Source organism: Chenopodium album, chromosome 20, assembly GCF_948465745.1.
Source record: "Chenopodium album chromosome 20, dcCheAlbu1.1, whole genome shotgun sequence".
Lineage (NCBI taxonomy): Eukaryota > Viridiplantae > Streptophyta > Magnoliopsida > Caryophyllales > Amaranthaceae > Chenopodium > Chenopodium album.
Window position 1 is genome coordinate 5,004,482 of NC_137853.1, and position 61,390 is coordinate 5,065,871.

Below are 61,390 nucleotides of genomic sequence, written 5' to 3' on the forward strand. Positions count from 1 at the left end.
CGGTTAGTATTCGTGAAAACAGAAATATTAAACTAATAATCTTACGATTTTATGAGAGTTGTTTGCTCATAAAATTTTCACGTAATTCTTAAACATACTCCGTAGTAATTTTTTTATATTTCCTTATATAGTAATTGTATAAAACTTTTGGATATAAAGAATAAAAAATTAAGTTGAGGAACGACACTTTTGGAATTTAATTGAATAAATAAAAATAAATGTTGAGATCTCATTGGTGCAACCTAGCTAGCAAGTAGCAAGTACTGCAATGCTACGGAGTGTGGAAATGTCATTTTCAAACACAAAGACTCAAAGTAGTGGGACTAGTGGTGTATAATATTTCTATTTTATTAATTAATTTTAGAATTCCCACAAGTATGGGATGAGTCTCTATTATTGTACCTAACCTTAAATTTTAATATGGCCCACTTAATGTATGGGATTCTGCCCAAATGCTGACGTGGACCAAAATGACAAGTATATTTTGGACCTACTTCACTCATTGAACAATTAATTAATTAAAAAATTAATTTTCCAAAAAAAAAAAAGAAAATAAAAGTGGAAAAGACAAAAGTCAAGTAAAAACTGTTGCTCTTATGTAATGTTCCACAACTGTATTAATTTGCTGATTATCTTGTTAATAATTGAGATTTTGAGATTATTAATTTATTATATTAACATTTGTATTTTATTGTTATTTTTGTCATTCAGGCTCCAAATGCAATCGGATGTTTTCTTGGACTGGCCCAATTGATACTTTATGCATTTTATTACAAGTCCACTAAGCAACAAATGGCAGCCAAACAAGTGGCTGAAATTGAGAAAGTTGAAATGGGCCTTAAAGAAATTATTGTTGTTACTAGGGAGCCCAACAAGGTCAACAATCTGCCTGAAAATGACTATCCTACCCTTCAGGAGAATGACTATCCTACCCTTCAAGAGAATGACTATCCTACCCTCAAGCAGAAGGAAAATGAGTTTGATACTATTATTTAAATTGTATTATTTGTATTAGTTATGCTCTCGACTACTATAAATGCATTACTTCTTCTCTATGTATGTATAAGCCTAGTAATCATTTGTTTGGTGGGAGTATTCTTATTGGAAATAAATTTTTCTTTGCCATTTCCTACTATATAATTTCTTATTCACTCTCGTGTTGGCTTACATATTTAAGAGTTATTGACATTTTATCCGAAAAGCTCTATTTACTACATATTTTCTCCATTTATAATATTACTAAAGGTTGTGACTCAATAAAATGTATAAACAATCACAAAAATAAGCATATATAACAATCATTCACTTCATTTGGTTCACAATTATGAATTGTTGACACATTATTTGAAGAATTCAATTAAGATATTTCCTTCATCGTCTTATTTAAGTTGTGACACAAGTGTTTGAACAGGCAATCACAAAAATGAGAAAATATAATAAAGTTATTAAGTTGGTATAAGACTCTGGTGAAATTTCGATAATTAATTGTTCATTTGTTAATTAAATTTGAGCATTTCAATCAACAGATAATTACTTCATCCAATCCAATATCAACTATGATGTATGTACATTAAGGTTGGGTTGAAAATACATGTGTACAAATATTTGATAAAATTTAATTGATAAATAAAATGATGAATAGGCCAGACAATTTAAATCAAAAGATAGTACATTGGTATTCTAATTGATACTCGATAAATAGTATGAAACGTAAAAAGTTAGTTAAGTATGGAATGTATAAAGAAGTAGTTTAACCACATACTTAATGTCTAAAGCAACAACACATGCAAGATGCTAGAGGAGTATTGGGAACAAACAAATGCTATCATCTTAGCTTGTGAGTTATGACTACTCGATCAAAAGACAAATTTGCGCAACACAAAATAAACCATGAAATGCATCACTAGATAAGCCCCTTTTTGTTGTTTCCTTTAGGACAGTGTTAGGTAAAACACAACTATTACAATACATATGGGATATGTTGCCATCTACTTCTCTATATGTTTCTTCTAATAGAAGCTTAATAGAAAGTCAAATTGGATGCATATGAATTGCCCTACTATCATTTGAAAGGTAGAACTACCTTATGGAACACTAATTTTTCTCAAATTTAACATGAAGCAACCATTTTTACAAGTGTCGGGCGAAATATTCCTCAACTTTTCTTTTACCTCTAATTAAAGCTCCACCTATATGATCGATACCATTGTTTGAGTATTGTACGGTTTATGACTAATTAGCAAACTTTTTTCATGAAAAGAGTGAATTTTATATAATTCTTTTTCGTCATAGATATCATATAGCTTAGTGTCTATTTTTGAAGCTAGGATGAAAAAGAAGAACGAAACGATAAAAATAGATAACATCTTTTGGGACATAAATGGATTCTTATAGTAACTACACGTATAAATCTAGCATCTAAACTAGAATATGTCTGCCAAAAGGGTAAAACTAGAATTTGATTCAAGACAACAAATGAATACTACTAGTAGCAGTTAGAAAAATTACTGGTAATCCTTTCAACCAATTAAGCGTTATTGGAAATGAATTTCATCACAATGAGATATTTGCAAAATTGACACATAAATTAAAATTGACATGACAATATGGAGATATAAAAATTAAGATAATATCCACTTGTAGAAAATACTTTAAAGTTATAGCATAATTATATTCAATTCTTCAAAAAATAATGTAGAATTGTAGTAGTCTAATTTTAAACTTTAATTTCCGTTAGAATTATTATAAGCTAAGCTAAGCTAAACTAGCTTCATAAAAAGAGACAATAAATATCAATCAATTTCATACCATAAAATAAATAAAGAATATGTACGATTTATATTTGTGATACCTATTACAATCGGATTGCATCAAGGGTCTGCATTAAGCCCTTTTCTTTTTGCAACGGTTCTAGATGAATTAACTAGACCATTTCAAGATGAGGTTCCATGGTGTATGTTGTTCGCGGATGATATCGTTTTGGTGGATGAGACTAAGGACGGGGTTAATGTTAAGTTGGAGCAATGGAGGCAAAGGTTGGAATCTAGAGGGTTTAAGCTAAGTCGGAGTAAGACTGAATATTTGGTATGTCGTTTTGGCACTCAGAGGGGGACAAGCAATGAAGTGGTGAGTTTGGATGGAAAGGATTTGACCATGAGTGAATGTTTTAAGTATCTTGGGTCGATCATCCAGAAGAATGGTGACATTGATCAAGACGTAACCCACAGAATTAAGTCAGGGTGGCTTAAATGGAGAGCGGCCACGGGAGTGTTATGCGACCGCAGCATTCCCCTACAGTTGAAGGGAAAATTCTACAGGACTGCCATAAGACCAGTGTTGCTCTATGGTACAGAATGTTGGGCTTCTAAGAAAGAGCATATTAAAAAGATGGAGGTTACGGAAATGCGCATGTTAAGGTGGATGTGTGGAAACACTTTAAGAGATAGAATCAGAAATGAGGTTATTCGCAAGAAAGTAGGTGTGGCAGACATTGCAGATAAATTAAGGGAAAATCGTCTGCGTTGGTTTGGACATGTAAGACGGAGACCCGTGGGTGCACCGGTGCGAAGAGTGGAAGAGTGGGATCATGGAGGGATTAAACGAGGAAGAGGGAGACCAAAAATGACTTGGTTGGAAGGAGTGAGGAAGGATATGAAGGGCATGGATTTACGTGAGGATGAAGTTTTGGATCGTAAGGGATGGAGGAGAAAGATTTATGTTGATGACTACACGGAATAATCATATTTGGTTCATGTTAGCCGACCCCACTTTTGGGATTAAGGCTTTGATTGATTGATTGATTGATTGATTAGCCGCTATTTCATGCTACTCTATCTTGTCTCATGTTATTTCATATTTTCATCATCAACTGTCATGTCGAGTCTTCTGATCCTTCATGCATTTATACTTGTTCTTTAGATAATTTTGATAAGATTTTTCCACAAAAAAAATGTTAATTATAAAAAAAAATATAAACGAACAAAACAATAAAATTAAAGGATAAGATAAGTCGTCTTTGATCCTTTCAAAAAAAAAAAAAGATAAGTCTTTGACAATTTAAATTTAAATTGTATGTACATGAGAATGAGATTGTGAATAATTGTGATGAGTTTGCGTCTTAATTATAATTTAGGATTTTTTTTTTTTTTTTTCCAATTCTAATTTGTATAAAGATAAAATCCCATTTCTAACTTTCAAGCAAAGTAGCTAGGTAGCATTTGTAGCTTGGAATAGATTTTATTTAATTTGATTTGTTTTTGTTCTTAGTTGTCGAATTTTGCATGTGGTCATGTCAAATTCAGATTTGGAAAACCCCAATTTAATTTTAGAGGTACAAAAATTTCTCAATCTAATATAGATAAGTATATATGCTGATTTACATGCTTGGCTATTCATATCATAAATATTACAAAATAGATGTCAAGCAAATTATAAATTTGTATGTATACTGTTCTGAGTTGTTTCAGATAATTTAGCGCTCTTAATAACCTAGCTAGCTAATAGATGAATTTAGATTGTGCGTGTACAACTTATACACCGTATAAAATTACATAAAATGAAAGATATTTATAAGGGTGGAAACGAGTCGAATTGTATGAAATTTTTGAATTTGAGTTTCATCGAAAGTTGTTACAAAACATGTTAGGTTTTCCCCATTTTAAATAGTCTATTTCGGACAGTAGTCGTATATATTTACACTGCAAATTGTATTGTTGCGATGTTCTGAAAAATTGATATGTTATGGTATAGCTATGGCTATTTTATTTTACTATCTTGTTTAATTATTTGTTGATCATTATATAATATTAGTATGTGTAGTACTTCGTAGTCCATAATTAGGATCATTTAATTGCTTCTTTTGAGTATAAAACTAGTTTTAGGGCCCGGGCGATGCCCCGGGTTATTACATATGGTTGATCATTAATATACATTGTAATTTATAACTCAATTTTCTTATAATTAAATTAATTGTTCATATTGAATTGTCATTTGTTATATATTAATATTTTGTATTCAAAAGAATACATAAAAAACAACTTAGCTTGGTGGTAAAACAATTAATTTTAGATTTAGAGGTTGCAAATTCAAATCTTGTGGAGAGCTTTTTTTTTTTTAATTATAAGTGCATGATGTGGTGTAATGATTAGTTGAGTAGGTGATGTAGCATAGTGAGGGCAGTTTATGTGACACGTGGACGTTATTAAGAACAATTGTGCATGACGTGGCGTAATGATTAGTTGAATTGGTAACGTGGCGTAATGAGAGGAGTATACGTGACACGTGGACGTTATTATAAACGTCTTTTAATATATTAGTATAGATAGACATATGATTAATATTGGATTAATTGAATGAATTAAGAAACACATACTAACTATCAAAAGCTTAAGTGCTTCATTCTTAATTGTGAGTATAAAATAGACATATGATTAAGGAATAATGGCTTTAATTTAATACAAATTGAATGAAATAAGAAACACATACTAACTATTAAAAACTAATACAGTAACAACTAACAATTACGGCACTGGCGCATAAATAACAAATCAATCTATAAATTGTACGTAAAATATTCAAATCCGAGCCAACTAGCTAGATAGGTTGTAAGTTGTAACCAAGATTCGAAGAGACTGAAATTCATAGTCCCATCTTGCATCAACTCCCTTCATTCAAATTAAAATATCTTAAAGACAAACCACTTTAAAATTTTCATCGGAATGTCTACAAAAACATATACTCCAGCAATTATCCACTTTCCAGAAATTATTCTACGTACTACTATTATCTTTTGCTTTTAACTTAACTTCAATCAATCAATTCTTCTGATTACAATACAACCCCAAATTGAAGAATCACAATTCACAAACTAATAAAACTATATTCATTATTTACATGGAATCTCACATGCAACCTTTTTTGCGTACAAATTTGATGGAGTAAGATGCGTTGCAGTGTTGATAATGATAAGCAAACATTGGTTAACATTTTTCAAAGTTACATAATAAGTTGCTGAAAATGTGGTGGAACATAACTAGTGTTTCCTCTGCAATTTGCATGCGTATTAGATTCTGTCATAAATTTCTTGACTCATGTGAAAAACTATAGGGCAGTTGATCTTTATATTCATAGCATAGAATCAAATAAAGGGATAATGGTATGAAGAATATTTAAGTTAAATATTTAGAGATTAAAGCTTGTGTTTAATTACCAGCTATAACAATATAATATGCTTTAATTTCTATAACTTTTTTGACGGTTTCATTGTTGTAATTAGAATACTTTTCTAGATCTTAATTTACTTAAAAAACTTTGACTTTTAGCATTGTATGACCATTTTTTTTTTTTTTACTATTACATTAAAAGATTTAAAACAGATGTTAGTATATGTTTAAGATGTTATTTACTAATTCTGCACTTCAACCTTCAGTTTAAACTTTTGGTTGAGATGGTCCTCTAGCATGATATTATACTCAACGTGACACAAAGATCACAAGTTCGAATCTCATCCACCTCCACTTTCAAGTAGAATATTTCGCGCTGGGTATGAGGGGGCTCGTGATGCATTTTGCATCCAAATTGTAGAGAAGAAAACAAAACAGACACAAATTTATGTGGTTCACTAACAATAGTGTAGTAGCTAAATATGATCCACAGACAACAAAAGTAAATATTTGTTGATCTTAAGGAGGATATATATCACACTCACATAATAACCTAAGTTTATATAAGTACCCTAAAAATAAATACAAAATAAACCTCAAATTGTGCCCAAACAATAAATAGTAGCCCACGTAGCAATCGAATACTGTAAGGTGTTTCCCCCAACCCCCAAACTAGGGCGCAACGTAGCGAGACCCTCCATGTTGGGCTGTTTGTTGGCGGCAAACATATTCTAACCCCCTACAAGAATTTACTTCCTAAGAAATGGAAAAACTTGTTTAATTACATAAATGAACTCCCACTTCACATGGAAAATTTGACTTACCTAAGGAAGGTTGGGTAAGTGATCTGCGTAAAAAGTGGTAGAACTGGTATATGATTAGATCCTAATTCATATGATTATGCAGACCAAACAAGTTAAGTTTACATAAATTTATCTCATAGACTAAAATTTCAATTTCGCATGTACTTATTATGAGTCGACCAACAAGTAATTCATTTGTATCACTGCGAGTTTTTCACTTTTGTTTTTAAAAATTTTAATATAATGTGGGTTGTGTATTTAAAACTTGATATTAAACATACTTCCTCCGTTAACTATTATTTGCAAGTATTGCAACAAAGGGGGTGTTTGTGGACTCCTAGGCAAAATTTGTTTGTGAAAGTAAAATGGAGAGAGAAAAAGTTGGGTGCATGTGATGAGGAGAGAGATAGAGAGAAATGCTTACCTAAAAAGGAAAGAAAACATTTATTGCATATAATAGTTAGCATCCATTTATAGTATATGTTGCAAATAATAGTTAACGGAGGAAGTAATATTTTTAATTAAATTTTAAAATTGACAACAAACGACTAAAATATGCGGATTACTTTGTATGTTATGGCCGGTTTTCATACACTTATACAAGTATGTGTTTTTAATTTTAAGAAATTAAAAATCGAAAACAAAAAACGATAATGAACAAACGCTTATCATGTAGCTTTTTGATATTCTATACTTTCAAAGTTTCAATCCTCACCATCCGTGTCCATGATAATTAAGCAGATTGTATTCTAAAACAATGAATTTTTGTTATGCTGATCCGATCCCTTTCTATTGATCGAAAATTCCAAGTGGCCTTATTAAAAGATTTATACACCATTACGCAAGCAAAGCTTTCTACTTTGCTGATTTGTTGAAATATTTTATTTTTCTAGCTTGTGCATGGTCTAAAATTATCATGTGATATTCCAAGATCCAACTATCCAAAAGTGATTTATGCTCCGACTACATTCATAATTATAGATTAAACTAACACTTCAAGAAGGTACTTCGTATTAGATAGTTTTAAATTAATTAATTAATCCATGCTTTAAAAACTAATCAATTAGTCAATGCTTATAAAAATAAATAAAGAAGTCTCTAGTGGAGGAAAGTCCGAAAGTATAAAGTGTTACATGCAAATGCAACTATGCAACATTTAATTCACCTGAATATATTCTCTAAGATTTACGTGCATACTGGTCAAACAAATCCGAGTAAACACACTAGTCTAAGGTCGAACCCGCGGCTTGCAAATTATTTGATTATGGCCGATTGGCCGACTAGTCAAAGAAATTAAAAAATTGGAAAAAGTTAGGGCAAACTATTAAAGATGATTTTTATTTTTTTTTAATTAATTTGTTGGCTAGGAGAAGTTATAAATCACAAATAACTAAGGTTAAATTAAATATGATCTCAAATTTTAAGTTAGACAATCACTGAAATTGTCTATATATAAAGAAAGATATGGTTGTGAGCTTCATAGCATCTAAAGTTACTTAAGTGTCCCGTCTTTCTTGATTGATTACTCTATACACATTTAGCGTTCCTCGGTCGCCTCATACAAACGTAGAGCACGTTGAAATATAATCAAATTTTAAAAGTGGTATATCTTGAGACCAATTAAGACGTAAGTGTAATATACTACTTCTTCTAGAATTAATGACTATAGTTTAAAAGAACAATTTGATCAATCATCAATGTAGAAGTATTATTAAGACGGAAGGACAGAGTCAACAAGAGATCAAGTTACTACAAAGTATTATTTAGAGAAAGACACGCTCCCTTCAAATCACATTTATATATAATCAATTATTTGTGCATTGTTAATATTGTTATATTGATCGATTGTATAGACCTTTGAATTGAATCTACATGTAATGGAATTTACGAGAGATTACTATATCATAGAAAAAAGTGATTCAAGTACGAGTAAAACATGCACTGTGTATTTTAATTATATATAGCTTGACATGTCAAAATAAAGCTACGGAGTAAAATAAATACTTTCGTTTCAAAAACACCAACAACAATAGGAGACTAAATCTACAATATGTACGATAAAAGTGGAGAATGGATATGAAACGGCATAGTTCATGTGTTACAAGAAATGAGATCAGATGAGAAGCAAATGATGATGATGATGATGATATCAGAAGACAAGAATTTTTTATAATAGCTTAGCTGGTTGCTGCTTATGTATGAACGAAGTACGAGTAGTTCAAAGATAGAAACCAATACAAGAAATTGTGTTGACACGTAAATACGTAATAATAAGACTAGTGTACGTACTCACGTAGTCACGTGAGTCTCTATAAAAGTCAACTTCCAATACTCTCTACTCAGTCCATGATGCACTGATGCAAGAACACTAAGGTCGGTCCACGTACCCCTTTGCTCTAGAATCTTATTACAACAATTACAAGTGACTTACCACATCAACAATAGTACTTCTTTGCAAGGGAGTTTAAAGGCATAACAGTTATGCATAAATAAATACATATCAGTAGTAATTTTGTTAGTAATAATAAATTGAAAGTACGACTGAGAGGAAAAAAAAAGTACTACTAAACATTTTCAATAGTACTTTTCATGCTACCAGTAGTACTGAACACCTGTCAATAGTACTACTCGTACTGTTCAGTAGTACTAGTGAGAGGTGAAAAAATTTGTTATGTAAAATTAATTGTGTATAACTGTTATGCATTACACCTTCCTCTTTTTTTGTTATCATGAATTGGGATTTTTCTAAATTAATTTTTACTTCATTTATTACAATTGGGAAATTTGAACATTTAGGCCCTACTTGATAATAGACGGATACAGCTGGTAATTAAAAATTGATGCATTAACTGATTTGACTAGTTGATTTTTGCAGTAGATGTTTTGACAGTTGGTTGTATTAGCTATTTGTACACAATTATTGTTTGATAAAATACTAAAATTAGATGATAATTTATAGCTATATTGTTAATTGAGAATGTGAATGGCCAAAAAAGGTCATTGGTATTTGGGTGGGTTGGGATGTAACATGTAAACTACAGAGTATAGTAAATTTGGGACAAAAATTGTCAATTAGCTAAAGGTTTATCAATCAGCTATTTTTTTTTTTTTTTTTTTGAAGGAATATCAATCAGCTATTTGAAAAGGCTTTATTTTTGAGCTATTTTACAAATTAATGGATTCAACTAAGGCTATTGGGCCTATTCAGTTTGGCCCATTTGCTTACTTGACTCTTGACTCTCCCTTCTGAACCAACTTTGAATTTCCAAGTCCTGATTTTGGTCTCTAAATTGTCAATTGGCTAAGTTGGCATGACCCAAAGGCCAAAGTTAGTGGGACAAAAGAAAGCAAGGGCTCAACACTTCCGTATACGATACGTGTGTTTTAATCATTGCAAAAATAAAGAAATAAAAATGCATTTAAAGGATATACTACGTGATTATTATTTCCACATATAAGGAACTTTTTTTAACATCAATACATGCAATTCATAAAAATGAATACAAGAGCTATAAAATATATAACTAGTGATAAAGAAAAATATATACTCGTACATATTTAATGATAGAAAAATTACATTTCATATTTAATAATTATGATCATAATCCACATGCACATTATACTCTAGTTTGCATGAAAATTCGAACAATTAATGAATATTTTTAGGGGGGTGTTTGGTATGAAAATTTGTAATGTATCAAACGTAAACAAATAAGTGTTTCCCTTTCTATTAGTTTGGTATGAGCTACAAATAACAAATAACGTTTTCAAAGGGTAACAAATCCCCCAAATTGTTACATACCCTTATCCACCTAGTGGAAACAAACTGTTTTTCCCTCCTCAATCATAAACTCCTCAATTTGTTTTCATTCCATAAAGATACTAAATATATATCAAAGGTAACGTGTATCATTACCCTTTCCCTTATATATAAATCCTTTTCATTCCGTTTACGGAATTTATATCAAACGCCCCCTAGGTTAATGATACACATTACCTTTTTTGGGGGGGGGGGGGTTGTAGGTAAAGAGTTTTTCTATGTGTGGTGATTTTGGGTGCAAGTGCATGATTTATCCAAATTGCCAATATGGGCTCTACCTAAATTTCACGTGACCTTGAGAGACTACTTGAACAGTTGAACCCCCACTCTTGGAGCTAGCTTTTGATATTTGCAAGATATGGCTATATATTGATGTTATGATAAGGCCCATGATATTTAGCAGGGGAAATCAATCTTATTTATGTTGCTGTCATTCTTCTATTAACAAGCAATATTCATTTTAAGGGAAATTACGTTTTGACTTTGAAATTGGCTTTCGTTTTAGGTCTTCTAATTAACTAGTAATGTCTTCATATATATATATATATATAATCAACAATGAGTCCTTTTTACTATTTATGTTTCTAATTGAAACCTCATTCTTTCCTTGGCATTTTTGTGTTGCTTGCGCGGTAAGGTAAGATAAGGTCAAGGTTCTTACACTACAAGAAAAAAGATTAAAGAGGGCGATATACATTGATCAAGGAGGGCGAACATGATTTTGCCTTGTTAGTTTCTATCAAGGAGGGCAAAATTATAATTGCCCTTTTATGACAGAGCAAAGAGGGCGAATATTACTTTCGTCTTTGTACTTCAAAGCAAACAGGGCGAATTTATTTTTCGTCCTCTATAATAGAGCAAAGAGGGCGAATTCACAAAATCGCCCTCTATAATAGAGCAAAGAGGGCGAATTCCATTTTCGCCCTCATTGTTCAATATAATAAATCAAAGGTAAACATTACAAAGTAAACGGTTTTTCTATTTTACAAAACAAAAAAAAGAAACAAACAGGGCGAATTCCATTTTCGCCCTCGTTGGTCAATCGCAAAAAGGGCGAATTCCATTTTCGCCCTCGTTGGTCAATCGCAAAAAGGGCGAATTCCATTTTCGCCCTCGTTGGTCAATAGCAAAAAGGGCGAATTCTATTTTCGCCCTCGCTGGTCAATAGCAAAAAGGGCGAATACCTTTTTTGCCCTCTTTGGTCAATAAACATTTTAATAAAATAAAACAAAGGTTTTTCTCTATCAATACAAAAGGACATAAAAAATTAAACGTTTCTCTTTAAACGTTTTCCCCCCAAAATGTATGAACCCTAAATCGCAAATCTATGATTCTTCACTCTAATTCTTCGCTCTAATTCTTCACTCCTAATAGACATTCAGATTCATTGCTCGAAGTCGGTCAGATTGCAAGTCAGATTTCGCTCCAAATCATTGCTCGAAGTCGCTCTAATTGTGTCTCAAAATTTTGGTAAATTTTGGCTCAAAACTATGTGATTAAGCTTTTGATTTGTACGAATTTTTTGTTCTCGAAATCCTTGCTCTTAATTTGTTGATTTTTTTTGTCAATTTGTTCCTGCATGTTAGTATTGCTTTACATTTGTCAATTTTTTTTGTCAATTTGTTGATTCTGCAAGTTTTTGGGAGTTGTTATTTATGCTAGTAATGTCAGATAGATTATGGAGAAGCAAATCAGAATTATTCGTATTTTATCAGCGGTTTATCGAATTAATTGCTTAATTGATCGTATGAGCTATTGATTACTGTGAATTGGGATAATTGTAATTTGTTTTGATTACTATGAATTGTGATAATTGATTACTCTATTTGAAAATATGCGCATGTGCCATCTTAGTTGCTAAAGCTGCTGTTTATATTATAGTATTATACTAGCTAGTAGTGAGCCAGTGAGGTAATATTCACCAAACAGTGAGGTAGCAGGGCTGATTGGAGTTGCGGGTGTGTTGCGGTGGCAGGTTGTTGTTATTGTTGTTGTTGCGGTGGTAGAATTGAGGGAGCAGGGGAAGTGTTTTGGGGGGTTTTTGTGGCTGCTGCTGTAACTGTTGTTCTTGCGAGTGGAAACAGGTGAGGTTGCGAAGTGGTGGGAATGGTGTTGTGATGGCTGGTGGTTTGGTGCTGTTTGGTTGCTGAGTGAAGAGCAGGGAGCAGGTGCGGTGGAGGTTAAGATATGGGGTGGTGTATGATAAGCTGGCAGCAGTGGTGCTTGTGCATTGTGCTTGGAACTAGTATAATACTATGTTATAAACAGCGTACATTAGGTGAAATAATATGATGAAACTGATGATCAAGTTTAAAATTGCCCAACATTGCAGTAAGCTAAAAGTATTGTAATTAATTTAGTACTCACTAATGAATTTAAGTTTGATAGAAAGTGTGATGTTTTTTAAACATGGATGATTAAAAAGATGCATGTATCCACGGATGATTAACATGGACTTTGTTTTATCTTGTAAGGCATAAAAATAGTTGTGAGAATACATGGTATAAAATAGCAGCTCAATCGTTCTGTTTCATGAATTCCGTGGCTGGAGCTTGTAGAATTTGGCATTTGTACATGCATATTGTGCCTTTTTGTAGTAAAATTTTGTTCTTCAAAGGACCATATGCATACAGTGATGTAACAATATGTAGTCCCTGTTCAGGTAATTTAGATTGGATTTTGTTCATATTTGTTTTATCCTATGGTATTGTTACTTATATCAACTACTTGTATATTGTTTGGGGGGTTCAAGTTTATTGGTTGACATTCAGCAGAATGCTTGAGCAACTGTTCAAGTTTATTAATTTACATAAGTCCTGTTTCTGTCAAGTTTTGCAGTTTGGGGATCAAGTCAATTTTTTGGGGATGGAGGACACCAAAGGCTGGCTGCATTCCTTGGAAAAATGATCATACGGAAAAAAGGGGATGCTAGAAGGTGCAAGGATGAGAAGATTGCTTGATAATGTCCTAGAAAAAACATTATTAAATATTTGCTATTTATGATAATTTGGTTAATACTTTTGTATATATAATGACAAAATTAGAATTTATGCCTATTAACACCTTTTTTTTCTAAATGTAGTCCCTTTTAGAATTATTTTTTTTAAAAACTAAAAATTGAACAAAGAGGGCGACTTTGTTTTTGCCCTTTAAAATTTGATCAAACAGGGCGAATTTTGAGCAAGGAGGGCAATATTAATTGACTTGTTTGAGTTGTTTACAGAGGGCAAAAAAACTTTTCGTCTTGCTTGATTCAATCAAAGAGGGCGAAAATTTTGCCCTATTTGATTTTGATCAAAGAGGGCGAAATGTTTTGCCTTCTTTGATATTTAACAAAGAGGGCGAAACATTTGTATGCCCTTTGAAGCTAATAGGACGGAGCTAATAGGGCGACTTGGGGGCGATTTCAAAATCGCCCTCTTTGCCTAATAGGGCGAAATTTGAACCTAAGAGGGCGATTTAAATTGCCCTCTTTGATATAATATCTTGTAGTGTTAGTTTTACTTTAACTCTAGTTATACAATTTTACCTTCTAACGATTACTTATAGAGTAAGGGGGGAAAACGTTTGTGTAGACGTAATACAAGCAAACAATATCCCATTTTTCGTTCCTTTTCCACTGCATCAAAAGAAGCATGAGGTTCCTAGCTAGTAAGTAGATCTTCAAATTAGCTAGTCAAGGTGATTGATTAAATTAGCATATATTCTTATAACTTACTACTCCGTAATCTAGCTACTACACATCAACTCTGCCTTATCTTAAAAATACTTCGTATAAGGTTTTTGATCTCGTTTACGTCACTACTCTATATTAAACTTATAACGATCTTACCATAAACAAAGGAAAATCCTACATGCAATAGGCAATATGGCATCCATGCAATTAAATTGCCATATGTAAAATATAGGTGGTCTGGACATAAAACATTTATGAGGATAAGTTAGAGCTTGTCTCTATATTTTTATGGCTATATATGAATTAATCAGTATGGCTTGACAAACACTATATTTGTAACATTATTATATTACATTGCATGAAAAATAAAATAAGATATGATAATATATAAGAAGTATATACAACCAAATTGCAAATTAATGTCATTAATATTCTAGAAGGCAGTGCCAAATTTTGCAACTTTCACTCTATAAATTCTCACTCCTAAAAATTCAGCAAATTATCACTTGCATGTGCAACTTTTAGCCCTTCACATTTTCGTGATCTCCCTAGTTTTTGTTTAGCATGTCATGCAAGTGAACAACCAGTTTTAGCTTCCTTTTTCTTTTCCTCTTTTTACATTTTCCCTTTATTTTGGATTTTGGTACGTGTTCAACTTACATTTAGATACTTGTGATAAGTCAAAATATATATTGGAGAGCCAAAAAAATTAAAAAACCTATTTTACGTTCAAACTTTAGATATATAACTAGCTCTTTTCTTTCGTTTTATTTCATTCTATACTACCTACTTAAATTTATTGATTTATCTCCTTCCTTGGTCAAATTTTTTTGGTTTATCCAATTATAAATATGATTCCACCCAGTGCAATTCGCTTCGCCGCCGGGATTATTGGTAATTATGATGACTAATTAACTTTCTCAATAGTTCGTTATTATTAATAAGTAATGTTTGCCATCATTTATACTTGTATATGTATGTAAGTATCATATCTAGGCCTTGTTAATTTTACTTCCTCTATAAACTAACTTACATTGTAATTTTAATTTTTCAGGGAATATAACAGCTTTGTTCTTGTTCTTGTCTCCATTGTAAGTTTCTATCAATGATAGGTTTTCTTATACTAATGCAATTATTGTGCATATACATATACATAGACTAAAATATGCGCGGATATCAAACATGTTAATAACTCAATATCGTAATACTCCATGCTTGTCAGTTTGAAATACCAATACAATAATGGATAATTTCTAAAATTGTAAACGAAGCATATATGTATGTGTACATTCCAAACGGACACTCATACTAGCTAGTATAATGAAATTGAGGGCTGTTAGCAGTGTCACTTTTATGATCTTAACCAACTAAACTATGGCGGTTGACATCCACATATGAAAAGTGTCATGTCACTTTTATGATCTTAATCAACTAAACTATGTCAGTTGACATCCACATATGAAAAGTGTCGTTAATTGTTATGCTTAATTAAACTTAGCTGCACAAGATTTACATTTGAACTTGCTTCATTCCGAAATTTCAGGCCAACATTCATCGGAATATACAAGAAGAAGACGGTGGGACAATACTCATCAGTGCCATACTTAGCCACATTTGTAAATTGCATGCTTTGGGTGGTGTATGGTCTACCATTTATTCACCCAAATAGCATTTTGGTGGTGACAATAAATGGGGCAGGCTTTTTTATTGAGCTAATCTACTTGATACTCTTTGTGATTTACTCTGACAAGAAAAATAAGCTTAAGATTGTGTTAATTGCAATTGTTGAGATTATAATTGTGGGAATTATGACTGCCTTGGTCCTCAGTTTAACTCATACCACCAAGCGTAGGTCTTCAATTGTTGGTATGATTGCCATCGTTTGCAACATCATGATGTATGCTTCTCCTTTGTCTGTTATGGTAATTACTTCTTAATTAATCTCCCTTTAGATTTCTTGTAGCTTGAATTATTGATGATGCTGGTCGATACATATACAAAATACACCTGTTGTATACAAGTTTTTGTGCGTTCTTTATAAAATGGTTAAGTCTCACTCTTTTGTTAGCGATATTCTAATTTATGTTTATTTGGACAGAAATTGGTGATAACTACGAAAAGTGTGGAGTACATGCCATTTTCCCTATCAATTGCTTCATTTACTAATGGCATTGCATGGACGGTCTATGCTTTGTTTCCCTTGGACCCTTACATTGCCGTAAGTCCCTTCTTATCTCTCTTGCCCAAGTAAATGAAATAAACCATATTCTTAATTACAAAATTGCAATTCACTCATTGGTTTTGTGCAATAATTAACTAATCATAGTAGTTATGAAGTATTGGCGTAGTCGTAATTGATGTTTAAACACGGAGTATGTCTCTCCTTTCCTAAAAAAAATTACTTGTATGAGATATCAGACATTAAATTAGTAGGCTAGTAGCTATTCAGAGCTTATCTCATTAATGTGTATTCTCATATATATATTCCAATTTCCATTGTTTAATCTTAATACTCCGTATAACATGACTGCAAAGCTTTAAAAAAACAATAATAAAAATTAGTGGCTTCAATAAAATTATAGCTATATGGTTCCATAGAATCTTATTCATTAATTTGTTTGGCTTAAAATTTTTGTTTTAAAGCTACGAGTACATGATCTTCTCATAAAAAAATTAAAAAAAAAATTAAAAAAAATCAATTAACGATATTGCTAGAAACAATTGTTTATTTATAAGTTATAGAGTAACACAGTAGAGCACTCTGCTAGTCTGCATTACAAGTATAATTGTCCGCCATGAATAGAACAACATTGATCTTAAGACTGTCAAGATAACAATTATTTCCGAGCATTTAGTCTTTGCTGACAATAACAACCGCAAGTCTGCAGAAACATATCTTACCGACTTCTTGTGACATTGCATGCCGCTGCCGGAACTTCAACAATTGTCCAATTCTAAACTAGCTAGTATCATATAGAGTATATTCAACTATGAACATAAATACAAATGTAGAAATTTCGTAAACAAATAAAACCAATCATGGGTGCTAGGGCTCTAACGGCTTACCATCAGTTTAATTTTTTGATTGAGTTGATCATTTGACATAGTTACTGTACCGGCAGAATTATTATTGTGACCGTAAAATTACCAAAAAACTAATATCATGGTAATTTTATTTTACTTGTTTACAGTAATTTTAATAAGGGGTTGTTATCCAACACAGGCACCAAATGGACTGGGCACAATATTTGCATTGGTTCAACTGATATTGTATGCAACATACTACAAGTCAACGAAAGAGCAGATAGCAGCAAGGAAACTCAAAAGTACAGTGGGCTTAACAGAAGTTATATACAACGAAGACTCTGCAAAGGCGGCCCAATTGCCCCATAATGGCCGAGCCCAAAAACCATAAAAGCCCAATTCCATTGTGGGCTAGGATGGTACACAAGATGGAGTGATGGACCACCTGATCAACCATAAAATTTCTAAGTATGAAAAATCATGCAATTTTTTGCCAGTAATTGGACCCATCTTAATAATTATGGGATTTTTTTTTTTTTTGTTGAATAATATAGTAGCCATGTATGCTGTGTTGCATCCAAAATTCCAAATAATAAAATGTCTTATTCAAATTTTATTGTCAATGTTATATGACTTCAATCTATAATTTGATTTAGTTAAAGAATAAATGATACTTACGAATCTTATTTTTCCAAATTTTTAAAATGAAAAAAAAAAAAAAAACACACACACACACACACACTACCATTTGACTAGGATGAATCCTTATAATAAATTCAGCTAAAATAAAATATAATGTAAAACTAGTTATTCAAGTGATATAAAATGAAGGTCAAGGGATAATCAATTCAAATAAGATGATACGAGATCAGATGAGTGAAGTATGGTGAAGACAATACTACTTTTTTTTTTTCTTGAACTAATAATCTTATTTAAATTTAAGTAGAAGCAATTTTAAAAAATTACTTTAATCCAAGTTTTTTTTTTCCTAGCTAAAACAAGTAAAAAATTAGGTGTACAAATAACGCATGACCTTTTCAATAAAACAAGTAAAAAATTTGCAATAAAATTTCCGGCTAACTTTTCCTCAAAAAAAGTACAAGAAAATATACTCGTCAAAAAAAAAAGTACAAGAAAATATATTCCCTGAAAAAAAAAGTACAAGAAAAATATATACTTCATATTAAAATCAATTTATAAAAAAAAATTTTAAAAAAAAACAAAAAAAACGAAGGTTAATGAGTTTGCTCAAGTTCAACTTGCAAATAAAACAAGTTTAAATAATTTCGTTTAAGTTTATATAAGTGGAAATGTGGAATTCACATGAATTTAATGCACTTTTAATTCTACGAGTAATAACTTTAGAGCATCTCCAACGATACTTAAAAGGGACTTGTAGCCCAAATTTTAATAGGTCAGGCCATTATTTTGATGGATTAGTATTGCTCCTCATTTCTCTAGATTTTTCTACTAGCTTGTATCATACAAACCACAAAAATCATCTAGAGATCGAATTGTTGACATTGGAAACAACTAGCTTAAAATACATGGTTCGTGAACGTTCTAGAATATTATGGATACAAGAGTAATGAAAGAAGTGCTTGAATCTTTCATCAATTTCTTCCAAACTTCATTTTCAACTATACATATATGTCGTGGGCATTAATCAACATAAATACATACACAAGAAGTCATATCATACACATAAGCATTTCACCTACTTATAATTCTCTACCAGTTCACCCTTTCTCTACGAATCCAATATTCCCTTGTGGATTATTTTGGTACTTGTCGATCACAAGTTTTTTATAATTTTACGTTAAATATTGTGTGTCAATTTATTTACTACTTATATCTATTCCCTAGTTATTTTCTTATTATCTACATCTTTAATCTGCTTTCAATTCGGCGTGTGCACTCACCAACCCTAAATTTTTTTTATAAATAATGCAGGCATGTAGCTTACTATTGGAGTGAAACATTGATGTAGCTCAATTCAGCACCCTGCTCAAACAAGCTACGCTATTTGGTTTTTCAAATAAAATTTCATCCACTCAAATTATGACGTGGGTATAATAAAAACTATTTTATCTAATTATTTATTTTTCTAAGGTACAATATATTTGCTCACTATTGGAATACTTTGTAGCTAAAAAAATACATGATATCAAGATAAGATACAAGAAATTGTAGCTTACTATTGAAAATATTCTATTGACAATTGAAGATGCTTTTAGATGATTTCAAAAGATTTTAATTAAGTTTTAATATATGTTTACGTAAGAACGTTGTGATAAACTTAAGTATGAACAATAAACTTGAATAGTTCCAAATTATCTAATTCGAAATTATATGAACATATTTACTATTTTTTGAATCTAAAGTAATAGACATCAACCACATCATTGTGGAGTATTTTGATTTCCAGTATTTGTATGAAATTATTTTAATTTATACAAAAATAAAAATCACATATCTCATAATAACTGGATGACCACCACATTAAAGCCATGTTTTTTATATGGAGTAATTCTTGTTTATTTATTTTAAATAAGATAAGTTTATGTAAAAACAAAGTGTAATATTATGATTTAAATTTAAATAGAAGTGAAAATAATAATTAATAATCTCAACTTTATCATTTATGCTCAAAACGATCTCACATTTTTGAAATCTGGAAACAATTTCACCTTTGACCACATCTACTCATACGTGCCTTTAACTAGATGATTAAGTTAGTAACCTGAAAAGGAAGGTTACTTGCCATGTGTAGCATTTTAATTGGTTTATATTTATTTTAAAATAATTTTAAAAAAAACTTATCTTCCCTTTCCCTTTCCCTTTCCCGTTCCCTTTCCTTCTTCTTGACCTCACGTAAATCACCACCCCATGCCGGAGAAGCCTACTCCCATTCCTTGTCGGAGAAGCCATGCCCCCTTCCTCAGCGACGCTAGCCACTCCTTTCCCCGCTGAACAGTTTCGTGAGTGGCTGACGTGGTCATGGGTGGAGGGTTTTAGGGTGGATGGAATGGTTGGGTTTAAGGGGAGTTTTGTGGGTGGCCACGGTGGTCAAGTTTAGGGGTTTCGTGGGTGGCTGGGGTTAAATGGGTGGTTAGCTGGTTTAGGGGTTTCGGGGTGGTTGGGGTTGAAAAGGGTGGTCAAGTTTAGGGGTTTAGGGTGGTTGGTGTGGTCGGGCTCATTTGGGGTGGGGGGTTTCGGGTAGGGGTGATTAAGGCGGCAAAGGGTAAGATTGTTGCTAGAGGTTGCATCTCTGACGACGGGTGGTGATGGTCTGGTGTGAGCCTCCATTGAAAGGAGCTTGTAGCTTTCCCTTGCATGTGGGTGTTGGGGATTGAGATGGGGTGGGGTAGGTGGTGATGTGGTGGCAGTCATGGAAGGTTGGTGGTAGTTATGTTGCGTTATCCTAGAGGAGGGTAGTGAAGTGGGAGGAGAGAGATTAAGAGGATCAAATGTGGGGTTGTTTCCATATTTCGAAAAGATGGGATTGTTTTGAGCAGAAATGGCAAATGCTGAATAATTAGTGTCTAGTTTTCCTAAATAAAAATTAAAATAAGTTTTGATAATCCCAAAAAAATTATTATACTATTTCACGGACTTTTTTTTATTTCTTACTGTATTATAATTCTAATTAATGTAATTTAACCATAAAACTAATCTACTCATGCATTCATCGTATAAAAAAAAATACTATTAAAAAAAAAAAAAAGCGAATTCAAACTCAAGACTAAAAATAAGAAGGAGATTTGTTAATTACTACCTCAAAAAGACTGGCTTTGTGAATTACTACCCTAAAAAAAAGTTGTTAATTACTAACCTAATTCTAATAAATTATACCGATTACTACCTAATTGCATTTTCCGAGAATTAAAGCATATTAATGTCACTTTTCTGCTTAAATTATAATTAATTCATTTCTAACCTAATTAATCTATTTTGATTACAAAATCAAATCAAATAAAAAAATTACCCCAATTAATTTAAACCTTAGATAATTAACAAGTCTCAATCTATAATCCACAATTTTTGAGGGAATTTTGAGATTTAGGGGCCCGGTAGCGAAAAGCCTTGAGACCCTAAGGGATACATCTCGGGGTCATATAATGTCGTTTGAAACCATATATGATCATTATATGTTGTCATAAACGTCTGTGGTAGGCTTGAGTTTACGAAATCGATGCAAGTTGCGAACGAGTAAAATTACCATTTCAGGACATATTGGATGGTTCCACCGACCCAATTGGACTCCCGGAGGATATTAGGGACCATATTAAACATCTCGGGAATTTTTATTTTCGGGCGAAAAAAGGTCAAAAAATTACAAAATCAAAGGCTATAATCCACGCTTTTTGACGAAATTTTAAGTTCCAGGGCCCAGTGGCGAAAAGTGTTGAGACCCTAGAGAATATATATCGGTGTCATATAATGCCGTTTGAAACCATATATGATCATTATATGTTGTCATAAACGTCTGTGGTAGCTTGAGTTTACGAAATCACTACAAGTTGTGAACGGGTAAAATGATCGATTAAGGGCATATTGGGTGGTTCCACTGACCCAATTGGACTCCCGAGGGCTATTAGGGACCATGGTAACATCTCGACAATTTTTATTTTTGGACGAAAAAAAGGTCAAAAAATTACATAATTAAATAATCTACGCTTTTTAAGGAAATTTTGAGGTTTCAGATCCTAGTGACGAAAAGCCTTGAGACCCTAAGGGATCATATCGGAGGCATATAATGGCGTTTGAAACCATATATAATCATCGTACGTTGTCATAAACGTCCGTGGTAGGCTTGAGTTTACGAAATCACTACAAGTTGTGAACGGGTAAAATGACCGTTTAAGGGCATATTGGACGGGTCCACCGACCCAATAGGACTCTTGGAGAGTATTAGAGACCATGATAAACATCTCGGCAATTTTTATTTCCGGACGAAAAATGGTAAAAAATTTACAAAATTGAAGGCTATAATAACCTACGGTTTTTGAGGAAATTTCGAGATTTCAAGGCCCGATGGTGAACAGTGTTGAGACCCTAGGGTATATATCTCAGGGTCAAATAATGCCGTTTGAAACATATATGATCATTATATGTTGTCATAAACGTACGCGGTAGGCTTGGGTTTATGAAATCTTTGCAAGTTGTGAACGGGTAAAATGACCGTTTAATGGCATAATGGATGTTTTCCACCAACCCAATTTGACTCCCAGAGGATAAAAGGGACCATGGTAAACATCTCGGCAATTTTTATTTTCGGGTTAAAAAAAGGTTAAAAATTTTAAAAATTGAAGGCTACTCCACGCTTTTTAGAAAATGTTGAGGTTTCGGGGCCAGGTGGCGAATATCCTTGAGACCGTAAGGGATACATCTCAGGGTCATATAATGCCGTTTGAAACCATGTATGATCCGCTTTTTTAGGAAATTTTGAGATTTCGGGTCCTGGTGGCGAATAGCCTTGAGACCCTAAGGGATACATCTCAGGGTCATATAATGTCGTTTGAAACCATGTATGATCATTATATGTAGTCATAAACGTCCGTGGTAGGCTTGAGTTTACGAAATCACTGCAAATTGAGAATGGGTAAAATGACCGTTTAAGGGCATATTGGATTGTTCCACCGGCCCAATTGGACTTTTAGAAGGTATTAGGGACCATGGTTAACATCTTGACAATTTTTATTTAGGGCGAAAAAGGTCAAAAATTTACAAAATTGAAGGCTATAATCCACGCTTTGTGAGGAATTTTGAGGTTTCGGGGACTGGTGGCGAAAAACCTTGAAACCCTAAAGGATACATCTTGGGGTCATATAATGTCGTTTTAAACCATATATGATCATTATGTGTTGTCATAAATGTCCGTGGTGTACTTTGATTTTATAAAATCAGTGCAAGTTGTAATCGGGTAAATTGAATGTTTAAAGGCATATTGGATGGTTTTATCCACCCAAATGGGCTCCCGGAGGATATTAGGGACCATGGTAAACATCTTGGGAATTTTTATTTCCGGACAAAAAAAGGACAAAAAATTCCAATATTAAAGGCTATGATCCACGTTTTTTGAGGAATTTTGGAGGTTACGGGCTCGGTGGCGAAAAGTGTTGAGATCCTAGGGGATACATCTTAAGGTCATATAATGCCGTTTGGAACAATATATGACCATTATATGTTGTCATAAATGTCCGTGGTGTAGCTTGATTTTATGAAATCAGTGCAAGTTGTAATCGGGTAAATTGACTGTTAAAAGGCATATTGGATGGTTTTATCCACCCAAATGGGATGCCGGAGGGTATTAGGGACCATTGTAAACATCTCGGCAATTTTTATTTCCGGGGGAAAAAGGTAAAAAAAAATTCCAAAATTGAAGGCTATTATCCACGTTTTTTAAGGAATTTTGGAGGTTTACGGGACCTGGTATCGAAAAGTCTTGAGATGCTAGGGGATACATCTCGGGGTCATATAATGACGTTTGGAACCATATATGACAATTATATGTTGTCATAAATGTCCGTGGTGTAGCTTGATTTTATGAAATTAGTGCAAGTTGTAATCAGGTAAATTGAATGTTTAAAGGCATATTAGATGGTTTTATCCACCCAAATGGGCTCCCGGAAGTTATTAGGGTTAATGGTAATCATCTTGGCAATTGTTATTTCCGGCCAAAAAAAAGTAAAAAATTGTCAAAATTGAAGGCTTGTTATCCACGCTTTTTGAGGAATCTTGGAGGTTTCGAGACCCGGTATCGAAAAGTCTTGAGATGCTAGGGGATACATCTCAGGGCCACATAATGACATTTGGAACCATATATGACCATTATATGTTTCATAAATGTATGTGGTGTAGCTTGATTTTATGAAATCAGTGCAAATTGTAATCGGGTAAATTGATTGTTTAAAGGCATTTTGGATGGTTTCATCCACCCGAATGGGCTCCCGGAGGATATTAGGGACCATGGTAAATATCTTGGCAATTTTTATTTCCGGGCGAAAAAAGGTCAAAAAATTACAAAATTGAAGGATATTATCCACGCTTTTTGAGGAATTTTTGAGGTTACAGGGCCCGGTGGCAAAAATTGTTGAGATCCTAGGGGATACATCTCTAGGTCGTATAATGCCGCTTGGAACCGTATATGACTATTATATGTTGTCATAAATGTCCATGGTATGATTGAGTTCACGAAATCGGTTCAAATCGTGAACGGGTAAATTGATTGTTTAAAGGCATATTGGATGGTTTTATCCACCGAAATGGGCTTCCGGAGGGTATTAGGGACCATGGTAAACATCTCGGAAATTTTTATTTCCGGGCGAAAAAGGTCAAAAAAATTCCAAAATTGAAGGCTATTATCCACGCTTTTTGAGGAATTTTGGAGTTACGGAACCCGTTGGCGAAAAACCTTGAGACTTTAAGGGATACATCTTGGGGTCATATAATTCCGTTTGATACCACATATGATCATTATATGTTGTTATAAACGTCAGTGGTATGCTTGATTTTATGAAATCCCTTCAAGTTGTGAGCGGGTAAAATGACCGTTTAAGGGCATATTGGATGGTTCCACCGACCCAATTGTACTCCTGGAGGTTATTTGGGATCATGATAAACATCTTTGCAATTTTTAGTTCCGGGCGAAAGAAAGTCAAAAAATTACAAAATTGAAGGCAATTATCCATGCCTTTTGAGGAAATTTTGAGGCTTCAGAGCCCGGTGGCGAAAAGCCTTGAGACCCTAAGGGATCATCTCGAGGTCATATAATTCCGTTTGATACCACATATGATCATTATATGTTGTCATAAACGTCTGTGGTAGGCTTGAGTTTACGAAATCACTACAAATCGTTAACGGGTAGGCTGGGTTTCTTCAATTTTGATTTTGATACTTTGTTTTGCATATACAGTTTAATTAATTTTGTGAAAATAAGGGTCACTTTGTTGTAAAAAAGGTCACTTTTATGAAAAAAAAGGTCGCAAAATGTTCGATATACAATAAAATTATTGTAAACCGGGGGCATGCAAAAGTTTTTCAAACAAAATTCAGAAATTTTCCTAAAAATAACGAAGTAATAAACCATCCATAATCACCCATAACCACCACGTGCCTACGTGGGCCACATCCCTAAAATATTGCCTAAATACCACGTCAAGCTGTCAAACCAACAATCCACAGCTCACACAACCGCTAAAATCAGCCGTCAGATCATACAAATCCACGACCCAAAAAGCCTCACAACACTCGACACGGATCGCCAACACAAACCGTCCGATACAATCCCATCCAACGCCTCAAATCAACGCGCAAAAACTCCCTCCAAAACCAAATCTCAAATTTTCCAACTCACCCACTATTATATAAACCCCCTTTCCCCAATTTCTTTCCCCACCACATTCACATTCAAAACCATAACTCAAATCTCAAAAATCAACAAATCTTAAGAGAGAGAAAATGTCAGGAAGAGGAAAGGGAGGAAAGGGTCTTGGAAAGGGAGGTGCCAAGAGGCACAGGAAGGTCCTGAGAGACAACATTCAGGGTATCACTAAACCCGCCATTCGTCGTCTTGCTCGTCGAGGTGGTGTTAAGAGGATCAGTGGCCTGATCTATGAAGAGACTCGTGGTGTTTTGAAGATATTTTTGGAGAATGTTATCAGGGATGCTGTTACCTACACTGAGCATGCTCGCCGTAAGACGGTTACTGCTATGGATGTTGTGTATGCTCTTAAGAGGCAGGGCCGTACTCTTTACGGTTTTGGTGGTTAGGTTGTTTTACTGATTTTAGGGTTTATGATGGTTGTCTAGTGGTAGTATTATGAAAAGTATTTTGTGATTAGGGGTTTTTTAATTGAGATTTCTTGATCTCTGTTATGTAATTTTCTGAAAGTATTGTTATATGATATGAAATTAATTAAACTCTATAATGTGATATTCTTCTCTGGTTTTCTATTGGATCTAATACTTTCAGTTTTTGGTTTATAATATTTTTGTTGGTGTCTGATAAAGCAATTTGGTGATGTTTGGGTTAAATTTGCTTCATTGTTACTAATATGATGTTGAAAAAAGATTAGCTTTCAGAAAGCTGCTAAGAAAAACTTAACATACGGAGTTTAATTTTGAGTCATGGACTTAATTTAATTGTTGGCGAACTTGCCTGCTAGTGCACACTGCACAGTATGCTTGAAGCCTGAAGGCGTTAAATCGTCGAACGGTTTACAATCTTGTTTGCAGCATTACTTATATGAAAAAGGATCTGCAGATACAGCGTATTGAATGATACCTTGATACGGATTCTGAAGTCAGATTGGCGTATTCATTCTGTTATTTTAACAATTCTGCTTTTAAATCTAAGCCAATTGAATCAGCAACCGCTGGTACAGTAAGCGGTGTTCAAATAGCCGTTGTTGAATTCCATACTTTTACATACGCACTTGAATAAAAAGTTATTGTAGAATGTAAATCAGGCAGAGAAGAAAGTTACCTATAAAATCGGGTAACTGTATTGAGGATTAGTTTTTAGTCTTTTTATTGATGTTCTCATTAACATGATCTGTGAAACATAATTTTCAGAAATAACATGATTTTACAGGCACGAACGTGAATTTGTTACCAGTACGATGATTTCAGAAGTGCAAAACAGCTACTCCGCACTTCGTATATTTTACCAAATCTATCTGCAGCACAAATCCACAAAGCAGATATAATTTTAACAATCATGTTGCTCCCCTCTCACATTAACTTGAATCATAAATCAACAATATCACTGCCTTGTTTTTGGAAAACTCAAAATTACACAGAAAATACTGCAGGTCAGAGTCACAGGTGATTAACACAAGATCATCATCGTCGTCATGATATTTGATCTTAAATCTACTTGAATCCAGATTTAGCCTCTTGCTCACTTCTTCCTTAAGTTGAGTGAAACAGGATGTTAATGAGAAACTAAATTTAACTACATCTTCCTTGTATTTGGCCTTCACTGTGAAGATGATACAAGTTCCGTCTAGTCTTGCACTTGATGGACCTTGATTTGAGACCTGCAGGAACTCAAGCTTCTGTTCATCATCGACTGGATTAGCAGGGGTGCTCGAATTCATCTGTGCAGAACTTGTAGAAGCGGATCCAGTTTTGCTTCTGAAATTCTTGACATTCTTTTTTGTGCTTGATGGCCATCTATCAATTTTAAATTGTCTGCATTTACGCTTCAATGTTGACCTGCTGACTGAAATTGATGCATATTATGTAAACTTGTTAGAAAATAGTTGTACTTGAAAAAGGAAATGGAACAAGATTATGAGAAGTCAAGTCATAAAGCATAAATCATAAATCATAAATCATATCAGCTAGCCTCAAGGGCCAGAAATAAAAAAAAAAAAAAAACTTCAGAAGAGCAAATAACTAAATTTGTAGTAAAGTACGGAGTAGCAATACAATAATATAATTATGTACACAACAAAAGAATTAAAGCAAAAAAATTGGAAAATTGCCCACAGCCACAGTCCAACAATTTCCTCAAGTGCTTGGATTTCGGTGTCAATGACAAAGATGAGTGGAAGCTACAGTCCAAAGTCTTTCAATTCAAAGAAAAGGTGAGAAGAAAAAATTACTACTATTCCACAGCTGGGATGGCTCATCGGGACAGCTTAGCACAAACAGATTAAAGCAAAAAAAAAACAAAAAAAAAAACGAAGTAGCCATTTATCTACGCAGCATGAAGTGTAGTAAAAACATAATTTGCTTCAATTTTCTGATGATTGTGAATTGTTAAGATCGAAACAAACATACCTCCCAATTGTTTTGCTGCATCTACTAGCTTCAGCGAAAATAGTGGAACAATATCCTCCATGGTTATTTTATTCTCAGCTTTTGAATTAACATGTGTAGTCATTTCTGATTGTCCGATTTCTTAAGATGGGAGATTGATCTCATCAACAAGAATTATTTCATCATCTGAAGAACCTGTTTCAGATGTTTGCTGTCTGTCTAGAGATTCCATATCAACAGGAACAGGGACAGAATGCTGATTAAGGATATTCAAGCTAGTTGTTCTACCATTAACTTGGAAATATTCATCCACATGCTTTTGCAACAGACCTATTATCCTTATTGATGTTGTAGCTAGATAGAGATCTAGTCGACAAATTAGATTCAACTTGTAGGTCCAGATTCTCATTCACTGACGCTTCAATGGTTTCCATATGATCCCTTTCCTCTTCCAGAGTTCTCCCAGAAGCTACCATTAGATTCTGGAGATTTTGCCTCATTGTTGCCAATATGGAGCCTAGCAAGTTAAGCTGCTCTGTACTGTCTTTTAAGCTAAGAGGTAGAAAAATTTCAAGAATATAATCATCATCTCCTGTATGTTTGCTCCTTAAACAGATAGCAAAGCTGCCAGTTAACCTAAACATACGAGAATAGTGCACCAATGGGTATTCGAATTTACAAAATTGTGAAATATCATGGCAGTAACTCAAACCATTGGATGAAAATGACCTCCCGGCAACACCCTGCCCTTTCTGAAGATGATGCTCAGCACAGGCTTCTCGGAACAACTTTGCTTCGGACCACCACCACCACATATGAGCATCTAAAACATAGAATGCAAAATCAGAGGTGGACAAGCTTACTTGTTCAATACAGCTTCCATCAAAGCTGGAACAACTTTGCTTCGGACCACCACCATAGGCTAGAACACACCTATGCCTGCAAGGAACCCAAGTCTGTGCCAGAGGTAATTTATAAGTTTCACACAGCTCAGTCAATACTTCCAAGATTTCCGCAAGTGCATTTTGGCGACCTACATTACAGACCTGGATAAGCACAATTGTCACAATTAGTCTTTAGAGATTAAGGGGACACTGGAATTCAAGAATTGCAAAAACACTTACCTGGATGTTTTGAGGATCCAGTGTCTGTGAACTCTTCAAATTTACTGCCTGGAAAAGGGATGAAATTCTGTAAAGAGGCATCATTGAACATTTGAAAGCATAATGACTTCCTAAACACTTGCAGCAAGCCTACCAAAGAGGTATATGACTATAGGTGAACACTAAGCACATATACGGCATACAAAGTATAATTTACATTTCACAATGAATTCATAGATTGACATTGTATATTAAGCCAAAGAAAAGTATTCATTTAAAAAAAAAAAAAAGAGTATAATTAGCGATACAGCAGCAGACAACATACTCTCTGTTTTTTTTAGACGCATCACTTTCTAAAAACGAGTATAATTAGCATAAATTCCTTATTAGTTAATAAATTATCTCTATCGATGCCTGATAATGGGGACACTATGTGTGTCAGAATTTTCAAAAAAGATAAGTGACAAAATACCCATATTCATAAGTCATTTCTCAACCAAAACATGGGAAAGGAGCAAGCAAAAGAGGGTGGCAGAGACTATACATCTCTCCTTTTTGAATGAAGATAAACCAACCTCGAGAGCTTTGCAGATCTTATCAACCTCAGGAGCATAGTTGATCTTCTGGGATGTCATTACAAGCTCAAGCACACCAACACAGGACTTCCCTGAAGGTTCAAAGATAGGCAAAGCCAAGGTTCCTCTAATGTTATAATGCTTTGCATGATTAACTTGAGGATACTCTTTGCTGGTGTAGTACTGAACGTTGGGCGACCACTCTGACATTTTTTGTCTGAAAACACGGGCTGGTAATCCATGAGTTTCTACACTCTCGTCATCAATAGAGAACATATACATCAAAGAAACACTCCTATACTGATTCAAGCCATTACTATGTCTCCCTAAAACAAAGGGTTGCTCTGTGGTTGTCAGCACATAATTATTCCCACTCTTTATAGGTGCCCAAATCTGAACTAAAATCTGATTTTACTCGGTTGATTCCTTGAAGCACATGAGCGCCTGTGTCATCTTCTCTTTGATGATAGATGATACATGTACATCAAAGTTGTCAAAAGGAGTATATCCCGTGAACGGAGTTGAAGGCATCATCTCATCATGATCATCCTCAATGTTTTCACCTACAGATAGCAATTTCAAGTCATAATTGATGCAGCAGCCAGCAGAGGGTAACACAAAGCAAGAGCCTAGTAAGTAGTAACATCATTGCAAAATAAATTTTTCTTACCTAAATTTTCCTGAAATTATGTATACTTACTTTACTACAACTTCAAGCATTACTTACTAGTTACTCCCTCCAGGCCTCCATCCCTAATATTTTGCCCCATTAGACTTTTCGCATCTCCAAGTCATGTCTTAAAATAGTTTTACCTCCATATTCATACGTGTAATAATCACACAAGTAAAAAATATATATTAATTAAATATACCATGAACGGATCCAACAAAATCCCACATGATTATATTATCTCTTGCAAATTAATAGGGCGTTTGGCAACAAGGATAGAGATAATGAGGATAAGAAGGTAGGATAAGGATAGGGAATTATAAGGTGGGATAAGGATAAAAATTACTATGATATCTATTGTTTGGAATGAGTTGGGAATTAAATTGGGATAAGTAGTAAATTTACTTAACTATCCTTGCTAATTTTTCTACTCTCTTCTCTTCCTTCCCTTTCATTAAAGGCAAATTTGTCTTTCACCTTTTAATTTTTATCCCCAGACCTTATACTTGCCCCCCTTGTTAAAGATTTAGAGGGATAAGCCTCTATTTAGTCCCATTTCTTTTAAATGGGATAACTTGTATCCTCTCAAACAAACAAGGGATAAAGGAACATGAGGGATTTTAAAACCTTATCCCATCAATAATCCCCACAAACAAATATGCTATAAGAGTATTTTATGGTCAAAGATTTAAAAGTTTGACCCATATATTTGCAATGGGACAATAAATTAGAAAAAGGAAATACTAGTGTAAAACTTGTGGAAACTTCAAATTTTCTAACTTCTGAATTTCTAAGTAACAAGTCATGCTAATGGTAAGATAATACTCCCACAGTCCTACAATAGAGTTTTACACTTCCCAACGCACAACTTAGCTATTTTTATGAGAGATCTGAACTGAAAATAGGCCCTTAATTTATGGAAGTAGACGTCAATACAAACAACAAAATCCCACATTAATACCTACTGTATATAATATTTTTATTATGCACATTCACATAATTGCTTGTTTTGATCAACTAAGGGCCTGTTCACATTTACTTAATTTCAGTTCAGTTCAGCTCCAATCAGTTCAGTTCAGTACAGTTCAATTCCAATCAGTTCAGTTCAGTTCAGCTCTTAATTTCTCTTTCACATAAAATATTCATTTCAGCTCAATTCAATTCAGTTCAGTTCCAATCAGTTCAGTTCCAATCAGTTCAGTTCAGCTCAATTCAGTAAATATGAACAGGCCCTAATACGGAATATATATATATCCCTTTTTACCAAATATTATGTTTCTAATGTATATTTCAATAGCAATTTTGCTATACAAAAAATAAAATTAAAATGACACAATTGACAAAGCATGTGCATTTAGGTAAACCAAATTAAACAAATATATGTATATATACCTAAATTTGCATCCGAATCCGAATCATAGCCGTCGTAATAAGAGTAATTACTCGGAGGAGAGCGCCTAAAAGGCAGAGTTAACAACATAGGATTGAGCTGGGATTCAAGTGAGGGATAATCAAATTCCGGAAATACCCTTTCATCTTCTTCTTTCTCACTCTTCTCTTCGCTCCTCCATAATCCCTGGTTTCTGGGTTGAGCTTCCATTCAGTAGAATAATTAGTGGAAGTACTAATATGAATTATGGAAGCCCTCCTCTTCAATTTCATTCTTTTTGTGTGTTCTTTCTCAATTTATATTTGAGGTGGGGATTATAAGACTATAATAATGGAGATAATTTTCGTTGAATTCAGAAGAGTGATGTAAGATTGAAAGTGGGTATTTGATTAATTGAAAAGGCAAAAGACAAGAGTTTTATGAACCCTTGATTACTACAGTCAACGACTACAATGAGGTTCCCAGTTCCCTTTCTAATTTAGCGGTGATTATTTGCCAGCTTGGGTGGGTAGCGGACTAGCGGGTCAAGTTTATGTTTATTTTTTTGTCTAATGGGGTTTATGTAGTAAACTCAAACTTTTATGTGGGCTTGATACTCTGTCCATGCTCGCTTATTAAATGGGCCGGGTTTGCTTGTAGGGTAGCATATCTTAAATTTTGGTTTTATTTTTTTAAACACTAAATAATCTTTTTATTTTTAACTTGTGCTAAAATTATTTTGGTAGAGTTGTCTTAAAATTTTTGTTCATAAATGATAATAGAAAGTAAAAAAATTAAACTATGACAAATGTTATAAATATATTAAAGAAAAAACTAATTTAATAAGTGTTAATGATAAAATACAAAATTAAAATAAATAATTGAAACTAATAAAAGCTTATACAAAGTAGTTCAATATAGTCTCTTTGTATTTATATTCTAAAATACACAAAGGGTAGGTTTAATAAGTTCATATCAGGGTTATCTAAGTATAAATTACAACTAAAATAAGTTTTAATAAGGTCTAATAAGTTCATATCAGGGAAAATCAGGTCAATAGAATACACCCAAAGTATGTCATAATTAACTAACTAAATAAAATTATTAAATTATTATTATTATTATTATTATTATTATTATTATTATTATTATTATTATTATTATTATTATTATTTTAATAACGGGCCGAGCGAGCTAGCCCACGATACATATTTTCTTGTCCATACATATCCATTTATATTAACAGGTCGGGCCTAGCCCCCCCCCCCCCCAACAATATCAATTTTTTTTTCAAAAAAAGGTTGTCCAAGCCCGCCCTTTGCGGGCCGGGTTAGCCGGGCGTCTCGCCCATGAACAACACCCGGGGTAGGGAACACTGTCTGCACCCCCCACACCCTCCGCGCGCCTGTCCTTCCCTTTTTATTTATGAATTTCCTATAAATTTTTATATCATGTTCATTTAGGGTAAATGTTCATTTTTATATTATTAGATGTTCATTTTTTAGCAAGGAGTTTTTTGTTCTAATTAATACTTTGTACATTTTCTAAATTGTATTTTTAGAAATTCTATAAATCAAACTGAGAACAAGTTTATTTATAAGGGTTACTGCACTCAAATCATTTTTTATTATAAGTAGTTTTACATCATCAAACATTCTTCTTTGTTTATTTATGTTTCAACAACTATTCATTTTTTTTTTTTTATCAAATGCTCATTTCAAGAGCTATGTTTAACTGTATAAGTAATATAATAAGATGTATGCAAGTACATACATCTAAGAATTTGATTTATTTAAATTAAATGTTGTTAAAATATAATTTCCAACATTAAACAAATTTAATCTAATTATAATAATAACACATTTTTGTTCTTTATTTTTAGGCCCATTTCTGTTCTATTTCATATATCATAAACATGAAAGTGAATCATTAAATCCTAAATGTACATATGTGTCCTGTTTAATGAACATTATTTATTCTTACATTTGGTATAATAAAGTGTCTATATAAATATATTCTCTTTGTTGCATCTCTAATCAAATGATATTTGTGTGTTTTCCATAAAAAAATATAATTCGATGAGCACAATATATCTGTCGCCTTCAACTTTCTTATTTGATTATCATGTACAATAAGAGATCACGTTTTTCAAAAAAATAAATAATTACAAACATTTACGAATAAATAACAATAACGGATTTGAAAATAAACACACTGTAAAGTAATAAAGTAATACATTTTCTACGATGAATGAACAATATGTGATTTATTTTTGAACATTTTCTGATATGTGAATGAACATACATTAATATGTGTGAATATACACATATTCAAATGAACATCTATGCAAACTAGGGTAGTCTTCTCTCACTGGACCCTAATTGATCTGATCTAAGGTAAAAATGTGAATGATCATATACTAATATCATAAATTCATAATGAACATCTATCAATATGAAAATGAACATTTATCTAAAAGCCATTTTCACTATAAACTAATTTAAATCTCAATAATTCTATAAAAACTCAACTAACTCAGAAAATTAGCACAATTATACTCTATATTAAATTTTCAATGGCAAATAATTTCATAATTCCTTATGAGTTTTACATATGAATATTATATAAATATGTGAATATACATATATCCAAGCAAGGATGAATAATTTATATACTACGTATTATTATTTGAATAAACATCTATAAATAAATAATTTACATGTATGTAGTATCAATATCCAAATGAGATTCATGAGCATTTCTAAATATGAAAATGAAATGAACATGCGTTTAAATCTAAGTGACTATTTTTCAATATGAGAATGTACATATATAACAATCCAAATGGACATTTATCAAAATTGGAATGGTCATTAATATGTGCATGGCCTTGTTTGCACCATTAATTCTATGGAAAAAGGATATGTAATTAACTTTTATTGCATTGTGAAATATATCTACTTTGATGCAATATCTCCTCATCATCAACAATTGAAGAGTGAGTACTGACTGGTGGATTCTGGAGTTAGATTCAGTTCATTTAACTACTTGGTGTATTCATTATTCAGTTCAATCTATACCAATTCTGATTTCCATACTTCTTCGCGCTTGAATATACTGAACTTAACAAAAGAACCCTATGAAAGATTAAATGTAGATCAGGTAGAGAACAAAGGTTCTTTTTCTAATGCAATTGAGGATGGTAACTAATTGATCTTTTCATTAAACACATTTCAGAAATCAGATGGTATGATTTCAGAAGTGCAATATGACTATATTCTACCAAGTACATTGAAGGTCGGATGACTACTCAGATCTATGTGCAGCACAAATGCACATTTGCAGATAGAATTTCAATAATCATGTTGGTTCTCTCACATTGAGTCGTAAATCAACAATTTCACTGTCTTGGACAACTCTGAATTATACAGAAAATACTGCAGGTCAGTGTCGCAGGTGATCAACACAAGATCATCATCATCGTCATAATACTTGATCTTAAAACTACTTGAGTCCAGATTTAGCCTCCTGCCCACTTCTTCCGTCAGTTGGGTGAAACCGGATGTTGATGATAAGTCAAATCTAATAACATCTTCCTTATAAAAGACCTTCACTGTGAAGACGACACAAGTTCCATCTATTATTGCAGTTGACAGACAACGATTTAAGGCCTGCAGTAACTCAGGATTCTGCTCATGACCAACTGGATTAGCAGGGGTGCTCGAATTCATCTGTGCAGATTCACTTGTAGAAGCAGATCCAGGTTTGCTTTTGAGCTTCCTGACATTCTTTTTTGTGCTTGATGGCCAGCAATCAATATTAAACTTTCTGCATTTGCGCTTCAATGTGGACCTGCTGACTGAAATATGTTATGTAAGCTTGTTACGGACTAAAAATGAGCAAGTAAATAAATTCTTAGTAAATTAGTTATACAACAAAACTACTATCTACAGCACAAAAGAATTAAAGCCAAAAAAAATGTTAAATGCCTACAGGCCACATCCACAGTCCAATAATAATTCCTCAAATGCTTGAATTATAGTAACGAAGACCAAGATGAGTGGATCTACAGTCCAAAGTCTTTCAACTCAAAAAAAGGGTGAGAAAAGAAGAATTTACAACTAATCCACAGCAGGACTGGCTCATCGGTGCAGCTTAGCACAAGCTGATTAAAGCATACAAAAGAGCTAGCTGTCTACGACTCGATGCAACACAAAGTGTAGTAAAAGCAAAGTTTGCTTTAATTTTTTGGTCCTGATGAAATCAGTTCTTTTTCTGCATCTACTAGCTTCAGCAAAAACAGTGGAACAATATCCTTAATGCTTAGAGTATATTTTTCCCAGCTTTTGCATTTACATGCGGTCATTTCTGTCTGACTGAAATCTATAGATGGGAGATTTTACTCACCAACAAGTTTTATTTCATCATAACAGGGAAATGGACAGAATGTTGAGCTAGGGAATTCAAGCTGATTGCTTCATCAATAACTTGATAATGTTTATTCACAAGCTTGAGCTTTGCATCAGAGCTATTATCCTAATGATGTTGTTAGATAGAGGTCTGGTCGACAAATTAGATTCAACTTGTAGGTCCAAATTCTCATTCATATCTTTCCTTTTCTCTTCCAGTATTCTCCCAGAAACAACCATCAGATTCTGGAGATCCTGCTTCATTGTTGTCAATATGTAGTCTACCAAGTTAAGCTAATCAGCCCTTTCACTTAATGAACTCAGGAATATAATCATAGTTTGCTGTACGTTTGCTCCTTAAACAGACAGCAAAACTGCCAGTTATCCCAAACATACGAGCATAGTGCATCAACGGATATTCAAATTTACAGAATTGGGAAATATCTCTGCAAAAATTCAAACCACGGGATGAAAAGGACCTCCAACAACACCCCGCCCTTTTTGAAGATGATGCTCAGCACAGGCTTCTTGAATGTTCCAAGGATTCATTTGTTCGCCTTAACAACCCTTATACCAGGGCCAAGTCCATACATTACAAGACTTGCATGTTTCCTCGCAACATTGCATGCACAATCTACACCAAACCCCTTAATGAACTCCCCCTCAATCCATCACCACCTCAATGTGAGAACAATAACTCAGTATCCAGCAGTAAGCAGCATCTAGGGAGGTCTAGATACACGGCATTACCAATGGGCAGTTGAAAGCCCTCAATGGTACAGCCGATATAGAAGCAACATAGTGCACCCATAACACTCTTAACAGTTTTCTAATGTCCTCTCCCGACCATCCCCCAACAGGAAGATTTATTACCTCATCCCATCAAACATGGTAAATGACAAATTAACAAAATTAAGGCCCACAAGTTGTATTAGCTTGATGCCAGATAGTCAGTGACAAACTCAAAATCACAAATTAAATTTCTCGACCAGATCAGAACATGGGGTAGGGAGCAAACAAAAGTGGGTGTAAGAGATTAGACATCTCTCCTTTGTAAATGAAGATAAACCAACCTCAAGAGCTTTGCAGATTTTATCAACTTCAGGAGCATAGTTGATCTTCTGGGAAGTCATTATGACTTTATGAGCACCAACATACCAACACAGGACTTCCCTGAAGGTTCAAAGACAGAAAGCCATGGTTCCTCTGATGTTATAATGCTTCACATGATTGACTTGAGTAGGGAAATCTTTGCAGGTGCAGTACTGAGCATTGGAGGTCCAATCTGACATTTTTTGTCTAAACACGCAGGCAGGTAACCCGAGAGTTGTTACACTCTAGCCATCAGTAGAAAACACAGACATCAAAGAAACACTCCTATAATGATTCAACCCATTACTATACCTCCCTAAAACAAAGGGCTGCCCTAAAGTTGTCAGCACATAATGGTTCCAACTCTTTACAGATGCCCAAAAAATCTGAGCTAAAATCTGGTTTTGTTCAGTTGAACCTGAGCGCCTGTTTCATCCTCTCTTTGATGATAGATGATAATACATCATAAACCGATTTGAAAGCATGATCTTATGATGATCACCCTCAATGTTTTGACTTATAATTAGTGATTTCAAGTCATAAATGATGCAGCACCAAGCAGATAGTAAAATAAGCCAAAAGCCTAATAACTTCATCGGAAAACATATTTTTCTTCATAAATTTTCCTGAACTTTTTCATACTTACTAGTTACTACTACTAGTACTAGCTAAGTTGCTAGTGTAAAGCACTAAAGCTTATGTGATCTTCAAATTTTACTGACTTTTGAACTATTCAATAAAAGTCATGCACTCATGCTAATGCTAATATACTAAAAGGTACTTATGGTACAATTTAGACAAAACCCCATATTCACATTCAATAAAAGTCATGCGTATTCACATTCAATAAAAGTCATGCACTCATGCTAATGCTAGTATACTTCGTTCTTTATTTATTGCAACGATTGGAGTTTTACCCTTCCTAACCCATGGTACAAGTTAGACAAAACCCCACATTCACATTCACATTCACATTCACATTCACATTCACATTCATCCTTGTTTTAATTAGCTATTATATCTCTTTTAATCAAAAGCTATGTTCCTACTTTCAAGTGTATTTCAATAGCAAATTAGCAATTCTATCAAACCAAAATAAATTACACAGTTAACAAGGCATTAGATTTACATAAACAGAATTATGCAGATAAATATATACCTGAATTTGCATCCGAATCCGAATCCAAATCATAAAAAGAGGAATTGCATGAAGGAGAGTGGCAAAAAGGCAAAGTTAACAGAGTAGGAATGAGCTGAGCTTCAGGCGAGGGATACTCAAATTCCAAAAATACCCTTTCTTCATCTTCTTCTCTCCTCCATGATCCCTGGTTTTGGGGTTGAACTTCCATTTAGAAAAATAATTACTAGAATGAATTATGAAAGCCCTCTTCTTCAAACTCATTCTTTTCTGTTTGAAATTTATAAAATGGAGGTAAGGGATTATAAAATTTGTAATAATTGAAGTAGTAGTTGTTAAATTCAGAAGAGTGATGAAAGATAAAAAATGGGTATTTGATGAATTGAAGAGGCAAAACAAAAGACAAGAGTTTTACGAGGTTTCCAGTGGCCAGTTCACTTTTTATCCAGGAAAAGGGTCGGATGCTCCGATTACTGAACATGTTTTAAAAATTACAGTGTAATACGCAGTACTTCGAGTTTAATCATACAGAGGATTTTACTCCGTACTCGTAGTGAGGAACATTTTTCTGAAAATTGCTAAAACTATTTTTGAACATATAACCATAAACACACTACTCGAAGTGATAATTTTATGTCTGTTTACCTTATTTTCACTTATTTCATGGTTAATAATTTCAGATAAGGGTTAATAAATTCAGATAAGATAAGTTCAGGAAAAATAAGTTCAGATGAATTATGATAAGGGTTAATCAGGGCTACTCAAGTTTAATTTATAACTTAAATAAGTTCTAATAAGTTCAGGTGAATAAAATGCACCCTTAGTCAGTCTCATACACTACTATCAATAGTTCAATGCTATGACAATATTTGATCATATGTAATACTTATATGTAAGTATAAACATTAGTCAAACTTGAGTACATGAAGTCGTGAATAGTGTAAAAATCAAACTAGGGCGCTTAAACAACATAAGGGGAGTATATTTAGGTATACGTAAATAACTACATATATACTCCATGTTTTTAAATATTTGCTCCATTTCTCCATGCGCAGAGTTTTAGGAAAAATTGGCAAAAGTAATAAAATATAAAGGTAGTGAGGTTAGTGGAGGGTAGATTTGAGGAGATATAATCTAAACGCAATAAAATTGGGTCCCACTAGTTGAGATAAATGAATTAAATATTTTAAAAGCTTCCGAAATAAGGTAATGGAACAAGTATTTAAAATGGAGGGAGTAGTGGATAAAAATATATAGGCACTTATTTTGTATTATAACACCTAACATGCTGACAATCAAATCGGATATGGGTTGAATCATTTCAAGTTGGGTTATTTCAAGTCCATTATGACTTTGGATCAGGTAAGATCATTTATTGTTTTCAGTATGTATGTCCAGCTCGATAGTTGATTCGGTTAAGTTGGGTTTCAATTCAAGTTTGCTCGGATCGAGTCATTTCGAGTCAAATATGAATCATGTCATTTCAAATCAAGTCAACCTTTGAACAATAAAATATTTTAGATTTGTAATTAATAAATTAGGTCTTTTGAGTTTGAACATGATTATGAATTATATATATATATATATATATATATATATATATATATATATATATATATATATATATATATATATATATATATATATATATATATATATATATTGTTTTTTTTAAAAAAAAGACTAAGTCGATTCAAGTTGGGTTATTTTTGATCTATTCGAGTTAATTAATTCAGACTGTTATGATGTCAAGTAATTTTTTATTAAGTCATTTCGAGTATTTTCAATTTGGGTCACTATATGGATATTTGGGTTGTTTGAGTTAAAATCGAGGTCGGGTCACTATGAGTATTAAGTAACTTTCGCCTAGGGTAAATCGAGCAGGTCACTTTGCATTGGGTTAGGTTTTAGGTAGGGTCACTTTGGGTTTTGGGTCATTGTTTCGGGCCCACATTAGGTCTCGATCCAAGTATTTCGAGTAAGGTATTCAACTTAGGTAAGTGTTGTCAGGTTAATTTTGTACACCTGTTTGTTTTTTTTCAATTCATTTACCATTGTTTGGTTAAAATTCAAAAAACTTTGACTACCTATTGATATTTATACACTACACGAAATATAAAATCATCATGTTTGACCTTTGTTGAATTACTTTCAATATGTAATATTGTAAAAAGATCAAGAATATGAAGAATTGAGGATATATTCATTACACTATGAAAGAAAAGGAGAATATAAAAAACCGAATATAAAATGAAGCACAGTTTTATAATGACTACAATAATTTTGTAAACTATAATATTTAAATATGGACCATTGATATGCAATATTAAATCATGGGCCATTCATTTATTTGACTACATAACTCTAGATTTAGGCCCTATTCTCTTCACCTTAAAAAAAAAATATGTAGTAAAAATAATTTCAGTTTAGTAAAATTAAGTTTAATTCATTAAAATTAATTTCAGTTCAGTAAAAATAAGTTCAGTTCAGTAATATTCAGTTTTCTTAAAGAAGAATTATAATAGAAAATCAGTAAAAATAATAGGTGAAGAGAACGGGGCCTTATACTACAATAAAATGTAGTACTCCATAAAAAGAAAAAAAAAAAATTGCCGAAAGATTAAAATTTTTACTACTTACTGTATATAGTATTGGCTCCCGAACTCTCAGATTCCCAAGACAAATCCGTAAACGCTTTCACCATCAAAATCCAACCGTGAGATATAAACCATCAACGCCCCAAAAGCACAAATCACAATCGACACGGATCGCCAATACACACCGTCCGATTAAAACACATCCAACGCTTTAAAACAAACGCGGAACAAACCCCTCCAAAACCAAAATTTCAAAAAATTCAACCACCCATTTTCCCTTCCCTATATAAACCCCTTTTCCCCACTTACATTTCCCACCACAACCAAAACCAAAACCAAAACCAAAACCCAGAAAAATCAAATCTCAAAAAACTTGAGAGAAAGAAAATGTCAGGAAGAGGAAAGGGAGGAAAGGGTCTCGGAAAGGGAGGTGCCAAGAGGCACAGGAAGGTCCTGAGAGACAACATTCAGGGTATCACTAAGCCCGCCATTCGTCGTCTTGCTCGTCGTGGTGGTGTTAAGAGGATCAGCGGCCTGATCTATGAAGAGACTCGTGGTGTTTTGAAGATATTTTTGGAGAATGTTATCAGGGATGCTGTTACCTATACTGAGCACGCTCGCCGTAAGACGGTTACTGCTATGGATGTTGTGTATGCTCTTAAGAGGCAGGGCCGTACTCTTTACGGTTTTGGTGGTTAGGTTTTGGATTTGTTTTTAGGGTTTGTGTTCAGATCTAAGTGTAGTTTTAAGATGTTTTAATTACTTTCTTATGTAATTGGAAATTTGAATCGAATATATGGAATATATTGCTTTCTTAAATATGTTTGTTCCCAGTTTCAATTGATGATAATTAATTGAATTTTTCTTTGGGTTAAATTTGATGAATACAGTTTTGATTTGTTTCTGGGTATGAGTTACACTATTTTGTTGCTATTACTAGCTCAATTGGTTTTTTATTTGCAATTTTTAAAAACAGTTTAGCTCTATGCAATTAGCAGTTTTAATTAATACCGTGTTACATTCTTAGATTTTTAATTTATTTCTTTGATGTGATTTATTCATTGAAACAATTTGGATGAGTACATTAGTTTTTCTGGGTTTAGAGTCTCTGATTTTGAGATGTTTTCAACTTTTCTTGTTGAATTCAAACACTGTATAGACCTATGGCTCCATTTGGGATGATTTGGGTTGATGAAAAATATGGTTAATGAAAATGTTTTTTCATGTAAAAATCAAACAGTATTTACAACAAAAAAACACAAGTACAAATTAGTTTTCTTTTGTATGAAAATGTTTTTTCATGTAAAAATTAAACAGTATTTACAACAAAAAAACACAAGTACAAATTAGTTTTTTTTGTGTCCTTGCAAAATAATAGAGAGATCTGAGAATCTATTTGCACAAAGCAAAACCTTTCAACCCATACAACAAAAGCTACTGTAATAATCACTGCATTCAGCTCTTTGTGCTGTGAGATGTCTGCAAGCTGCTGACTATTTCATTGACTCCTCTACGGAACCTGCTTCGATCTCATTACATTCAGCAGAGCTTTCTGCATATATTAGACAATCATTGTAGCCCAGGTTCTCATAATATATGTCATCTGTGTTATCAACAAAAACCCTGACAGAACCGTTCAAGTTACTAGGCAAACTTTCACGTCTGAAACACTTCGGAAGGATTAAGCATTGTAAATTGTTCAGCTTCGTGATATTATAAGGGAGTGACTTGATTCTGGTACCGCTAATATCAAGTACACACAATCTGACCAACTCATCCAAATTTGCTGGCAATTCCTTGAGGCTGAAACAGTCTTTGAGTCGTAATTCTTGCAACTTTTGTAATCTTGCAATTTCTGGAAGGAACTTGACGCGGAAGCATGTTATAGAGAGCGTCTCCAGGTTGATTAAATGCTTCAGACATAGTTCATGGATATCACATGCAGTTTTCTCCTCACAAAAGTCCTTAAAATGTGAGATTTCAAGATGGCAGAGACCTGTTGGAAGTGTCATTATGCTGCAATATTTTAGTTTGAGCCTTTTGAAACTTGAATTTTCCGGCAATACTTTGAGTGAAGGACATTCATATAGATACAAAGTTGCCAAATTGGACAGCTTTGTAATGCTAACAGGAAGCGATTTGATCTCGCAATAACCAAGGGAGAGATGCCTAAGATTGACCAACTTATCAAAATTTATTGGCAATTCTGTGAGGGAATTAAACGATCCTTGGAGATTTAGAGTTTCCAAGTTGGATAGCTTTTCTAGACCATGAATAATGGATTCGACGCCATTAACTGCAAGAGAAAGGTGTCTAAGACTGACTAACTTATTTAAGTCCGGTGGCAATTCAACATCACAATATTGAACACTCAACAGTTCCAACTTCTGTAGCATTGTGATTTTGTTAGGGAGGTGCTCAAGGTATGAACTATTATAAAGGTAGAGATGAGTGAGCTCTGCAAGCTCCCCTATGGAATCTGATATATGACCTGTATCACATGATAAGTCTAAGTCCAGAAATCTCACCAACGAATGAGAATCATATTGACGATGAATCCATGGCCCCGGGTCTCCCTTCAACCGGAGGTATCCCCAAGGAAATATAATGGAGGGACAAGCAATCCTCTCTTGTGAGCACTTGCATTGATTCTGATTCTGAGCTGCTTCTACTGTAATTCCAACAACAGCAGTAGAAAAAAGCTTAATTGATAGTACTTGCAAAATTGGACGAAATATGCTGACAACAAATACTGCAGGAAAGACTTACTATACCTTCAAGAAGTGGAAATGACAAAGGAGCAATCTCTTTTCTTAGTTCCTTCCAGGTTTTTCGAATGTGCATCTCTGCAACAGCTACGATGATGGACTCGTTTAAATCATATGGCAATGTTTCAAGTCTGAAAGACCAGGGGAGTAATAGGAATTGCAAATTGCATAGCTTTGTAATGCTACCAGGTAGGCACTTGATGGCAGTACCTTGAATATCAATGTAAAACAATTCTAGCAACTCACCCAAGTCAGCAGGCAATTCTTTGAGATTGTAACAATGTCTGAGGTCTAGTTTTTGTAAGTTCTGAAGTCCTGTAATGCTAGAAACAGAATTGAGCCGGAAACAGCTCGAAAGAGAGAGATGTCTTAGGCTGTCTAAGAGGCTTATATTTGCTGGCAATTCTTCCAGTTTGATACAGCATTCAACTTGCAAGACTTGAAAGTTGTGTAGCCTAGTGATGGCATTAGGAAGGCACTTGAAGATTCTACAAAAACAGATATAAAGGTGGGTGAGCCTTGACAGTTCCCTTATTGAATCTGCTATCTCCCCTTCAAAATCATTATTCGCAAAATCCAACTCCAAACATCGAACTAACAAACGAGATTCAGGGTTATTTTCAATCCAAGGCCCAGGATCCCCCTTCAAACAGAGCTGACCAGAAGGAGATATACCGCGGGAGGATACCAGGATCCACTTCTTCCTCATAAGTGACCACACATATTGATCATGAGCTTCTGCTGTTGACATTTTGTTTATGAGCAGAAAAGAGGAGCTAGAAAAGAATTTGATTAGTAGAGATGAGATATATGAGCTAATACCAATTTCAACTATACAGCAAAATGATCTAATCCCAAGGAACAAGTCAAAAATTCAACTGCACCTTCCAACCATTAACATACAAAAAGTTTAACGTGCCCACCCTAATAAAAAGAAAAAGTATGTAGTATTTTACAAAGAAAGCAATATAATCGGTTGATTTTCTAATTATGACTTCAAGAATCAATAACAAACAACCCAAGAATATTGCTTATAAGTAGCCTTCACAACAAAACTGCTTGAACTTCTAATTTCTTGTACATAACTTGATAATGTACATAAGTTTAGATCTGCACCATTTATAAACTATGGGAGAGGTTGATGAGCATTTGCAAGGCTAGGAAATGATACACTAGGCCCTTTGACGCCTTTTGTTGTTGCATTGGGAGTTGATTTGTCCATGGCATCATACTCAGATTCAATCGCGCATAGACAGGAATTATACACTGTCGAGCTACACTAAATAAGCATTTGTTTGGGATTCATGCAATTCTGTAAACAAAGTTGATGGTTGAGATTAATATTGTTTATTACTGTTAGACCGCCAATTGTATAGACGTATATATAGTTTATCTGTGTTAAAACTTCCTATACAATAAAATCAAGCATAGAGTCAATTAAAATTGCATGTAAAAAAATACAAGTAGCATAAATGAACTTAACTTTAAAATGACTGTGCACTCAATGCAACAGTGCATATGGTATCAATGTTTATTTCATCCTTCGTACTTTACCTACAAGATAATTGACAGAAAGATGATAGGACAAACATAATAACTAGCCATACATTCAAGTAGCTCGGCTGCTCGGTATAAATAATGCTTTTCCATTAATGATAATGTTATAATTTTATTGTACTGTCAAATTCATGGCTGGTTGAATTACAGGACTAACCAGTGGAAAGCAATTGTTTTCTTTCCAGGAAAACCATGTCTTATAACTGATAATGTTCTGTTTACAATTACAATGAACAGAGAACAAAAAATTAGCAAAACTGAAGGCAAAAGAGAACAACATCCACATTGTGCTCACCCTAAATATTACCAGCAAACTATATACAGCTTGCATAAACAACCAACTGATACACCCAATCTACAAATTCTGACTTGCCCACCATCCTAATACTACTACAAGAATGGATTACAATCTATGCAAGTATCTAACTGTTCAAATGGTTTTCAACCACCCGAGCTTTCACATGAACTTCCAGGATTACCTAACACGTCTTGAATCAACAGTCTCACCATATTGCTTCCTGATGATTTTGATATATCTAAGCACTCTTGTAGGTCAGAGTCACAAGCTATGAAAACCCACTCGTGATCATCGTCGAGATATTTTATCTCAAATGTTCCCACTTCAAGTTTAAACCTTTTTGCCACTTCCTCCTTCAACTCCACAATATTGGAGTTCAAAGAGAATCTAAATCTGATAATATCTTCTCTAAATGTGGCCTTTATGGTAACAGCATTCATATCTTGCCGAGCTAAAAATCTGGGCATCATACCAGCAGCACTCATAGACACTCTGGGAGATGGAATAGGACAATGATGGTTTGTCCACCCATGTTCCGGAATGACTTCTTCTAAATTGGTGTCAGTGGCTGAAGGACATAGATTTCTTAAATCCTTTGAGCTTCCTGCATCCTCAAGAGGCATGCCCCCAAAGGCTTCTCGAGGATGATGTGCTGCTAGGAGGGCGTCTGGCATTGAGTAGCCAGAAACCAGATGTGATTCTCCATTTAGTTGACCCATTAAACCAGTAGAATTACCTATTTGATCATGAAAGTTGGGAATGAATTGGCCATTTGGTGGGTTGCTTTCAATTCCAGGGCTTCCATGGCATGATCCATGAGAGGTCGATGTCCCTGCACTTACTTCTCGGGATCCACTCCCTGCTTTAGACACAAACTCGTTTTGCTCTGGAGCTCTTTCTTCATGACTTGATTCCCTGCCGCTGGTCTGCCTATCAAATCTTTGGCTAAGCTGTGGCACCTCACTCCTTTCATCTGGAAGATCATAAGATTTAGAGGTTGGTGATTGTTGTTGATAAGTTCCATTCACACCAGCAGGCCAACTAATGGACCCAACAGGGACGGGGATAGTAGGTTGACCTAAGGAAGTCAAGCTAAACGTTCCATCAGTGCCCTGGACAGATTCAATCACACGCTTAAGCTTTGTAAGGGAGCGATTCACCTTATTGATCTTGCGAGATGGCCAACGTGAAATGCCATGCTGCCTACAGATGCGCTTCATCGTTGTTGGACACACTGTTCAACACAGAGAAACACCCTTAATTACAGGTTATCCAAATGTAATAAACAGCCATAACCTTACAGAAAAATGCCATTAAGATAAGACACTTAACTATGTTTACAAATAATGAATAGACAGCAAAAAAAAAGACGAACCTCCTAGGCTTTTTGCAGCATCTTTAAGACTCCCAGCAAAATACTGTTGAAGAACCTCCAAGCTAATTTGTTTTTCAGCTTTTCCACGTTTTCTTTCTGAGGTTTTCTTGGTTTCTTTATTTTCAACTACAGAGATTCCATTGTGGCATTGACCAGCTCCAACAACACTTTTTCCTGCATTTTTAGAATCAAGTTCCACCAACTGGGGCTGGGAGATATTCAGTGGTTGTGGTACACCATTTGTTGTTTCAGCCACAGATTGAGGGTTAGTCGGCAAATTAGATTCCTGTAGGTCCTGATTCTCATCTGCGGACACTTCAATGATTTCCATATTTTTCATTTCCTCTTCCAGAGTTCTTCCAGAAGCTACCATTAGATTCTGGAGATCCTGCTTCATTGTTGCTAATATGGAGCCTAGCAATTTATGCTGCTCTGTAGTGTCTTTTAAGTCAAGAGGGAGGAAAAATTCAAGAATATAATCATCATCTCCTGTATGTTTGCTCCTTAAACAGATAGCAAAGCTTCCAGTTAACCCAAACATACGAGCATAGTGCACCAATGGGTATTCAATTTTACAAAACTGTGAAATATCTCGGCAAAAACTCAAACCATGGGATGAAAATGACCTCCCAGCAACACCCTGCCCTTTCTGAAGATGATGCTCAGCACAGGCTTCTCGGAAGCCCCACATATGAGCATCTACAACATAGAATGCGACATCAGTGGTGGACATGCATACTTGTCCCATACAGCTTCCATCAAAGCTGGAACAACTTTTCTTCACACCACCACCATAGGCTAGAACACTCCTATGCCTGCATGGAACCCAAGTCTGCGCCAGTGGTAATTTATAAGTTTCACATACCTCAGTCAATACTTCCAAGATCTCCGCAAGTGCATTTTGGCGACCTTCATTGCAGATCTGGACAAGCATCATTGTCATATTAGTCTTTAGAGATTATGGAGACACTGGAACTTAAGCATTGCAAGATCATTTACCTGGATATTAGGATGATCCAGTATCTCTGAGCTCTTCAGATTTACAGCCTGCAAAAGAGTTGAAATTCTGTAATTTAGACCTTATTTTAAAGCAGAAAGACAGTATAAAGTTAAACATATGTCGAATGGCTGACAGAAAACAGAGGTTGTTTACATGCAATATTTTGAAGACGGCTTAAGGAGAACAATCCCTACAACCCCTTCTCTTCCAATTTCCCCCTTTCAAATTGATTGACTTAAAAGATCTAATATAGATGGACTAACTAGTCAAAGAAATGTAGGCCAACATCTCACACTGAATATATAGAATGTTGCTTATTTTGAAACAAAGCACTTATTTAGAAATACAGGAGTAAACTATTTATATAACTTCCTCTTTTCAGGGTGTTAGGAGCCCAATGGCCATCTCTGCTAAATAAGTACACATTGCAAGAAGGGTAGATATAAACTATGTATCTCAGAGAATCCTTCTTACTCTATTTCCTTAATCTGATTCGCACAAACCACAAACTGTGAGGGTTGTGGCTGGAATTATCATAATAACATGACATGCTTTGGGTTGTGGCTGAAATTATTATAATAACATGACATGCTTCTATGTTTAAGCACTATATGAGGCAAGAAAACATATAGACACTTCAATGGGGGATAAAATCAAGAGGTCTCTGAAAACAGCCAAGTCTGACATAATTCCATTGCACATTTCGTGCCAAGTCCGGCATAATTGTGTTGGAATATTTCTAGCCAAGTCCATAGAACTCGGGTACACAGGTTTCCTTAATACATTCTTTGCACCATCGACACAAAATCTACAATAAATTTTCCAATACCTCCTCAATATAAGACCAACATTACCCCTGAAGGTTTTAAAGACCTTAATATAAATCATAGTTGAAAAATTGAAATCAGCCAATACAGAAGCAACATAGTTCAGCCATAACCACTTTTATTGACTTCCCATCTCCTTGGCTACAGGAAGAAGCATTATTAATAGCTCATCCCATGTATATAATGCTGCATATAGCACGTTAAGACACAAAGGTTATTCAAGCACAATTCCTGATATTTGGGCTCACAATGTGTTAAAATATTTCATTCAAGGTCAATGACATAATCTGTTATCAACCAAAAACAAATGAGACATATCTTAATAATCAAAGTACAGGATAGGGAGCAAGAAAAATGGGTAGAGAATGTGGCAAAGAACAAGCGAAAGAAGATAGAAGACATTAGGAATTTTGCCTTCGTGAACAAAGATAAACTAACCTCGAGAGCTTTACAGACTTTATCAACCTCAGGAGCATAGTTAATCTTCTGCGAAGTCATTATGAGCTCAAGCACACCAACACAAGACTGCCCTGAAGGCTCAAGCACAGGCAAAGCCAACGTCCCTCGAACATTATAATGCTTGGCATGTTTAACCCTTGGGTACTCTTTGCTGGTGTAATACTGCACATTAGGTGACCACTCTGGCAACTTTTGTCTAAAAACACGGCCAGGCAACCCAAGAGTCGTTACGCTCTCACCATCAATCGAGAACATATACATCAAAGAAACTGTCCTATATTGATTCAATCCATTACTGTGAGGCCCTAGAACAAAGGGCTGTCCTGAAGTTGTTAACACATATTGGTTCCCACTCTTTACAGGTGCCCAAATCTGAGCTAAAATCTGGTTTTGTTCAGTTGATTCTTTGAAGTACCTAAGTGCCTGTGTCATCCTCTCTTTGATTATAAATGATACATCAAAGTTATCCAGTGGAGTATGTCCTAAACCCGGACTCGGAATCTTCTTCTTATCATCCTCCTCCTCACCACCCTCATTCCCTCCATTCTCACCCACAGGTTCTGTATTACCTACACAATCAATCAAAGTAACATATCACAACCAAAAATTCCAAAATTCAGTAACTACCCTACAAAATTTATCCAATATTCAATGCTTTTCAACTTTGATTCTACAAAATATGCAACAATCAACCAATCAATCAACCCCCCAGAAGTCAAAGGCCTAAACCCAGTAACCTTTTAAACTCATCCACCATTGACACTCCTAAATTTGAACATTTTATATAAAGTCAAAGGTTAAAAAATTCCCAAAAAAACCCATAAATTTTAAAACTCATTTAAATTTACTAGAAAAACCCCAACAAATATTAGAAGGTAAAGTCAATTCAATCCAATCCAATTCAAACCAATCAAAACTTTCCATTTATACAAAACAAAAAAAAAGGAGGGAAGTATCATACAAGGAGTAAAGCGAGCAAGCTCAGCTGGAATCCGAATCCCGGGAAGATTCCGGTCGTCGGAAAAATTAACGGCGGCGGTGGCAGAACCGTCGGTAAAAGCCCAAAGAGGAGAAAAAGGCTGGTCAGAAGTAGAAATCAAAACAGGTGAAGTAGGGATCTGATCAAAGGACCAAGAAGCATCTAGATCCCCAAAATCAAGGTCCATGAAAGTTGAAGAACAAGGGTCAAGGTGTAGCTGCGTCACACCAGATTGTAGCTCCCGAGTTCTTGGAATTTGAAGATGATGATGATATGATGGCTTAATCCCAGCCGTCTGATTTCCTTCTTCAACTGATGTAGCTGTTGCTGCTGCTGCTTCGGACATAATCAATCAATGACTTCTCAAAACTTTACACTATTTTCTCTCTCCTCCTCTTCTTCTTCTTCTTGTATTCTCTTCCTTTCAATTGAAGAGCAGAGAGAAATAAAGATGTGATTTTGATTAGATAAATCTCCCAAAAAAGCTAAAATAATAAAATAAAATAAAATAAAAATAAAGATATGATTTTTATATTTATTTTTTTGTGGGTTAAAAAAAATTAGTACTGGGTAGAAAAATAAAATAATGGGGTATTATTATTTAATTTTGTGGTGGGAATAATAAATAAATTTCTTTTCAGAGGTTGATGGTGATTCCATAAGAATGGAATCCCACATTTTCTCTCTCATCTTATTTTTGCGCAGCCTAGTTGTTGGGTTGAAAAGGATGATTTTACTCTTGGACTGACTATGTATGTAAATGTAAAAATACAAATTGATTTGAATATTGAGAATATATATACCTTGTCAAAAGAGAATATATATACAATTTCTGCATATTCTAATCTTCTACTGTATTTTATACTAATATTTTTTTTAATGGTGAATTATAACATTTATTAAGTTATTAGTACTTTAGTAAGCATAGTGAAGGTGAGTATGGTACGTAATTTGTGGAATTCTGGAATCTTATAATCATCTACTAAATGGATGTATTTGCATGGTGCACTAGATTCTTGATTTTTATATTTTTTACAAACCAAAACTTTTCTCCATTTTCCTTTCATTTCATAAAAGGAGATTTTTTTTAAAACATTTTTTTGGGTTATAAAATGGTAAGATTTTTGTATTAAAATAATAAAATTTAATTTGTGAACATGGGGATCACAACAAACAAGATGTATAAAATTTGAACTCTCATACTTTAAAAAAAAAAAAAGCAGATGTACTATAATACATTTGAATTTTGATGAGATTTTACATTTTGAATTCTCATACTCCTAACTTTCCCATCACCAATAAACTCCCACGACTCATTTTGCCATGAGCCTATATACAACTTGTACATAATAACTCTGCTATTTATCATAGGTTATCTTATTACATTGAGTTTTCTACCATTACACCTAGGTAATTATTTCTTCTATCATCTTAAATTAATAAAATTTTGAACATCAAAGAATTCATTAATACAAATTTGAAATCACAAATTGAGACAAAATTGTTGCAAATTTATTAGGGGACAAGACTCATTGCGTCTTTAGTTACTTTGACCTTGTTATTTACATAGATGCTTTTAAGATCAGCCAGAGAATCAATGGTCTCTTGAAGAGTTTTATCAACTTAATTCCATACATTGATACATACATCTTCTATGTTTTCTTTCACTAATTTCTCAAATGCTTTCCAAGATACTAGTAACTTTTGTAAATGTTAGAGTATTTTCGTATAATTTAATGATTAATAGGTTATGCTGCACAATGTATATGAAGGAAACTATTTCCGTAGCTTTTCCATTCCATTAAGCTATCAATATATAGTATATACAATATACAAGCCTTGACTCAAGGCACTAATTTAGCTACAAACTAGGAAACGGATATAAACAAAGCACAATACTAGGAACTAGAATATATACAAAGTCAATGATATATTATTCTAATATATCTTAACACACCCCCTTAGTCAAAGCGGGAGGAGGACGGATGCTTAGACTATCCCGAAAATCTTCAAATAAAACCCGTGGTAGCCCTTTCGTGAAGATGTCCGCAATTTGGTGTCTAGAAGGAACATGATGGACTCGGACCTCACCTCTAGCCACTTTTTCCCGAACAAAAAGAATGTCCATCTCAATATGCTTGGTACGCTGATGATGTACCGGATTACCCGAAAGGTAAATAGCACTCACATTATCACAATATACCAAGGTTGCTTTCTTAATCGGACAATGTAACTCCAAAAGTAAATTTCTGAGCCAACACGACTCTGAAACTACATTAGCAACGCCCCTGTACTCTGCCTCGGCACTAGACTTAGATAGAGTAGCCTGTCGTTTGGAGGACCAAGAAATCAAATTATCACCCAAATACACACAATATCCGGATGTGGAGCGTCTCGTATCCGGACACCCGGCCTAATCTGCATCTGTATATGAGACAAGAGATGAAATAGATGATGGATACAGATGCAAACCATGATCAATAGTGCCCTGTACATAACGAATAACCCGTTTGAGAGCAGCCATATGCTTCTCTTTCGGATCATGCATATGTAAGCAAACCTGTTGGACCGCATATGATATATCCGGTCTAGTAAATGTGAGGTATTGCAAGGCCCCTGCAAGACTACGATACAATGTAGGGTCTGCAGTAGGTGAACCTGTAGAACTGTCCTTCGGTTTCACCTCCACAGGTGTAGCCGAAGGTTTACACGAAGCCATCCCTGCACGGTCAATAATTTCCTCTGCATATTTTCGTTGTGACAAAAATAATCCACCCTTATGTCTTGTCACTGCTATGCCAAGAAAATAATTAAGATGACCCAAGTCCTTCATAGCAAATTCCGAGCTAAGAAGAGACATAATAGAACGCCGCAGAGTATCAGAAGAAGCAGTAAGAATAATGTCATCAACATATAAAAGCAAATAAGCCACATTGTTCCCTTGACGATAAATAAAAAGGGAATTGTCACTCTTACTATTAGTAAAACCAATAGTAGCAACAAAATCTGCAAACCTCTTATACCACGCCCGGGGTGCCTGCTTAAGACCATATAAAGAACCCCGCAATAAACACACATAATCAGGGTGAGTTTTATCACGGTATCCAAGGGGTTGATGCATATAAACTGTCTCCTGAAGTTCACCATGTAGAAAAGCGTTCTTAACATCAAGTTGATATATTATTCTAATATATCTTAACAGTATATATTAATTTTTTTTTTTTATTATTATTATTTTTTTTTTGAATGGTTGAGGTAACTAGCTTATATGACCGTACAAATCTATGATAAAATATTGTAATTTTTTTTTTTTAAAAAAAAGAATTACTACGTATTAATAAATATTGAGATAGTGTGAGACTCTCACTTTTACCAATGAAAAAACGTTTTTAAAAGTGTAATATTGCCATTTAAAAGTTGCGTAGCCGTGCAACTTGAATTGATAATAATTTGAGGTACTCTTTTATTGAATTGATAAGTAGTCTCAATGAAATTGTTTTCATTTACATTTTCTGTTGGCTCAAAACTTAGGGGTATGTTATTTTCCAGCCACCCTTAACAACAAAAATAGCTCCCATATTTTAAAGACAACTATTTTACACATAGTAACATTAAAATGGTACTTTTAATAATATAAAAATCTAATTAAAAAAGGCACTGTAACACGATAAATAAAGTGCACTTAATTGATTAATTAATCATGTAACAATGCGGTCGTATACCAACTCTTATATGGTTTTCCATTAGCAATAGTATAGTATATTCACATGCATCAGATGCATGACTTTCTGGCACATCAATTATAATTACGGAGTTAACTATTACTGCGGCTACAAGATTAATTATATTAGCCACTATCATTTTAATAATATTGATTAATTAGTGTTAATGATTCTTTTACTATAAGTGAATTGACGTTTTTATCCTTCAAATATATTGTTTCTCCAAACAAGGCTACTAAAGCAACTACACTTTCCCTTCGAATATATGGAATTGAGATAATGGAATTAGGACAACTAATTAGACTTGGAAAAAGAAGCAAATTACTTAGGTGTTAGGTAGTATCTTTATTAACAGCATTTTAGATTTAATGGACCCATCACTAATAGTGAAGATATTTCTTAGATAGAGTTGCCACTTTCGAAAAACAATTCTCACTAGCTAGCTAAGGATACATGGCCAACATGGATCGAACTCCGGGAGTGACTAGTCTGACTACTATCCTAAATTTATTTTGACCGTTTAATTTTAAATAAGAATATATTTATACTGTATATACAATTAATTACTCCGTACTACGTAATACGAAGTATAAATTTAGATAAATTAAAGGCTTTAATTTCATGGAGGTTGCTTCAAGTAATTAGTGAATTACTCTGTGCTAAAATAACTTTAAATCTTTTAATACTCCGTATTTGTCTCCGACTAAACTTCTTCAAATTTTGCAAACACTATTATAAGTCTATTAGTAGTACATTATGAGTTATGACGAATTGACGACTGTTTATATAATTAGAATTAATTAAATATATTGACATACCCTCCTCTTCTAATACCCTTACAATTGGAATTAATTACTCCGTATCTCTAATCACTGATGTATGTCAATAACTACAATCACTTTATTTCTAAAAGTTTCTAATACGAAAACAGAGAGTCTCCATCTACTACTTTTCCTTCTTTTAAATTTTAATGATTTTATGTGGCACTAAGCCACCAACTTGAATGTCAATATGACGTACGTACATCCGTACATGCATGTTGTAGTCCAAAATGTATTTAATATTTTTTTATTTTTAAAGTAGAAAATAATTAGTAATATTCATCATTTCATCCCTTCACTATTAATCCTTTTAAAGTGTTGAATAAGTCATACGATCTATATATGGGTTACATTAGGATCTCACTAAATAAAATGTAGCTGAGCACCCTAAATTTCCGTGGTCGAAATTTGCATATTTTCTAAACCACATGTTTTTACAGTTCTATTGTCTTTTTCACCATTTTTTGGGGGGGACATAGAAATGGACAAATGATAAAGGTCCAAAGTTTAAGACTGATGCTCGTATTACTAACCGGTTTGGAATAATTACTTAAAGGTTTTACGGAGTACATTATAATGGATGGAATATAGATTAAAGAACTTAACGAACAAAAACACAAATTCTACAATGCATATGGTTCAATCCACTAACAATGAGTTACCTAGCTACGTCCATGATGACTTGCAAGATGAACGTTTTATTCACATTGAGGATAATACATGTTACAAAATCACGTGGCTCGGCCTAGGTTACACCCTAAGAGAGTTCATTGTAACACATCCTGTTGATGTTTAAAGGTTTTGATGATGAGGAACTTAAACTACAGCAAACTCAGTTAATAAAGGCTTTTCAAGTGTTTGTTTAGTTTAGGTGAAATTGATCTTGGAGATGGAAGAAGTAACTGAAGCTGAGAAGACTTGAAGAAGTTCTTTATCAAGAAAGTTATTCAAAACAGAAGAAGAGTTCCCTAACAGGAACGTTCCTTAACAGGAACTTGAAGATGGCTGACTAAGATCTTTGGAGGAACTTAGTAAGCGTGGAGCCCAAGTAAACCTACCAGTACAGGAGCGCAGCGCAACAATGATTTAGTTAAGATTTTATCTTCTAGATTCATTGTTAAATATGTTAAGTAGGATATGCATGAAATTTATTAGAAGCGTGGCAAGTTAGCTTGGCAAATAAATTAAAATCGGAAAAGATAAAAGATAGAAATCGAAAAAGATTTTCTTTAATTGTTTTTCTCTTAAAATCAGTTTGTTAAAAAGATATTATGCTTTTTAACTCAATCTTTCTATCTTATTTTTGGAAAAGGTTTTTCTTCAAAAGATTTATATAAAAACCGTGTTTAAAGATAAGTTAAGTTTAACTTATTTATCTTTAAGAAAACCTACTTTCTATACGAGTAATACTTGTATAAATAGTAGAGGACAAAAAGAGTTTAGGTTTTTGTGAGTTTATGCGTGAAGAATTACAGAGCTTTAATTGTGTAAGTTTGCCAAGCTTATAATCTTGTCATATTAGTTTCGGGTTTCATGCATAACTTGCCTATCATATACTAGGTGTTAATTCTTGTAATTGGTTTGGGTTATTTGGGTGAGAGTGTTTTTGTTATCATTGCATACAGTGAGAGAGAGCTTCTGGTGAGAAGTGGGAAAATTTGTACTTAGGGAGTACGAGAGAGTCTAAGTGTTGGACTTAGACTGGGTAGGACAGTATTTTGTTCTGTAGCAAGTTCATTCAGGAACTTGTGAGTAGAGGTTTGATTATAATAGGCTGTACTTGGTGTTTGCCCTATTATAGTGAAGTTGTTTGTGTTTGAAATCCTTAAGGTAGGGTCGAGGTTTTACTTCTAGTTGGGCACTAGAAGGTTTCCTCGTAAAATCTTGTGTGCATTGCAAGTTCCTATTTTATTCTGTTTTATATTTGCAAAAGTAGCCACTAGGAACTCACCTACAATTCACCCCCCTCTTGTAGTGTTCGTCTCAACTAACACATCCAAAACATAAAATTGAATAACAAGGCCCCTGTGAATCTGTGATAATCGCTCGAAGGGGACTAATAGAATTAACACATATTTTAACACTTCATTAACATATTAAATGGCATTTTCAAGCTCTGATTTCTTCATTTGAACTTTTGAAGTCCATTACACTCCGTACAACATGACATTTATTCCTAGCTACTAAGCTATCTTCAATTAATGAAGCTTATCTAATAGGGTTATTCAATTATATACACGACATCCGTTCTTTTTTACTTGACTTGTGTCGGTCATTTATCAAGTTTGTCAATGCATATATCTGATAATTAAATTTAACCCTTTATATGTTTTATTGTTATTAATAAGTAAATACTATACAAAATGGTTTTCATTAGTATATATAGCTACAAATTGTTACCATTATGAAATTATAACATTACAACTAATCCAATAAAATTAAAGACCTCGGATGTAGGGAAGTTCCCAATTTTCACGCGAGAGAGTGGATAGGAGTCGTCGACCACTCAAAATGATATGGGTCCATTTAAAACTAGCTAACTGGTGATGATGGTCGATGGTGGTGGTACCAAGGGTATATGTACATGTTTCTTTGTCTGTGTGAAATTTGAGTCCACGTCAACCTCAACTGGGGTCTTCTATTGGCGCCATACAAGTATACACCTTTAAAACATATCTCAGATGCTATCTACATACTGAATGGATTAAAGAAAGCATATATAGCATCATCAAATAATCTGCCTCACATCATTGTTTAGGGCTCCACCCTCGATCAGTGGAAAGCTAATAATTCTATGGTTCCACCCCCACTCGCTCTCACTCCCACCTTCGATCGATCCTAACTTTTAGTAGCGGAAATTAGAAAAATAGGGGTAGTAAAAAGAAAAACCGAGGTTCGTAGTGTCACATTTAATTTCACTTGATGAAGAACAGAAGAAGTAAAGAGTTAATGAGATTTAAACCTATGATCTTTTATCACATTAACTATTAAATCTATATTAGGCTATTACCAGTTTACCACGCTAACTATTGATCCATGTTAGGGGATCGGACTAACTTAATTAAAAACTTAAGTTAATGGTTAAAGCTAAAGATTGATTTATATAACTTTATCAATAATACATTGAATTTAGAGATTTTTTTATTTGAGTTTTTTAGCCGTAACATGAACTTATTTTTTCTGAAATATTTAAGTAAATATGGTGATCAAATTATAGAACATATATAGCTTAAAATCTAGTATGTTCATGTAACTAAAGTTACTAAACTCATATAAGTTTTATTTTAAACTCAAATAAGTAAAAATTAGGCAAATCAAACATGTCTCAATCTGAATATAAGTAAATCTTATTAACTGTTATATAAATTAAACTTATATCCTAATTTGATAAATTGTTCATTGTTCCTAAAATAAGTAAACAAAACAGGGCCTAAATATTACTCCATACATTTTAAGTTTCCTTTCGAAAGAATAAGACAATTTCAAGTGGTGACAAGACATGCTCCACCTCTTTTCCCCCTATTCTTTTTAGCTTTTCATTGCATAAGGCATCGGAGGACTAATTACCAAAGACATGTACGTACGTCTTTCCTTTTTTGTTAATGACAGGTAACGGATCGGAGGACTAATTAGTTGATATCCCTTGGCAATGCGTATGATATATCAGCGAGGTTTCTTAATTAGGGCAAGCCTGTAACGTTCTCTGTTCCATCATGCATGCATATACAATATATCATATTTTGCTTGATTAATGAATGAATCTAGGGTGGTGGTGAAATTACCTCTTTGGGGGTTTCCATCTTCGATAAAAGAAATATTAATATAAATTAAATTGATCACAGACGTACTACAAGTATGAGTAATAGCTTTTATTGCCAATACACATTTTATTATACTCCCTCTTTCATTGATAAAGGTAGATGGAGTGTGTTTACCATCTACAGAGTAATTATCTTGCTTTCGTGTTAGAAAAAGACGGGAAATTGTGCATAACCAAGTTATCTAAGACCATGGGATGGGAAAAAAGCTAAGGTCATTGTCAAATGGGGACTACAATGAATGGTGAGTATATATTAGTGTGGCGACTCCTTTAATTTAGAAAAGTCATTTGCCATTATTATTGTCATAATAATGTGGAATAGTGGTATACGTTGAGCCGTACGAGAGATGTTAACTTGTTGAAATACCATGATCAACCACATGCTAATTGAATGAAAATACCATGCCAGGCCATATCATGGAGAGGACGATGATTAGGTTACTTTATAACTCTAGGAGATACTGTAGAAATTGCAAGTAGTTACAAGTTACCCTTATTCCATGCCACTACTATATCTCATGCTAGTTGGTTGGAGATTAGTATAAATAATATAAAATTATAAGTCTGTAACACCTTATTCAAATTAAGCTATGCTTCTTATATACTTCGTAGTTAAATTATAACTATAATTTTCGTGTGTTTTCATTCGTTCGGAGTTATTGATCGATGAGATGCCCCGCTTGTATTCTTGTAATAATCATTTTACACATCATAGCTCATGTAATGGACTCATGGTGCATCATTCCCATGTTTTTTTCTTCTTGATACATGATTTACAATGTAAATCTTGCATTTCTTATTGTAATCAATTCAATGCCTTCAATTGTGATCAATTTCTTAACTATTTACAGGTCGTACTTCCCGTTTCTAATTATTTATATTTATTTTCAAAACATTAATTTGACACACACTTTAATGAAAATATTTTACCACCACAATAAGAAGAAAGTGTTAACTTAATCCATTCATTTACCTGTAGTGACCACTCTATCAAATATCTTGTATGTCAAAACGGGATGTTGTAAGAATAAGAAAATAGAGGATGTATCATGTATTGGTAATTTGAATTGCAAAATTAAAATAGATCCATTAACCTTAACAATTTTTATATAGCTTTTAAATATGGTTGATAATTTATACATGTTGTTAATCCCTATTATTTTTTTAACTATATCAAAGAACCAGCTAATAATACTAATTTTCTATTATTATTATTATTATTATTATTATTATTATTATTATTATTATTATTATTATTATTATTACTCGTATTATTATTATTATTTTTTTTTTTGGTGAAGGAAAGGGGCAAGCCCCAAAGAATTTCCCTAATATTATAAGAAAAAGAACCAACTAATGAAATCCAAGTATTTAAGGCTGTACGACGACCAAATTGTACTCTTATTATTGATACAAAAATAAAATAAACAAGTGTACTTGCTTGGTTGAAAAAATAATTAGTTGTTGGAGTTGGAGTGTCTCGACATCGTATTTTCTAAAACAGGAAAAAATAATTGTAAATGAAAATATATAACCTACTTGCCTTTTATTAATAGACTATCACCTTCTCCCATTTTTTTAATTCTCCTTTTTTTTATTGTGTAAAAACTAAATATTGAACAAGTACACATTGGACTGGGCTTCCTTTTGTACTGATATAAGTCTAGGTACATAAACACAAACATAATTTCATGTTAACAAATAATTACTAAATGATTATAAAATTATTATGTCGTTATTTACATAACCTAGTGGTTGAATTCGTCACCCCAACATATTAAATTTAAGTCAACTCTTATTATAATTGATCAACTAGCTTCATAGTACGTGTATTTTTCCAACTGAGTTTTATTTGCCACAAACTCGATCACAACACTGGAAACTTCCACCTTTAATTTCTAGCTAAAGATGTCGAATCTTTGACAAATTGCATTTGATCATATTTTCCCATCCTATTTAATTAAGGTAAGAAGAAAGAGACTAATAGATCGAACTCTTCAAAAGGTAACTTGGCCAAATATGCGAATAAGCTTAACGATATTAGAGTTATACGGAGTATATATTGTGTGTTGTAGGAATATATATGTATACCATTGTAGAAGCATATTCTAATTACATACGTCTTTAATACACCATTGCTTAGAGAAATCAATGATTAAAAAAAGCCCTACCATCAAATTCATTGCTTACGTAATTCTACTTGTCATGATCACAGTTGGATATTCTTCCAGCTTATTAGGAAGCCAAAATAGTTTCTTATATATTTTACTAAATAGGTTGAAAAATTAATCGATCGTTTTAACGTGTATACCAATAAATCATCAATACCGTACCATGCATAATAATCACCAGATTAAACCAAAAATAAGCTGACATACATTCTTTAAATTAATGGGAAAAAAAAAAAGGTTTGGTAATAAGCTAAGCAAAGTAATTTTGTTATTTAGTCTAAGAAAAAAAATAAAGTTATTTTGTTACTTGATCTCCAAAAAAAGTTATTTTGTTACTTTGTATTACGTAATATGTTGGTAATACTAACGTTAGAATTATTCTC

The 61,390-nt window shown here is 33.7% G+C and overlaps 7 protein-coding genes across 7 annotated transcripts in view; 4 read left to right on the forward strand and 3 right to left on the reverse strand.

Annotated features, from left to right (window-relative positions):
• Positions 1-1,125, forward strand: part of LOC145599199 (bidirectional sugar transporter SWEET7-like) — a 3,335-nt gene extending 2,210 nt beyond the window's left edge. The window contains exon 5 of the mRNA XM_081655606.1: positions 712-1,125. Within this exon, the coding sequence (XP_081511732.1) occupies positions 712-996 (285 nt within the window). The 3' untranslated portion in view covers positions 997-1,125. The remainder of the gene's footprint in view (positions 1-711) is intronic.
• Positions 1,126-15,311: 14,186 nt separating this feature from the next.
• On the forward strand, positions 15,312-17,875 carry LOC145599459 (bidirectional sugar transporter SWEET4-like). Its single transcript, XM_081655839.1, has 5 exons — positions 15,312-15,354; positions 15,515-15,551; positions 16,004-16,382; positions 16,559-16,678; positions 17,684-17,875. Exons 1-5 carry the CDS (start codon positions 15,312-15,314, stop codon positions 17,873-17,875), a joined length of 771 nt encoding a protein of 256 aa, XP_081511965.1.
• Positions 17,876-25,890: 8,015 nt separating this feature from the next.
• LOC145598327 (histone H4) lies at positions 25,891-26,447 on the forward strand. The gene has a single exon (XM_081654669.1). It carries the CDS (start codon positions 25,948-25,950, stop codon positions 26,257-26,259), a length of 312 nt encoding a protein of 103 aa, XP_081510795.1. The 5' UTR covers positions 25,891-25,947; the 3' UTR covers positions 26,260-26,447.
• A 555-nt stretch (positions 26,448-27,002) lies between these two features.
• On the reverse strand, positions 27,003-32,416 carry LOC145597722 (protein NLP6-like). Its single transcript, XM_081653963.1, has 5 exons — positions 31,998-32,416; positions 29,936-30,498; positions 29,382-29,429; positions 28,279-29,303; positions 27,003-27,715 (listed from the first exon to the last, which is right to left on the reverse strand). The coding sequence occupies exons 2-4, from the start codon at positions 30,215-30,217 to the stop codon at positions 28,563-28,565; spliced, it is 1,071 nt and encodes a 356-aa protein (XP_081510089.1). The 5' UTR covers positions 30,218-30,498; positions 31,998-32,416; the 3' UTR covers positions 27,003-27,715; positions 28,279-28,562.
• A 2,849-nt stretch (positions 32,417-35,265) lies between these two features.
• Positions 35,266-38,957, reverse strand: LOC145599508 (uncharacterized). The gene is made up of 2 exons (XM_081655874.1): positions 38,635-38,957; positions 35,266-35,833 (listed from the first exon to the last, which is right to left on the reverse strand). Exons 1-2 carry the CDS (start codon positions 38,822-38,824, stop codon positions 35,349-35,351), a joined length of 675 nt encoding a protein of 224 aa, XP_081512000.1. The 5' UTR covers positions 38,825-38,957; the 3' UTR covers positions 35,266-35,348.
• A 2,577-nt stretch (positions 38,958-41,534) lies between these two features.
• On the forward strand, positions 41,535-42,029 carry LOC145598338 (histone H4). The gene has a single exon (XM_081654681.1). It carries the CDS (start codon positions 41,598-41,600, stop codon positions 41,907-41,909), a length of 312 nt encoding a protein of 103 aa, XP_081510807.1. The 5' UTR covers positions 41,535-41,597; the 3' UTR covers positions 41,910-42,029.
• Positions 42,030-45,697: 3,668 nt separating this feature from the next.
• LOC145596543 (protein NLP6-like) lies at positions 45,698-51,122 on the reverse strand. Its single transcript, XM_081652721.1, has 5 exons — positions 50,456-51,122; positions 49,474-50,063; positions 48,208-48,255; positions 47,209-48,130; positions 45,698-47,067 (listed from the first exon to the last, which is right to left on the reverse strand). Exons 1-5 carry the CDS (start codon positions 50,817-50,819, stop codon positions 45,977-45,979), a joined length of 3,015 nt encoding a protein of 1,004 aa, XP_081508847.1. The 5' UTR covers positions 50,820-51,122; the 3' UTR covers positions 45,698-45,976.
• Positions 51,123-61,390: the final 10,268 nt, after the last annotated feature.

Bases quoted from the DNA above. Each gene is read 5' to 3' on its own strand.
- LOC145599459 (XM_081655839.1), top strand. From the start codon at position 15,312: ATGATTCCACCCAGTGCAATTCGCTTCGCCGCCGGGATTATTG. The intron at 15,355-15,514 runs GTAATTATGATG...TTAATTTTTCAG, and splicing joins CTTCGCCGCCGGGATTATTG to GGAATATAACAGCTTTGTTC. The intron at 16,383-16,558 runs GTAATTACTTCT...TTATTTGGACAG, and splicing joins CTTCTCCTTTGTCTGTTATG to AAATTGGTGATAACTACGAA.
- LOC145598327 (XM_081654669.1), top strand. From the start codon at position 25,948: ATGTCAGGAAGAGGAAAGGGAGGAAAGGGTCTTGGAAAGGGAGGTGCC.
- LOC145597722 (XM_081653963.1), bottom strand. From the start codon at position 30,217: ATGTATATGTTCTCTATTGATGACGAGAGTGTAGAAACTCATGGATTA. The intron at 29,430-29,935 runs GTTGGTTTATCT...TCCCTTTTCCAG, and splicing joins AGATCTGCAAAGCTCTCGAG to GCAGTAAATTTGAAGAGTTC. The intron at 29,304-29,381 runs GTAAGTGTTTTT...GTGCTTATCCAG, and splicing joins TGGATCCTCAAAACATCCAG to GTCTGTAATGTAGGTCGCCA.
- LOC145599508 (XM_081655874.1), bottom strand. From the start codon at position 38,824: ATGGAAGTTCAACCCCAAAACCAGGGATCATGGAGGAGAGAAGAAGAT. The intron at 35,834-38,634 runs GTATATATTTAT...AACATATTTCAG, and splicing joins GGATTCGGATGCAAATTCAG to TCAGCAGGTCCACATTGAAG.
- LOC145598338 (XM_081654681.1), top strand. From the start codon at position 41,598: ATGTCAGGAAGAGGAAAGGGAGGAAAGGGTCTCGGAAAGGGAGGTGCC.
- LOC145596543 (XM_081652721.1), bottom strand. From the start codon at position 50,819: ATGTCCGAAGCAGCAGCAGCAACAGCTACATCAGTTGAAGAAGGAAAT. The intron at 50,064-50,455 runs GTATGATACTTC...TTGATTGTGTAG, and splicing joins GCTTGCTCGCTTTACTCCTT to GTAATACAGAACCTGTGGGT. The intron at 48,256-49,473 runs GTTAGTTTATCT...ACTCTTTTGCAG, and splicing joins AAGTCTGTAAAGCTCTCGAG to GCTGTAAATCTGAAGAGCTC.